This window comes from Sorex fumeus, unplaced genomic scaffold, assembly GCF_029834395.1.
Source record: "Sorex fumeus unplaced genomic scaffold, SorFum_2.1 ptg000024l, whole genome shotgun sequence".
Classification (NCBI taxonomy): Eukaryota; Metazoa; Chordata; class Mammalia; order Eulipotyphla; family Soricidae; genus Sorex; species Sorex fumeus.
Window position 1 is genome coordinate 22004917 of NW_026606081.1, and position 70896 is coordinate 22075812.

Here is a 70896-nt window from a genome sequence, read left to right on the forward strand (position 1 = left end):
TCTCTACAGACCCTGTGCATGCCCCACCCCGGGCCCCACTCACCTGCCTCCCAGGGCTGGGTCCATGTCCAGCTGCTGGGCGAGGAGCTTGGCCATGGCCGTGAAGCTGTGGCAGAGGCGGAAGATGTCGGGGCCGTGAGGGCCTAGGATGGCATGAAGGTGCTGCATCAGGTCAGGTGCCTGACCTCCAGCAGAAGGAAGTGATGGCATGTGTGCTCCGTGCTCAGCTGGGCCACCAGGAAGGGCAGGCAGCTCCGGGAGCTCTCACACTGGGACACTGTGAAGTCCAGGGCCCGAGGGACAGTCCAGGGGCCAGGCCTCTGCAGCTGCAGCTTGAATGCCGGGACCGCGGCTGGTTCCCCGAGCAGTTAGGTGTGGCCCCTACCACAGAGCCAGGTGTGGCCCCAGAGGGCCCCATGTCAGCCCCCCAGTAAGACATGAACAGCTCCGGGTGTCCTTGGGGGGCTGAGCCTGGTCCAGCTCCCGTCCGTGCCCCTGTCCGAGGGGCGACCCCTCAGTCTCCTGGACTCCCTGTGCCCAAGGCACAAAGTGTCCAGGCAGGGATGGAGCCGGGTTCCCGAGTTGACTCTGCATTCAGGGGTCACACCTGGTGGGCCCAGAACCTTCCGGATGCCAGGGACTAAATCCAGGTGGGCATGTGCAAGGCAAGTCTCTGCCCTCTGTACTACCCCTCTGGGCCATTCCACCATCCTTACTTAAGCCTGCAACAAGTAGCTGGGAACCAAGATGGCAAGGTGGGAGCAACCAAGCTGTCAGCCACCTGTGCAGGGACACTGCATGATCCTGCTTCATCTCTAACGCTGCTGCATGGCCACAAGCCCTGGAATGTTGGTGCCCACATTCGGGACATATGTGCACAGCAAATAGCCACCAGAGGCTGCCAACGCCTCTCAAAAGCTCTGACCCCGCTCCCTTCACATTTCACTGTATGTGTGTGTGTGTGTGTGTGTGTATGTATGTGTGGGGTCATGCCCAGCAGGGCTTCAAGTGCCTCATGTTTCACTCTGTGTGTGTGTGTGTGTGTGTGTTTCACTGTGTGTGTGTGTGTGTGTGTGTGTGTGACACCCAGCAGGGCTCCAGGCTTACTCCTGGCTCTGTGCCTGGAGCACATGAGAAGCCAAGGACCAACCTGGAGTCAGGTGTGGGCAGGGCAAACCCAGCCCTGGCCCAGCTTTCCGGCTGCCATCCTACTTCCTAAGGGAAGAAAGACTGCTGAAACCCTTTGGTTTGGGAGCCAAGAACAAAGAAGCAAGAACGTCATCCGAGCCTCCCACTGGAGACAACCTTCCATTGCTGTGATGATCCTGACTTCTCCCCAACGCTGGGATCGAACCCCGGGATGGGGCATGTGAGGCAGGCACTGACCACTGAGCCACGCCTGCCAGCCCCCTGAGCTAATCCTTTTTAACATTCCCAAGGCCCCTCCTAACCCATCCTGATTCTTCCTCTTACCCTCTGATTATGCCCTACGTTGACTGTGTCCTGCCTCTCAGCAGCGGGACACGGTTCCAGGCCCATCGATAAACCAAGATTGCTTTAGACTTGCACCAGATTCGCATATTCTGAACGATCACCCGATCCTCTGTCAATGGAGTGAGTTCTTTCTTCCTTGCTTTATTCTTTTCAACTCAGTGCCCCTGAATTCAGGAATGATTTCTGTGGGCACATGGGAGAGGGATGAATCACGCTTAGCAACCCCAGACTGTCTAGGAAAAACAATCGTACCAAATCAATCCTAGGAACAAATGTGAAAGAAAACATACACAGTTGGTGAAGACAGATGTATCCTTTGTTTGAATGGGCTCAAAATTTGTGACACGGCAGAAATGAAGGGTCTTTTGGACTCCACTCAACTTACACATCTGGCATGAGCCTACACTGCGCCCGGGTGGAACACAGATACATTTCCGCCCTATTTATCAGCAATTCCGGCTTTTGTGTGAGTGTGGCGTTTACCAGCTCACTGAACGCGTGCCAGCGCCCGAGAAGGATCCACAATCCAGATCATGGTGCCCGACAGTGGCGACTTTGATCAGATGCCACTGGGGCAACACGGTGTCGCCAGGCTAGAGCCTTGACTTCTGGACGTGGTTTTCTCTCCAGCAAATGTTTCCAATTTAAGATCATGTTTCTCAAGATGGCATTCAGTGTGACCCCATTTCTATCTGGAAATCCAAGGCTCTTTCTCCTCTGGCCGACGGTTTGCTTTCTGGCATCTTTGCTTCTCACTGACCCGCTCGCTCCTGACAGCCCCGGGGCTGCCTCTCCTCTGAGCTCTGAGCATAGCCGTGTTTGCAGGCTGATGAAAGACAAGGGCTTCTGCACTCCAGTTACTCTAAACACTGCAGGCCTGGGAACTCAGCCTCTTAGAGGTAAATCTTTTGTGCAGGCACAAGGGACCCAGAATGAATGATATGGAGCCAAAATTCCCGAATTCCACCCCCACCCTGCCCCCCACCCCCAGGCCGCCACTCTGTCCAGGGCTACCTCATGTAAATGGGCACCCATGATTAGCCTGAACAATGCTCCCCTATTGCTGTCGCTTCAATTAAGCAAACTTTCAGAAAGACCACGGGGGACTGGAGCACTGAAATATGTCTAGAGACCGCAAAGAGACAGTTCATCTTTAATCACATAATAGCTGTTTAGCAAATGTGGTCTAATCACAGAATGTCAGAAACAACCACAGACATGCTGGCTCAGCCCTGGAAACCATTCTGAAGAAAGTTGCTTATTACGGCTCCAAAAAGACATAGGAAAGAGGAAAGAAAGAAAGGAAAGAAGGAAGGAAGGATGGGAGAAAGAAAGCAAGAAAGAAAGAAGGGAAGGAAGGAAGGAAAGAAGAGAAAGAAAAGGAAAGAAAAGAAAGAAAAAGAAAGAAAGAGAAAGAAAAGAAAATTGGAGTCTTGTGAGGAGGAATGTTTTGTTCTCATTAGGAAAGAAACACTTTGGTAAGGTTGAATTCAATTGCTGATGCTCCAGCTCCAACAGAAATTTCCATAATCTATTCATTACATTACATAATTCACCCATCACATAATGAAATACTCTCTGCTTGTCTTTCTTTGTACCTCTGTATCTTTAAAAACAAAATCCAATTTTTTTTATGGTAGCTGAGATAGAACTCCCCAAATACAAGTAAACTGAAATATTTGCACAGGCAACTTTCATTGCTTTGCACGGGGACTGGAATGTGCGGCCAGTGGCGTGTAAAGTGGGCCTGAGCCTCGAGGTCTGCTTAGCATGGAGAGTTGGATTTTGTGTGCCTGATTTCTCAAGTGCCCTCCCTTATTCTAATTCCTGGATTTTGCTTTTGTTAATTACTTTGGGTCTCATAGCAACTAAGTTTTCCATGGGAATGGCCTTAACTGCTTGTTGGGAGTAAGCTGGGCATAAGTAAGTACACAAAAACACACAAAGTGCTCTTGGCGACAGGCTGGGGGGCTGGGGGTCCTGGTGCTCAGAGGGAAGGGGGAGACCCCAGTGGGTAGGGAAACACTCCGCCCTCTTGCCAGTGAAGTCACCAAAACTGGCAGAAACCAATCTTAGGGAAAATACATGGATACAGATACAGAAATAAGCACACAAGGCTCAATCTTTAACATGTTCCTAATCTCTTGTAGAAGGGCCCAATGGTTCCTGGGTAAAATACAACAATCTTCACTCACTTTCCTCTAAGAAACCTTTTTTGTCTCATTTTTAGTAGATTATTCATAACAAGCAATACAAAATAAACTTATTTCGGTTCTGTTTTGGGGGCAGGGTTCGGGGTTCGGGATGGAAACCTTAGAAATATGGTGGTGAGAAGATGTAATGGTGATGGGATTGGCGTTCAATATTAAATGTGATCAAGTATCGTGAACAACTTTATACAAATAAAAAAAAACTATGGCAGAAAAACAGGCGTCTGTCTCGGGAGTGAGGTCTGCTGAGGCCCTGAGAGCATTTGGGACTGTGGCTGTGTCCTGCGGGCCGTGAATTGTCACACGCTGGGCATCTCAGCCCCCAGCGAGTGCCTCACAGGAGAGACCGGGCTGTCCGGCCCTGGAGGACAGTGCTGGGCTCTCCTGGGCACAGGGGGCTCTGCTCAGCCCTGTCCTCCGGTATACACAGCACCCGCAGGTCTGCCTCAGACCTCCTCCCCACTCAAGGCCTCTCAGTGTCACCAGCACTTGCCTTGCATGTGGCTGACCCGGGTTCAATTCCTGGCTCTGCACACGGTCCCTGAGGCTGGTGGGAGTGAGCCCTGGGCAGCGCCAGGTCTAACCTCAGCATGAGGGTCTGGGGAGGGGCACACATTCAACTCAACAGAGGGGTTCAGTCTGGCCACTTCTCAGGGAAGACCACTGGGTTGTGGCCCACAATACCTTCCGGGGCCCCTGCCGCTGAGAATCAGGGTGGTCCCTTTAGAAGGGTCTCAGAGAGGGAGTGGGCTCTGGGAGGGTCCTAGGGTGAGGAAGGGGGTGGGTGCCTGGCCCCAAGTGTGGCCAGGCGGCCCACATTCTGGGCAGCGGGCAGCTGGGTTCCAGGGTCAGTGGGGTCTGGGTTATGCAGGGACAGCGGCCTGCCTGGCACGGGGCCCACGTGGCCGTGACGTCCACTTACTACCTCAGCCAACCTCGCTGACGGCTGGTCCCCATGCAGGAATGGCCGCTGCCCTGGGGGTCCCTTCTGAGGTGGCACCCATGAGCTCCTGCAGGGAACGGGACCCGCCCAGGGCTTGCAGGGCGACCTCATCCCATGGGCACCTGTTCTCAGCACCTCAGCCTAGTGCTGGCGAAGGGTGGCTGGCTCCCGGCTCCTAAGGGCGACTCAGGGAATGCCAGGACCCCACCCGACCTCTCAGGGTGACTCAGGGGTCGCCACGCAGAGCCTCTGTGGCAGGGGGTCCCCTGGGCCCCAGGGTCCCGTGGTGTGTATGCAGGAGCAGCTCATCCTGCACGAGGCTCCCCGCCCACGTGGCTGCCTGGTGACGACAGCCGCCAGAGTCCCTCGTGATGCTGACAGGGGCTCTGGTCAGCAGCCCAGGCCTCACGCTCTGTCCCCTCGTCTGGGCTTTGGGCTGCGCTCTTACTGCGCTGCCCTATAGGAGCCGTCCCCACTACCTCAGCGCCCCCCCCCCCCCCAGCCTCCTGGCCACTCCCAATGCCTCGCTGACCCCGGGTTCCATCCTGGGATGCCGGGCAGACAGCCCTGTGAGTTCCCACTGCAACTCCAGGGGCCTAAATCTCACCCATTGGACGGTCCGGGCCCATGGGTAAGGGCCACACTCACGGGTTGTTGGGCCGTCGGGTGAAGGGACTCGAGCTGCCCCCCCTCGGGGACAGAGGCGGGGGCTGGGTACAATGTCTCAGGGCAGAGTTTCCTTTCTACTGAACCAACGCTTCTCCCACTGGGGTCTGATATGGACCACTGTGGGCGTCACTGGAGAAACGCACGGGCTGGCTCACCTTAGCCACACCTGCCGTCTTGGGGTAGCTTGGGTTCTGACTCACTCCTGTAGAAGCCCCCGGCCCTGGGAGTCTGTGGGTTAGAGGCAACACCCTGGGGGTCTGTGGGTTAGAGGCAGCATCCTTGAGGGTCTGTACGTTAGAGGCAGTGCCTTGGGGGGGGTCTGTGGGTTAGAGGCAGAGCCCTGGGGGTCTATGGGGTAGAGGCAGCACTCTGGGAGTCTGGGGTTAGTGGCAGCACTCTAGGGGGTCTGTGGGTTAGAGAGAGAACCTGGCCTGGGGCGTCTGTGGGTTAGAGGCAGTGCCCTGGGGGTCTGTGGGTTAGAGGCAGTTTCCTAGGGGTCTGTAGGGTAGAGGCAGTGAGTGCCCTGGGGGTCTGTAGGGTAGAGGCAGTGCCCTGCAGGGGGTCTGTGGGTAGAAGCAGTGCTCTGGGGGGTCTGTGCGGCCCTGGCTGTAGGCAGGGGCCATCCCGGGCTCCCACTGCCCGGTCCTTCTCTGCCTCTGTCCCATGGTGTTTTCCTGCTGGATGGTCCAGAATCGCCACCTGGGCGAGGTGCGGGCCATGGCTCTTGGCGCGGGGTCCAGAGCGGATGCCCGGAGCAGCACCTGGGCCGTGCTGGCTCAGCGCCCCTGGCAGGAAGCAGCCGGGGACTGGATCTGAGCCTGCTGGCAGGGCCCACGGATGCCACCCTGCAGAGTCAGCCCCCAGCTGAGCAAGTGTGGCTTCCGTCTGGGTGGCAGGAAGGCACGTGACCTGCCCTGGGGGTCTGCCGGGGACAGGGTCCCTGGAGAGGGTGAGGGTGGGTGGAAGCTGAGAGAGCGAGGGTCAAGGAAGCACCCCGCACCCTCTCCCATCCCTCCCTCCACAGAAGGGGAGTTGGACCCACCTGATTCAGAGACCTCGGGGCGGGGGACCTGGGAGGGGGCTGGGCTGTCCCCTCCTTTATGAAACTGGGTGGGGTCACACCCAGAGGAGAAGGTCGTGTCACATGGTGACCTGCGGTGGGGGGCATCCGTCTGTTCGGGAGTCCCCATGAGAACCCACTCTCCACTTGGGGCCATCGCCTACAACCCCACTCCTCTGTCTGTCTGCAGAGGACCCCACGGGGTCTCGGTCTGCATCCATGCAGACGGCCATGGCAACACGATCGGATGTGCCTGGTGGGTTTGGTTGTATTTCCCATCGCTCTCCATTCCAGTGCTCCTGACATTCCCCACGGGACCCCCAGGGGTCTGTCCCTAAGGCTGCGTGAGCACAGGAAGCCAGGGGCCTGCAGCCGAGGCTGGCTCGGGGCCTGCAAAGCTTGTATGGTCAGCACCTTCACTGGGCAGCTGGCAGCTGTCCTGGGGCCTGCGACACTCCCTGGGCATAGCGATTCTTGGCAGCTGGTTGCGTCCGGAAAATGACTCCAAGGCCGGACACAGGGGCTTGACGAAGCAGAGACTCAAGTGGACTGTTGGGCAGCGAGTCCTCATGTGGCCCATCCTCCCAGGGAGCAGCCGGGGAGCCCAGCAGAACCCCCAGGTCTGAAAGTGGGGGCCACTGATGACCAGCCACTGAGAACGCACATCTGCGGGGCCATGTAACCCGGGCAGGCTTCGTGCCATCCCACCCGGTCACGGGCAGAGCCTGAGCCACAAAGCCCCTCTGAGAAGTGTCCTGGCTCCGCTGGTGGACAGCCCACATGGTCAGTCAGCACTTCCTGCTGTTACTCTAGACTCCCCTCAAGGAGAATGAGGTGCTGCGGCCCCATAGACGGGCTCACGCTCCCCCACTCTGAGGAACCACAAGTCTCACCTGCTGGGACCTCAGACTCCCTCTCACGTTCACTTTGCTCAGCTGAGTCCCATGCTGCCAGCAAGCCAGGGTCCCCGACAGGCCAGCCCAACTCAGACTGCCAGCAGAACCACCCGGGGCAAGACCAGAATTGCCCTGGCTATCATGGCAGAGGCCCTGGGAGCCTGTCCCAGTGTTCTCTCCCATCGGAACCCTCCTTCTTCAGGTGATGCTCCAGCCATGAAACTTCCAGAACCTTCCATGAGCCCTGGTACAATGTGCCCTTGGCATGAAACTTACAGAACCTCCTGTGAGCCCTGCTATAATGTGACCTTGACACATCCAGAACCTTCCATGAGCCCTGCTACAATGTGCCCCTGACACAGAACTTCAAGAACTTTTCATGAGTCCTGCTACAATGTGCCCTGGACACTTCCAGAACTTTCCATGAGCCATGCTACAATGCGCCCTTGAAACTTCCAGAATCTTCCATGAGCCCTGCTACAATGCGCCCTTGGCACTTCCAGAACTTTCCATGAGCCCTGCTACAATGTGCCCTTGTCCTTCAGCCAACCTGTTCATGCGAAGGAGCTGAAAGAAACGTGAAACTGCTCAAGTCCTGGGACCCATGTTCAGGTCCTACCTGTGCCAGGGGCCGCGTCAGTGGGGCTTAGGGAAATGAAGAGGAGCGAGAACTCAGGCAAACTGATCTCGTCCACGTGGCCCACCGCTTTGTAGACCCTGGCCATGGGCCCCAGGAGGCCGGGGCACAGGTCTGCCGCCCAGCTCAGTGCGGGGAGGGAGCTCCGCAGGGCCCCGGGGGTGAAGCTCGCAATCTCCAGAAGCGTGTTCTGGACGACGTTGGGGCGGGTGAGCCCAGCAGGTGCTCCACGAGCGGGGGGATGGGGGGGGAGTGGCGCACGGCTGAGCTGCCTGCATGGGCATATGGAGACCAGGTACCCACGTCATCATATTTGTTGAATTTTTTGAAAAGTTTTTTTGCCTGAGAACAGATGACTGGTTAAAGAAACTTTGGTACATCTACACAATGGAGTACTATGTAGCTGCTAGAAAAGATGAAGTCATGAAATTTACATACAAGTGGAAAGCACATACATGGAAAGTATCATGTTAAGTGAAATGAGTCAGAAAGAAAGGGATAGACATAGAAAGATTGCATTCATCTGGGGAACATAAAGTAACAAAATAGGAGACTAACACCCAAGAGTGGCCAAGATTAGTACCAGGAATTTTGCTCCATGGCTTGGAGGACAACCACACGTGCTAGGGGAAAGGGGAGCTCAGATAGAGAAGGGAGCACCAAATAAAGGGTGTTGGGAGGATCCTCCCAGGATGGGAGATGCATGCTGAAAGTAGACTATAGACCAAACATGATTGTCACCCATTGCCTCTTTTGCAAACCACAGCACCCAAAAGGAGAGAGAGAACAAAAGGGAACGCCCTGCCACAGAGGCAGGGTGGGACGGGGGAGATTGGGGTTGGGAGGGATTCTGGGATCAGTGGTGGTGGGCACTGGTGGAGGGATGGGTATTCAATCATTGTATAACTGAAACCCAAGCACAAAAATTTGTAAGTCTACAACTGTACCTCATGATGTCTCACTAATAAAGATTAAAAATAAAATAAAATAAATTTAAAAAAAGGGTTTTTTTGCCACGCCTGGCGGTACTCAGGCCTGACTCCTGGCTTTCACTCAGGGCTCACGCCTGGGGGTGTTCGGAGGACCATGGGCAGTGCGGGGATGGAAGGTGGCTTGACTGCCTGCCAGGCAAGTGCCCTACCCACTGTGCTTTCCCTTCGGCCCTGGGATTTAGAATCCAGAATAACGTTTCAGAAGCCCTGGCTCCTTTGCATTTTTTCTGCCAACCTCGGCTCTGCCATTGAAGAGGGCCTCTGGGCACGCCCCTGGCATTGCACCAGCTGGGAACAGCTTGGTGAGTGGGCACACACTGAGCTTGCACCCAGCCTGGGTCCCTTGAGCAGTGCCAGGTGGAGCTCTGGAGGCCCCGAGAACCACTGGGGTGTCTCGGGGGTCCTGGGCACTGTACCCTGGGACCCTGCATTGAACTGCAGGCCCCATGGGCTGACAATCACCAGCAGGGCCCTGGGGATTCCCGAGCACCCCACCAGCCAACCAACCAACAAGAGAGAGAGCACAGGCACAGAGCAGCTTAGTGACAGACACAGAGTGACAGGGACCCCGAGGAGACAGTCGAGTGACCAGCATGGCCTGCGTCCAGACTGAGCCCATGGCGTGCCCAGGAGAGAGGACAAGTCTCCTTCCTGGGAGCCGCGTGGACGGGTTGGATGAAGCGCCCTAGAGAGGGGCCAGGAGGACCCTGTGGGGCAGCCCAGACCCGCCCTGCCCGCCGCAGACGCCCGGCAGCTGCCCAGCCCTGGCTCGGCTCAGCTGACGAGGCTTCACACCTGCCCCCCCTGCCCCACCCCCTGCCCAGGCAGGCAGGAGAGAGACCACGTGGGGCTGGCCCACTGTGAGCCGCCGAAGCCCAGTGGAGAGTAACTGCGATTTCACAGTGACTAAACAAACAAGGCCTCCGCGGCCCGCGGCTGGGACCCTCGCAGCTGCTGTCCGTCACACAAAGGCCCACGGTTTGTTTAAACGGTCTGTTTAAACTCGGGCCATGGGGCCGGGCACAGGAGTGAGCAGTGTGCTGTTCAGAGAAAAGGGGTCAGGCGGGAGGGAGGGTGGGAGGGAGGGAGAGAGGGAAAGATGGGGAGAGATGAAGGGATGGAGAGAAAAGGAGCGTGGGAGAGAGGGGTGAGCCAGGGAGGGAGAGAGGGAGACAGACAGAGGGGGAGGGGGAGAGCTCAAACGGCGAACCACAGGGCAGGCAGGCGGGCAGCAGCTCCAAGCAGTTAGATGTGATGGTTCGGTTTGATTTCCCCACGGCTGAAGGCCAGGGAGAAAGAGACCCTCTGGATTCTCTGGGCCCCTGGGAGCATGCACGCCAGGAGGTGGTTTATCCCGCCCACATGGACAGAGCCTCCCATGTCCATCTGTCCTGGACAAGGTCTCCCCATGTCCGTCCGTCTACCCAGGACAAGGCCTCCCCACGTCCGTCCATCTGTCCTGGACAAGGCCTCCCACACCAACAATCTGAAGAACTGTCCGGGCTGTCCTCATCTGGGCCCCATTTGTTGGTGTTTTGTCGTCCACATTGCAGGGATGGTGGAGGATCAGGGAGCTGATCAGGACAACGGTAACTGATGCATGCCTGGGAATGTGCTCGCGCTGTACCATAGGAGAAGCCGCCCTTGCCGGCCTGTCTGGATGGTCAGGCCGTGGACATGGGGCGTCCATCTGTCTTTTGACTTCTACCTCTTCGCTCACCAGTCCTAGCCCCAGGGGCGGGGGCTGGAACAGCAGCACAGCAGGGACAGGTGAGAGGCCAGCCTTGCATGTGACTGACCTGGGTTCCAGCCCTGGCACCGTAAGGCCCCTGAGCACTGCTGGGTGTGGCCCCAAACAACAACAACAACAACAACTAGCAACAATGAAACACAAGCCTCATGGGGTGATGCCAAGCCCCGAGAGACTCTCTCAGTGCTTGTGGCCAGACCCTGATGCCAGAGCGTCCCAGGGCCTCGGGGGGACGTCTGCCGCCCACATGCCCTCTGAGTCCCGAGGCCCAACAGGCACAGACCCCATTCAAGGCCAGTCCCTGTTCGTGCCAGTCCCCCAGTCCCAGCCCATCTGTCATCGCTCTCTGTGTCAGGCCTCTCCACACACATGTGCACTCTCTCTAGAAAACCCTACGACTGTCTGATTCTAGAAAAAGTGGATTCGTGCGTTCACTTAAAGCAGGTGTGTGAAGGGAAAAACATTGCATGGCCACAGCTTGGAAGGATCAACACCGTGAAAGTGACCGTCCCAAACATCACATAGATCTGATGCAGTCAGATCAAAATCTAAATGGCATTCTTGAAGGACTCGGAACAAATACTACTAAAATTTTTATCAAATAAAAAAAATAGGCTGGAGCGATAGACAGCAGGTAGGGCGTTCGCCTTGCACATGGCTGACCCGAGTTCAATTCCTCTGCCCCTCTCGCAGAGCCCGGCAAGCTACCAAGAGTATCTCGCCCGCACGGCAAAGCCTGGCAAGCTCCCTGTGACGTATTCGATATGACAAACACAGTAACAATTGTCACAATGGAGACGTTACTGGGCCCGCTCAAGCAAAACTGATGAACAACGGGAGGACAGTGACAGTGACAGAAAAAAAAAATCCAAATAACCAAAGCAATTCTGAGTAAAAGAATGATGGGAGGCATTCAATATCCTCACCTTAAACTGTACCTAAAAGCTATAATGATCAAAACATTGTGGTTTTGGAATGAACAACAGACTTAGACAAATGGAATATAAGTAAGATTGCTCAGCAAACCCACAGACATAACAGACATGTATGTATGTTACACACGGGTATAAATATGCACATTTACGACAAAGGAGCCAGTAGCATAATGTGGAGCAAGGAAAGTATCTCCATCAAATAGTGCTGGGAAAGTTGTTCGGGAAGAAAGAAAGGAGGGAAGGAAGAAGGAAGGAAAGAAGGAAGGAAAGGAAGGAAGGGAGAGAGGGAGGAAAGGGAAGAGGAAGAGAGGGAGAGAAAGAGAGAAGGAAAGAAAGAGAAAAAGGGAAAAGAAATAGAGTGAGAGAAGGAAAGGAAGAGAAAAAGGGGAAAAATAGAGTGAGAGAAGTTGGTCCCTGCCTCACATATACACAAAAGAAAATCCTAAGTTGCTAAAGATCTGAATATTTGAATCGAATCCATCAAATACATGGATGAAATGTTTGTCAAACTCACCATGAGGCTGACCTCAGAGGTGTCTTCAATTATTCAATGCCATTCATTGGCAAAGAAACAAAAGCAAAAACAAATAAGTGGAGGGATATCAAACTAAAAAGTTTCTGCACTGTGAAAGAAACTCATGCTGAAATAAATAAAAAGACACCCCAGCGTATGGGAGAAAATATTTGCACACCATACATCAGATACAGGGCTAACATCCAAGATATGTCAGGCACGGACAAATCTGAGCAGCCCAAACTGAACAGCCCCATCAGAAAACGGGAAGAGGAGACGAACAGATGCTTCCTCAGAGGAGACTCAGGGAGGTCACCAGGCATGGGGGAGGTGCTCACCGTCAGACGGAGGGGGCAAGGCGGCAACACCACACCCCAGCGAGAAAGGCTCGGATCACACAGACAGAAGCGACCAGTGTTGGCGGGGATGAGGGAGAGGGACCCTCGCCCGCTGCTGGTGGGAGTGCCAACTGGCCCAGCCTCTCGGGGAGACAGAGATTTCCCTCCAAGGATGAAAGATAGACCTCCACGGGACCGAGCAAACAGGGCTTGGGTATCAATCTCTGAAAGCCCCTGGACAGCAGTGAGAAACGATACACACACACCTGTGTCCACCAGAGAAAGATAAAGGAGTGTGTGTGTGTGTGGGGGGGGGGGGGAGGTGAGCATCTGATACGGTGCTCCCAGCCCCACAGGAGTGATCCCTGAGCACAGGAGGGGAAGGAATAAGAGCAGAAGTAGGAGGAGGAGGGATAGGGGAGGATGGAGAAGAGGAGAAAGAGGAGAAGAAGGAAGAAGAGGAGGAGGAGGAAGAGGAAAAACAGAAGGAGGAGAATGAAGAGGAGAAGAAAGAAGAGGAGGAGGAGGAGGAGGAGAGGACGAGGGGAGGAGCAGGAAGAGGGGAGGAGTGCCTAGGGAAGTCCACTCTACTCTAAGGAGAGCTGCGATCCTGCCTCTGCTGCAGGTGGGCCTGGAAGGTGAGGTAAGTCAGGGAGCAGAAGAGGAGCCAGGAGTCCCTCGCGCATGGAGTGTCAAGAACAGAGGGAACAAAATGGCGAGTGCGAGCAGACGCCGGCCTCTGGCCTGGGACAGAGCGCCCGAGGTGGACGTGGAAGTGGATGAGGAGGTGGACAAGGTGGACGCGGAGGGGACTGGGCAGAGGGCGCATGGCTGCGACGCTCACCTCCCGCTGCCTCCTCTTGGCCGCAGGAGGTGGTCCTGGTCCAACTGGTGGTCCTGGTTCCAGCTGCGCCTGCAGCACCAAGGAGTCCCTCCAGGTGGCTGTGGACGGCCCGGGCCGCAGGTCTATACTGCAGGGAGTGCCCTCTGCAGCACGGTGTTCCCTGTGGGCACGGCCGGGCACGGCCAGGTGAGCAGGGACACAGCTCAGAGCGAGGTGCTGCCTCCTGCCCAGCTGTCCACAGCCCTTGGGGCCTCCACAGAAGTTGTCTGAGACGGGGGGTTGAGACCTGGGGCACAAACCCACCTGCCGGGGCCTGCGCTGGGGGTCAGGGTCAAGCACTTGCCTTGCGTGGTTTGATGCCCGGTGCCACGCGATCCTTCACTTAGGGGAGCATTGTCCTTGCGTCCTTACCCCTGTCCCCCACACAGCGCCTCCTGGGACTGGCCTCTGAGTGGCCAATGGGCCTGACTGCAGTGGACTCTGGCTGAGGGAGAGGTGGCGGTGCACTCGGCACTCTGTCGGGAGACCGCTCTGCTGGACACACTTGGGAAGGGGGATCTGACAGTGACCACAGCACAGCCTCGAGGGAGACACTTCTGCTCAGGAATGCCTGACGCGGAACCGTGACTGCTTGCTGCTTCACTGCCTTGGTGCAAACCAGGCGGGCCACGAGCGAGACCTTCAAGGAAACCAAGCCCCTCCCCGCAAGTGCAGAGGAATGCCCTCACTCCTGAGAGCCGGGCCGGGTGTAGACAATCTGCAGACGGAAACAGCGCCCGTCACCTCCTGTGCACACGCAGAGCGGCCGTGGCAACGCGTCACCCACGGCTGCCTGCTTTCAAGCGGCCAGAGCTGTGCTCCTTTGTTCCCTGCAGTGATGCTGCCAGTGCACGAAGGGTCACTGGGCGAGCAGGGCTCGGGAGCAAACATTCCCTCCGTGCTGCGGGACTGACCTGTATGCAGACGGGAACCATCTGCTCATCACTCTCTGTCATGTGCGGCCTCTTTCCTCAAAGGCTCCGAGGACTGGCGCGTTTCTGAGGCAGCGCCTTTGAGGAATTTCTTGAACAAGAGCCTTCTGGCCCCTATTTCCTCTTTCACTCTGGCCTTGTAAACAGCAGGAGACATGACACATTCGTCACCCTCTACAGCAGGGCACTGCAGGATGACAGGGCGGGCACAGAGGGAAGCCAGGTGGTGCGCCTTGACTGGCCGGGCCTTCGAGTCTGCACCCGGGGATAATGCAGAATGAGACGGCTTCCCCCATTCAGTCTTCCTGGCCAGGCACACTTGGGTCCTCCATCCATGCAGCACTAGGCACTGGGAATCTCCGGGGTTTTCTTTGGAATAACGTTGGAGACGTGGCTTGGTTCTGCTCACTGTTTTCTGCCAGCTTTTCTGAGGAGCTTCCCCTTTAAGAACCGGGAGTCTCATGTGGTGGGACTCTGTCCAGGGTATATTCAGTCACAGGTGGAACGGAGAGACCCTTCAGCAGAAGGACCAGCTGTAGCTGACCTGGGCAGAGGATAGATCAGGCTGAGGGGCACGGGTGCCTGCAGGGAGAGCCTCAGGTGAGTCAGTACCAGACCTCAATTCTGATCAAATGATTCAAATGATTAAAACAAACAACCCATCCAGGACCCAACTGGAGCAGGAAGCAGTGAAGGCCTGCAGGTCCCAAGCAAACACGTTCTTTGGAATGGCAGAGCCCTTCGGGTCAGCAGACAGGGCAGGCAACAGACCAATGCCAGCCCGGAGTGTCCACGACCAGTCCAGCGTGCCCATGGCCAGCCACTGTGCCCATGGCCAGCCCAGTGTGCGCACGGCCAGCTTTGTCAAGTCTTGTCATGAGCCAACATGCCTCTCCCTCGCATTCTGCTTCCTCCCTGGAGGCTGGCACGTTGGCAAGCTGGCACCTACCATCTTTATAAACGTTTTCTACTTTACATGCACGGGAATAGAATAATTGCGCCGGGCTATTCGTTATGTCTCTCTGGTGTTGAAGTCTCTCCTCCAAGACTCATCCTCAGCTCGAAGCTCTGCATGATCCCACCGGGTTTTTGAGGGTTTTTTTTTCTTTCTTTTTTGTTTTTGTCTCTTTGGAGTGGTGCTTGGGACTTAGTTATGTGCTTAGTTATGTGCTCAGGAATCAATCCTAATAGTGCTGTATCATGCTGGGGTTCAAACTCTAGTCATCCACGTGCAAGGCAAGTGCTCTAACCTCAATAATACCCCTCAGCCTTCCACTGTATAAATTGGTGAGGGTCTGCTCCTACCTCGATGATAGGGAGATATTTTAGTTGCCACATGCAAAAAAATTTTCTTATAAATTTTATTTAAAAACATCCTTGCTCCATCCCCTTTGTTGTTCTAAAGTCTGGGTTTGTGTAACCACTTGTGTCTGCAGGACAGCCGCTCTGATGCTGAGCCAGGATTGGGCATGGTGGCGGGGGGTGGGGGGCAGTGGTCCTCAGGGGCACAAAAGCACCGAGCTATAGCCCTGGCCTCCAATATTCATTTCAGAACCTCAGAGGAAGAGATCTTATTCCAGATTTCTGGGCCGAGGGGACTCTGGGCCACACCCAGCTGTGCTCGGGGATCACCCCTGGCAGGGCTCTGGGGGCTGACCACAGGCAGTGCCAGGGATGGCCTCATGCAAGGCAAGTGCCTGAACCTTTGAATGATCTCTGTGTTTATCCTACTAAACCTTGGATGACAGATAGTTTGATTGTTCTGTACTGAGTAATCCATTACAACAGAATAGTAGAATCATCAGTTACGAAGCTCTTTCCCTAACTGTGATATTTACCGACTTCTCCTTTCCCTTTATAGTTTTGTCAATCTTTGGAATGTCTGTCTGTCTGTGTGCAAACAAGTGTAAGAATGATGCTACTGTACAATTCTGTAGTATTTTCCCAGGAAAGTATGTTTTTCAACTAAATTTGCATTATTCTCTTTTTCCTTGAAAGTCTCTGATGGGATATTAACATATCAAGGTGAGTTGTTTTGAATTGTGTTTTCTTGCTAGAGTCTCTCTTTAAATTTTACTTCAAACATTTCCAGATTTTTATAGGTGACATATAGCTGGGGATTGAAAAAAAGATTCCTACCTGACAAATGAACTGAAAATTTACTTTACATATATAGAGTGATTTGGGACATATTTCATTGTATTATTTTGGGATTTTTATTTATCTGACATTATCTATGTTTTTTTTTACCCTCTGCTATCTTTAATAATTACAGAGATAGTTATTTTTTTGTGGGGGCACACCTCATTCCAGCCTTATGAAATATCTCTCGTATGATGAAATATTGTATCTTCCGGAGATGATTTCAAAAATTCCCTGTATTCCTGGATTTTCTTTTTTTTTTCTTTTTGGGTCACACCCAGTAATGCAAAGGGGTTACTCCTGACTCTGCACTCAGGAATTACTCCTGGCGGTGCTTGGGGGATCATATGGGATGCTGGGAATCGAACCCGGTCGGCCGTGTGCAAGGCAAACACCCTACCCGCTGGGCTGTCGCTCCAGCCCCTTTTATTTTTTATTTTTTAAAGTCACACTGACTATTCTCAGAGTTACTCTGCACTCAGGAATTACTCCTGGTGATGCTCAAGGGACCCCATGGGATGCCAGAGATCAAACCTGAGCCATGTGCAAGGCAAACACCCACTGCACTGTACTGTTGCCACAGCCCTGGTGCTCAGTCCTTTGTGGTCGGTGGTCATCCTTTGGAGCATGAATGTTCTGGTCTGGGTGGTGGCTTCGTGGCACGTCTGCACTGGGGGTCCCGGGTTCCAGCTCCAGCAGCGACCCAAAAGCTAGGAACGCCCTTGAACCAACAGCAGAATTCCCATCATCTTCCTCAACAGTGAAAGAACTTTAGAGTGATAAATGAAATTGTGGAATTGAAGAGTGTTTCAGGTGATTTTCCTCCAGTTCATCTATCTTCCCTCCTGTTTTGCCCAATCTCCCATTGAACCCATTCCTGAAGTTATTTATTTATATTTTTTGTGTTATTTTTAATTCCAACTACTTCTTTTAGAAGTTATATGTCCTTAGAAGTTATATGGTTCTTACAAAAAAAAAAGAGAGAAAGAAAAACTTAAGGTTCAGGGTGGTAGAACAGCGGGAAGGGTGTTTGCCTTGCACGTGCTGACTGGGGTTCAACCCCCAGCACCCCAAAAGGGCCCCTGAGCACCTCCACAAGAGACAGACGCTCCAGCACAGAGCCAAGAGTCAGTCCTGATCACTGTCAGGTGTGGCGCCCAAACCAAAAATAAATAAATAAGCCTAGTCCTTTTCTTTTGACAATATACTTTTCTTTGTGTTTCAATTTTCTTTTTGTAGCTCCTCTTGCTTCAACAGAGGTCGTAGGCACAGGGCCGGGCAGGCATGAGCTGTGGGGGTCCCACGGCTCCTGAGTGTCCTGGCGAGTGTCTTGGCACTGCTACCCCCATGAGTCATCTCCCCTACCCCCCTCTTAAAGCTCTTCCCTTCATTTCAAGCACACGAATTTTCTAGTTTCTAGCTGCTATGTTAAATAAACTCAGTTTGGGGGAGGGCGTCAGAGCCTTTTGGCCTCTGGATTCTTAGGGGATGGGGCGCTCCTTCCCCCAAGCTGAAACGCGTCACGGGGAATTTATCTTCACTGGAGCAGACAGGAAACACCAAGTGTTCAACTTGGGGAGGTCCAAAGTGACCACCTCAGGGCGACCTCCCAGGGATCAGTCACAGAGGGACCCTGGAAACGGCCCACTCTCTCAGCGCGGGGAGGGAGAGGTCAGCATCTCTGATGTCCAGCAGGGAGGGCTGGGAAGCCTTTGGGAAGGACTCCAGCTCCCCTCTCCCCTCTCCGGGGGGCTGTGGACTCACAGCGGGTGACTTGTCCTTGCGAGCCCCCCCTGAGCTCTTCAGGGGCCAAGGTATAGCAGCCCACCAACGCACCCCTCCTCGCCTGGCCCCTGTGGATTCATTTCCCTTTGTCCATTTCCCTTTGTTCATTTCCAAAACCGAGAGCCCGGCGTTTTGGCGCCGTTTTCGGTATTGTGCAGACCCTAATTTACCTTCAAAGTCAGACCGCGGACTCTCGGCCCAGTGGAAAACGGAATGATCCCGTTTGCACCCCGGGGGCGGGGGGCTATGGAAAGAAACATGCTTGACATCAGTTTCGCGCCCCCCCCCCGCCCCTCTCGTTTTCCAGTTTAACCAGTCCAGTCGCGTCGTTTGTCACCGTGGAAATGTGTTTATAAAAGTAGTCGACCCGTCAGCAGGCTTTGGCAGCGGGAAGCTCGGTGTGGACTTGGCTCCGAGATTCCCCCAATCCGTAGAAAGTCGGTTTATCTTGGAATCGGGCTTTCCCGCAGCTCCGGGGCCAGAGGGAGGGGGCGGCGGCGGGAAGATGCGCGGGGCGCGCCCCTCCCCCGCGCCCGCCAGCCGCGTTGCAGCAGCGAATCCCGGGGGGCCGCCAGCCTGGTCCCCCCTCGTTCCCCTCTGACCCGCGTCCAATTCATCTCGGGTTGCGCAACGCCGCGGCGCCTCCCCCAGCCGGGCCGCCCCGCATTTATGGGGGCGCCGGCGCGCGCCGCGCACTCGGCGTCATGCGTCTCCCGGGCGCGCTGCTGCTGTGCGCGCTGCCCCTGGCCGTGCTGGCCGGCCACGCCGGCGACTACGAGCTGCTCTACGTGGACCTGGACAACGAGATCGACCACGGGCTCCCGCCCAGCGCGCCCCGTGAGTCCCGCGCCTCCCCCCGGGTTCCGGGGCGCAAAGCGGCCGCTCGCCCAAGTCCTGCAAGAGAGAGAAGCTTTGGGAAGGGGGTGCGGGTCCCCCCCGGGGCGATTCCCACCCGGGGCGTAAAGGGTCGGGCTGTGGGCGTCGGGGCCAGACGAGCGCGGTGTCCCGGGGGGTCCCCGTCCCCGAGGCGCTCGCGGGGTGCACGCCGCAGAGGGGCCCTTGCGGGCCGTCCCGGGGGGGCCGGCGTGGGAGGCTGACCCCTGTGCTCTGCGCCCAGCCACGCCGTGCGACTGCGGCCGGGAGCCGTCGGCGTGGGACAAGCTGTTCGTGATGCTGGAGGACTCGCAGATGCGCCAGAGCATGCTGCTGCAGGCCACTGAGCACGTCACGCGAGCCGAGCTGCCGCGGCTGCGGGCCGAGCTGGCGCGCCTAGCTGGCCACCTGGGCCCCGCCGACACCGCGCTGCCCGGCGCGCTGGCCGAGCTGCTGCAGGCCAGCCGGGACACGGGCCGCAGGCTGGCGCGCCTGGAGGCGGCGGGCGCGCTGGGCGCGGTGCTCGACGAGCTGCGGGCCGCACGCACCGACCTCCGCGCGCTGCAGGTCTCCGCGGCCCTCCGCAGGCTGCCCGAAGGTGAGGGCCCCTCCATCCCCGCCGCTGTAGGCCTGGGGGTGGGGGTGTGTGTGTGCTGGGGGCGGGGGCGGGGGCGGGAGCCTCTGCGTCTCCAGGCACAACCGGACTCCGCCAGGAGGAAACCGGCCGCTGGGGACCCCGGGTCTGCGACCGGCGGCTCCCCTGCCTCTCCCTGGGGGCTGGAGGCTGGAAACTGACCCCTCTCGACGGGTCAGTGGGACTCCCGGGTGTGGGGGTGCAGCGGAGTGACCCAGGTGGTGAGTAAACCTTATGGGAGGGTCCCGGGGCACTGGCCTCACCACACCCCCAGAGCTGGGGGTCATGTGGAGCTAGATGCTACCAAAGAACCAAAGCCAGTCCTGCTGGCGGTGTGAGATACCACATTCCAAGACGGAGAATAGAGTGATTCCGAGCCTTGAGTGCAAGCTTTCAAGGATTGGTAAAACAATAACGGTTTGTGGGTTCTGCTCACTACTCAGTGTGCCAGGTAGGAAAACAGCTTTTGGGGTTCCTGTGAGCCCAAGAGAACGGTGCCCTTTTCTGTTTGCTTTTGGGGCCACACCTGGTGGTACTCAGGGCTTACCCCTGGGCCCTGGGTATGAGGAATACAACCCAGGTAAGTCAAGAGCAAGGCAAACACCCTACCCACTGTGCTACAGCTCTGGCCGGAAAATGGGAAACTTCTGGTGTGTGTGTGCGCGCGCGCGCGCACACACACACACACACACACACACAGGGCATGTTCAAGTCACAGAAATGAACCCCAGACTTTGCCCAGTTTCTGGAGCTCCTTTGGTGTCACAGGGCATATTTTCTTAAACCAGGACTTAGAGGTGGAGAATGCATGATACCCAGTCTAGCCTCAAGTCCTCACGTCCGTGATCTGAGGCAACCCGAACTCACGGCTCTTTCTGGGATGAGGTCTTGGTCCTTTCCAAGCCTTGGGAAACCCTGGGACACACAATCTCTGGGGCTGCCTTTCCTCGGCAGATGAGTGGGCCGAAATGTCCCGGTCACCCCACGATTTGTGGGCATATGCTGGCATTCCTCTCCGTGGGTCTCCTGCCAGCTTTGATCCTGCGGGATGCCAAATCCTTCTCCTGGCGGCCCTGAAAAATCTGGTTCTAATTTTGATCGGTCTCTGATAACACAATCAGAACCCCTGAGTTAAGGGCTGCTTCTTTTTTTTTTTTTAATTTTTTTTTTATTAGTGAAACACCATGAGGTACAGTTGTAGATTTACAATTTTTTTGTGCTTGGGTTTGATGATACAATGATCAGATACCCATCAAGGGCTGCTTCTTGAGAGAGTTTGTTACAGAGGCACAAGGCACCTCACTCACTGCTCACTCACACCCAGGACCCGGCCCAGGCAGCTCCCTGTGAAGCCCAGTATTGGCCACCCGAGGCTCGGAGGGGAGGCCAGAGAGGAGGCTAGAGTGGGGCCAGAGGGGAGGCGGGCTCTGGAATGTAGCCCAGGTTGCCCGGGGCGTGTGTGTGTGTGTGTGTGTGTGTGTGTGTGTGTGTGTGTGTGTGTGTGTGCTGAAACAGGAAGCCACCTAATGAGATAGTAGTGAGCACTGTCCTGAGAGTGCAGATTCTCCCATGCCCTGCACGGGGGTCTGGCCCATGGGCTTTGATTTCATTAACACAGGGGGGAAGGCATCTTTCCATTTCACTCAGGGAAAGAAAACCAAGTACCTTTTTAAAGGATTTACCCCCACCCCTGCCAGTCTCCAAGAATTCAAATTATTCTGTAGAAAAGCTAATGGCAGAGCGTGTCAGGTGCCGTTCAGTGCCCGAGTCTTGCCACTGTTTTTAAATACTGGATCTTCCAAACCCCGTTATTTGTTGCACCTTTCCCCCAGAGATGTCTAGAAAGTCTCACCTGCTTTAGTTCCCAAAGACCCCCTGTCCAGGAGCTGGACACAGGCCATAGGCTCTCTGGCCGCCAGTTTGCTTTGTTCTAAGGTCAGTTATGCGGTGCAGGGGCTGCTCCCAGCTCAGGCTTTCTGGATCACTCTCCTCAGTGCTCAGGGGTGAAACCCGGGTCTCTTCCATGCAGAGAGTGTGCTCAGCCCACCCAGCTAGCTCTCTGGCCAGACTGATGTTTGAAAGTCTCCTTCTAAGTGCTCTTTCTCAGAAATATTCTCCAGCACACGTGGGAAGGCTCAATCTTCCTTAAAGTGTTGCTGCTCCTGTTCCCATGATTTCTAAGTATGGGGTGGAAAAAAGCCTTGAAAGCTGAACCATGGGAGCAGAAAGGAAGAACCTTCCATTTAGAGGGAAAGCTCGAGACTACGGAATTCTTGTCCGCTCCCCAGTGCTGAAGTAATGCCCAGCCAAACCCAGCCCCTCCGGCCATACCTGGCCAAACCCAACCTCTCTGGCCACTCCCAGAGTGCCAGCATGCACTGGCTCTGGATGGCGGCCTGCAGCCAACTGGGGTGGGACCACTTCCTCGCTTCTCTCCACCACCAAATGCCCGAGCACGCTGAGAGTTAGTTTTCTCACTCTAAAATGGGCACAATAGTCACTAGGATGATACGAGCACGAAGATGACAGAGTAGAGCAGTATCTAGCACAGGGTGGGTGGTGGGATTCCATGCCACGGTCTTTCAAAGGGCCTTTGCCCACGTGCCACGCCGGCACGTAAGTCAGCAACCCCTTAGCAGAGCGGGTGGACAGACGCTGACCGGGTAGAGCTGGTAGCAGCCGCGCTGGGCTTTACCTGCTGACGGCCAGAGGCTGAGTGCGGGCCTGGGTCAGCTCTGCTAGACATCACTGGCGCTTTACTCTTCCAGGGGGTGGGGTGGAGGGGTGGATATTTTTGTCACCAAGTGCTTGGAAGTTGCAGTGCCACCTAAGAGAATTCACAGTGACTCGGCATTACAAAAAGAAACCAACAACAAGGCCCTGGAAAGAAAGGGGAGCCCAAAGGGGAGTCCTGATGACCTCATGGCCCCCCTTCCCTGCTCTGTGCCTTGCAGGATATGCATGTAAAACAGGACATGCATTCACATACATGCACACTCACGCACGTGCACATACAGTGCCAACATGTACTCACACATAAACAGGCTCACGACCGTCCCGAGGATGCTCGCAGGTGAGTCTGACCCTCCCTCCCGCCCTCTGTTTCTCACCGGCAGGCTGTGAGACAGCCATCCTCTTCCCCATGCGCTCCAGGAAGCTCTTCGGCAGCGTGCACCCGGCTGTCCCCCTGAAGCTCGAGGCCTTCAGTGCCTGCCTGTGGGTCAAGGCCACCGACGTGCTCAACAGAACCGTGCTCTTCTCTTACAGCACCCAGAGGAGCCCCCGCGAGCTGCAGCTCTACTTGGGGGCCGGGGCCCTGGAACTGCTGGTGGGTGGGGAGCAGGGCCGGCTTCGGGTCGAGATCCACGTGGCCCCCGGCGCCTGGAGCCACGTGTGTGGCAGCTGGAGCTCGGCTCGGGGGCTGGGGGCCTTGTGGGTGAACGGAGCGTTGGTGGGCAGCGCGGAGGACCTGGCCCTGGGTCACGTGGTTCCCGCGGGCGGGCTGCTGCAGCTGGGTCAGGAGAGGAGCGGCGGCTCTGACTGGGGGCTCGCCTTCGCAGGCTGGCTCACGGGCTTCAACATCTGGGACCGGGTCCTCAGCCCGGAGGAGATCCATGCGGCTGGGGGCACTGAGGCCTGCCACATTCGGGGAAACGTGGTGGGCTGGGGCGTCACGGAGATCCAGCTGCACGGAGGGGCCCAGTACGTGGCCTGAGTGCAGGGGCCTGGCTGGGAGTGGCCAGGGAGCCTCGCTTGTCTTGGCTGGCTTGGGGCCAGCGGCCAGCAGAAGGGTTTGGGGTCTGGATCCACAGGCATGGTGCTTGCTGGTGAATGTCTGTGGGTGGTCCGGCGAGGGACTTGCTGGTGGACAGAGGACAACTGTCTTACTTTGTTAGTTTTCATTTTGGCTGGAGATGCTTTTACAGGGGAAGAATGACAGAATGACATCAGCTGTCTGTGTTCCTGGTATGTGCCGTAGATACATATATGTACATGTGAATATGGACAATAACGTATTTATACATGACCCTGTGACGTCACGAAGACGAGTGTAGTTTATTTGTTGTGATCCAGTGCCACTTTCTTGGGGGCGGGGAGAAGATAGTTAAATAAGTTATATTGTAAAATGGTTTTGTATTAATTTTATGGAGAATATTTTTATAAAGCTCTACTGTAAATAAAATATTTTATAAAATGCGTTCATCAGGTTAAAAACATACAAGATGGTTTGCAAGAGGTCTGCGCTTTCTCTCCTTTCAGAAAAGTGAGTGAATTACTTTCTGACATAGCCCCCTAGTTGCACACAGCTGCCCTCACACACCAGCTACTCATCTGTTGCGGTCTGAGTGTAAATTGGGCCACAGGAGCTGGGCTGGCTCCGGCTGCCTCCTGGTTTCAGTTTGCTCCACCACGAGTCCAAGAACTCAAGGAAATGCTGACCTCTGGTCTCTTCCAAGGTCATGGCCCTGTGGGCAAGTGCAAGCCTCTGTCCTGGGCCTCGAGCCACGGAGCCCCAGAGCCATGTGACGTCCATCCTTAGGTGACTGAATGGGGAGCTTCTGACTGTCCTCTCTGGCTCCTCCTGCAGATGCTAGACCCCCGGAGGTGCATTTAGGCGAGCACAGGGCAGAGCCCTGGACTCAGGGCTCCACGCTGAGGTTCGCAGATGGGGACAGCGAGCAGGCGGTGGCGGGAGCCGGCCACTTCCCTCTCCTGGTCTCGGCATCCTTCAGCAACATGGCAGCTTCCCGGGAAGCAACGACTGCTGCCCAAGGTCCTGTTCCCTGGCCTCCTGCACCCAAGAGCCCCGGGACCACACTGTGTGATGACACATCAGCAGGACTGTGAGTCTCGGGGCTGACCCGTGCCAGGGCTGCCAGTCCCTTTAGCCGTTGTGGTGAATCACAGAAAGGGGGCTGGATCCGGAGTGAGTGTCATGAGGCTGGCAGTGGGGTCCTATTTGCGCTTTAACGGCATCACCAATGTCACAGAGACCCGAGGGAGTGTGGGCCACTGGCTTGTGCAGCTCCAGGTGGCAGAGGTAAGTCCCGGAGCGTGTTCTGTGCCTTGAGTTGGTGTAAGAAATGTGTAGACTGGAGAGAGTCTGAACAGAAGCGGTGCACCTGCTAAGGGCGCCCCCCTGCAGAGTCAAAGGTGCCATGTCAGCGGCCACCTATGTTATCAGAGCGTGGTGCTTAAGGCGCCTAAGGTAATCCCAGAGGGAGACTCAGTCATGTGGGAAAAGACATGTTACAGAAGCAGATGGAGTCATGTGCATTCTAGAGATGAGAGAAAATGCTGTCTGTGTGCAAGTGTGAGCGCGTGTATGCGTGAGTGTTTTCTGTATGTGCAAGGGCGAGTGTGTATGTCTGTGTGTGAGTGTATGTGGTGTGCATGTGTGTGATTGTGTTTATGTGTGTGCATATTTGTGCATACATGTGCATGTGTATGAGTATGCATGTGTGATTGTTTACAAGTGTGTACGATAGTATGTGCGTGCATGTTTCTGTGATTATGTGTGTAAGTGCATGCCTGTGCATGCGTGTGTGTGCGTGTGAGCAATCCCAGCTTGCTGGGATGCTAATAGCATTAACACCTGAAGCTCCTGGCTCAGGAAACTCCCTCCAGTTTGCGCATATTTGCAGAGACAGTGTCTGGGGCCCTAGAGGCTGTGGAGTGGCTGCCTGCTGCCCTGGGGAGCCTGGACGGATGGTCACCCCTCCCCCCCCCCACACTCATCTTCGTAGCAAGGTGCTGATGCAGATGACGAAGACATTGTCACGGACTTTTATCTCATCCCTTGTTAAATTTTACTTTGCAAGGTCCTTTCCTGAGAACTGGGCTAAGGTCAAATGTCTGCAGAACTATCGATCAGCCACGGGAGACAGACTGCAGAGTCCAGCCCTCCCTTGTGTCCTCGACAGGTGGCTATGGCTTGTCTCCTGGCAGCTGCCCCTCAGGTTCTGCTGGATCGGTCTGGAGCGGGGAGGAGGCCTGGCCTCGCTCGAACCCTCACCCCACCCCACAGCACTGCGGACAGGGTTGCTGGCTCGTCTCTGTGTCTGCGCTTGGTCAACAAGTGGCAGGTGCTGGCATAGCTGTGGAGGGAGGTGTCAGGGCGTCTTGGACCCCAGAGTGCCTCCTACTTATAAAACAGATTGTCTGAAATAAGAAACATCTTAAATGCTGTTTCTCCATGTTGTTCCCAGTGGAATACGTTTTAAAGCTTTTTTTTTTTTGTCAAAAGAAGCCCCCGAATAGGAATCTGAGCGACCCCACAGAAGGTTGTGTCCATCCATCCACTTCCCCTGGGAAGGAGCCTCTGGCCCGTACTGCTCTCCCCGCTCTGCTGCCAGGGCAGAGGCTGGAGCACTGGGGCCTGGCCTGGAGGAGGAAGGCTTTGGGGTGCTCTGTGCAACCTCAGGGCACATGGCTGTTTCTGCTTCACAGTTGGGCCGTTTTGTTACATCACCGCACAGACCGCTTTCTGATGTGTGTTAATATTCAGCTCAGATGTTGTCAACAAGGTCTCCTGTTTTCTCAAGTATCTGATTAGTACATCCATTCCCAAGAACCCGTGCCAGGGTGAACTTCAAGCCTTCCCTGTCAGCATCCTCTGTCATGAATTGTTAATGCGAGGCTGTGACTAGAGGTGTTGCCTTTGATATTTGGAGACATGCTTGGCACAGGATGGGCGCTCCAGAGTGTGACAACAAGGAGCTTGATGTTAACATTCCCAGGAGCCTGTTTTGACGGGCCAGGGGAGGGAGTGCGCTGCGGCCCACTGTGGCCTTCCCTTACTCCATCTCTCGGCAACAGCTCACCAGGCTGTGGTCGGAATTTGAGCTCACACTGAGGAGAAATGAGGTGGGTTTAGCATCACTAACCGACAGCGTTTGTTAGCTTCGGTGAGTCAGAAAGGGGTCCAGGCCAGGCAGAGGCGTCACCTCTTTCTCTAAATCTCTTAACTTGGTTCCACACTGTGCGAGGTGGTCGGCTGGCCTGTACCTGGGATAGTGGGACAGGCAAGGGACAGCTCAGGCATCCTGGTTGTCACGTCTGTCTAGAGGATGAGGAGGGGACAGTCCTACCCTCGGCTCACCGGGCAAGGCCGTGCACCACAGCCCAGAGTTCCAAAGCAAAACTGGGAAAGGGTTTCCTGCAAACCCATCAGGTAGCCCCCGAAAGCGAGGGGGGAAATAAAACAACTTATTTTGGAGCCTCCGAAAAATATGGGAGCACTGCCGGGTGGGAAAGCTATGGTGAGTCCTGCTGCACCGAGCAAGGCTGAGACTCAGAGCCCAGGCCTGGCAGCGCTTATAATGCTCCTAGGGACACAGATGGCACAGAGCAGGTGTGGGGATGGTGCAGGACCTGGGGAACAGTCACCTCAGGTCACAGGAGATGAAATGACCTCTGGCAGGCTAATTCCCGCTCATGACAGCCGCCTCTCAAGGAGACAGCAGAGAAGGCATTTGGCAGTCTGTTTGTCTGTCTGTCTGTCTGTCCTCCTGTTGTTCATCGATTTGCTCGAGCAGGCCCAGTAACGCCTCTATTGTGAGACTTGTTGTTACTGTGCTTGGCATATCAAATATGTCATGAGGAGCTTGCCAAGCTTTGCCATGTGGGCAAGATACTCTCGGTAGCTTGCGGGGCTCTCTGAGAGGGATGGAGGAATCAAACGTGGGTCGGTCCGGCCGGCCATGTGCAAGGCAAACCCCCTACCGCTGTGCTATCACTCCAGCCCATTTGGCAGTATCCTACAAAATTGAAGGGTTTCCTGAAAACTGGCAGATGCTTTTAGCAAGTGAAGGCTGTTCCCTCTGCTGCTCGCCTGTTGATCTTTTTCCTTTGTGAATCCTGAAGAGTCTGCATGGCACAAACGAAGAGTCTGGCTTTTGTCCTTTACATCCTGCCTGTGCCCATGTGATCCGCCACGTGTTGGCAGCTGCAGGCAGGGAATGTGCACTGGTAGATCCTCCACAGGGCAGGGCCAGCCGGGATGGGCAGCCTCCGCCCCCGCTGCCTGCTGCCCACTGCCCACTGCCTGCCACTCACTGCTTGGGCTTCTGTGGCTTCGATGTTCTGGGGTGGAACTTTTCCCACAGCCTTGAATCCTGCCGGAGGGTTGTCTGGGCTATCTGTTCTACTTGGTTACTTGCGAATTTGAGATGTCAGATATTATCTTTCATAGCAATTTCTCTTGGGGTTGCATTAAATAATTTTTCTTTGACTCTATAGACTAATTGACTAATTGGAGAAAATTGGCAACACTCTCTCCTTCTTGAACATGGTATACTGTTTCACATATTTATATTCTATTTTGTTACTTTAATAAAGGGCTATTATTTTATTCTTGGAAACTGCACACATATTTTCTCTAATCATTTTGTATTTCACTGCATGAACTATTTTCATATTACATTTCCAATTTATAACTGGTTTCTGTAAATTGATTCTACTTTAACCAACTTTACTAAAACTTCTCTATATCTGAGAATTGACTAGAAAGTATTTGTATTTTTTTTTTTTTGCTTTTTGGGTCACACCCGGCGATGCTCAGGAGTTACTCCTGGCTCATGCTCTCAGGAATTACTTCTGGCAGTGTTCGGGGGACCATATGGGATGCTGGGAATCAAACCCGGGTGGGCCATGTTGGCTGCGTGCAAGGCAAACGCCCTACCCGCTGTGCTATCGCTCCAGCCCTGAAAGTATTTGTATTTTCTACTACTGATGATAGTCTTAAAAAGAATGATTATTTGTTCATCTTTATAATTATTTTATAATGTATTTTTTATATACTTAAGCTGAGAGCTAGAGCAAGGGAAACGGAGACAGAGGAGTCTTCACTGGGTTCTCTGCTGTGAAGGGAATATTTGTGTTTTCAAATACTTATGCTTCACATATTTTAAATGGATTCATTTGAGGATGTTCTCTGAAATTCCAACTTGACAAACGTTTTGTTTCATGGGTGAACACTGAATTTCTGAGTTGTTTTTATGTACCGCATAGATTTTCCCTTCAGACTTTTACTATGGAGAATTGCAACTGGGGCTTTAAAGTATCCAGAAATTTCTGAGAGAGAAATCCAAAAGTCATTATGAATTTGATGAAATGAGGTTGACGATAGTCCCTCCATGATAAGCTACTGGGAGAGTGATGTGAGTCAAAATCAGACAGAAACGGTAACTGATATTTTAAGCCACATTAGAATCATTGTGTTAGTTTTTGCTTGTGATTTGTGCATTTCTGCTCATCATTAAGATAGGCAAGTTTTTCCTTTCTGATATTATCCTTGTCTGGTGTTGATATGGTGAGATTGGCCTTCAAGAATTAGCTAGACAAGGTCAAAGAAGGAAATCACATACAAAGGAGCACCCCTTAGATTCACAGCAGTTCTATCAGAGGAAACCGTCTAAGCCCGAAGGCAGTGGCGAGATATAGTGAAAGAACTCACTGAAATGAATGCTTCAACAAGAATACTCTGTCCGGCTAAACTCTCACTCAAAATCGAAGTAATGGTACACTATTTTCTAGATAAGCAGCAGCTCAGGAACTTCATAGACTCAAAACCAAACCTAAAACAAGGGCTAAAGGGGCTACTATAAGACAAGAAAAACCCTACAATCACAACACACCCTTACAAAAAGATGACACAAAACCCCATAACAGTAATCTCTCTCAATGTCAACGGTCTAAATTCACCATTTAAGAGACACAGAGTGGCAAAATGGTTACAGAGACAGAACCCAGCATTCTGCTGCCTATAAGAAACTCATTTCAACAGTCAGAGCAAACACAGACTCAAAGTGAAAGGATGGAAAACAATCCTACAAAGCAAACAGCTCCATCAAAAAAGCTGGGGTGGCCATACTAGTATCCGACAACATTAATTTCACATTGAAAAAGATTAGAAGGGACAGCGAAGGCTATTTTGTCTTCATCGAGGGATACGTACAACAGGAAGAAATCACACTCTTAAATGTATATGCACCTAATGAGGGAACAGCTAAATACTTAAAACAACTGCTAACAGATTTTAAGGAGGACATTGCTAGCAACACAATAGTAGTTGGAGACTTCAACATCGCCTTATCACTTCTGGATAGATCACTGTCACTGTCACTGTCCTCCTGTTGTTCGTCGATTTGCTCGAGCGGGCCCAGTAACGTCTCCATTGGAGACTTTGTTGTTAACTGTGTTTGGCATATCGAATACATCATGGGTAGCTTGCCAGGCTCTGCCGTGCAGGCGAGATACTCTCGGTAGCTTGCCGGGCTCTCCGAGAGGGGTGGAGGAATCGAACTCAGGTTGGCCATGTTGGCTGCGTGCAAGGCAAACGCCCTACCGCTGTGCTATCGCTCCAGCCCTCTGGATAGATCAACAAGAACAAAACTCAGCAAGGAATCATTGGCTTTGAAAGAAGAAATAGAAGAGAAAGGGCTTATAGACCTATACAGGGCTTACACCCCAAAAAGAAAGAATACACATTCTTCTCCAGTGCACACAGAACATTTTCCAAAATAGACCATGTGCTAGGCCACATTACAAATCTCAACAGAATCAGGAAGATAGAAATAGTATCAACCATCTTTTCAGACCACGATGCACTGAGGATAGAAGTGAATCACAGACAGACACGAAAAACTGGTTAAAGAAACTTTGGTACATTTACACAATGGAGTATTACGTAGCTGTTAGAAAAGATGAAGTCATGAAATTTACATACAAGTGGTACTACATGGAAAGTATCATGTTAAGTGAAATGAGTCAGAAAGAGAGGGTTAGACATAGAAAGATTGCATTCATCTGGGGAACATTAAGTAACAAAATAGGAGACTAACACCAAGAGTGGCCGAGATTAGTACCAGGAATTTTGCTCCATGGCTTGGAGGCCAGCCACACATGCTAGGGGAAAAGGGAGCTCAGATAGAGAAGGGAGCACCAAATAAAGGGTGTTGGGAGGATCCTCCCAAGATGGGAAAGACATGCTGAAAGTAGACTATAGACCGAACATGATTGCCACTCAATGCCTCTTTTGCAAACCACAGCACCCAAAAGGAGAGAGAGAACAAAAGGGAATGCCCTGCCACAGAGCCTGGGTGGGATGGGGGAGATTGGGGTTGGGAGGGATACTGGGATCCGTGGTGGTGGGAAATGGGCACTGGTGGAGGGATGGGTATTTGATCATTGTATAATTGAAATCTAAGCACAAAAATTTGTAAGTCTACAACTGTACCTCATGGTCTCTCACTAATAAAAATTAAAAAATTAAAAAAAAAGAATTAGCTAGAATATGTACTGCTTTTAAAAAATAAAAAAAATCGATAGGATTATATTTATTTATTGCAAATTCTATAAAAGTAAATGGGGACAATTTTGTTTCATATGTCTATATAAGTTGATTTAAAAATCCCAATACAGTTCTTATTTCGAAAGCATATTCTTATTTGGGATAGGGATAACTTCCTTCCTTCCTTCCTTCCTTCCTTCCTTCCTTCCTTCCTTCCTTCCCCCTTCTCTCTGTTTCTATCTCTTCCTCTTTCCCTTTTATTTTTTAAAATTTATTTCTCTATTTACTTGCTTTTTGGGTCACACCCGACGATGCACAGGAGTTACTCCTGGCTCTGTGCTCAGGAATTACCCCTGGCGGTGCTCAGGGGACCCTATGGGATGCTAGGAATCGAACCTGGGTCGGCTGTGTGCAAGGCAAACGCCCTACCTGCTGTGCTATTGCTCCAGCCCCACACTTTCCCTTTTATTTCTTTCCTTTTTCTTTTGCTTTTTGGGTCACATCTGGTGGTACTCAAGAGTCATTCCTGGCAGTGCTCAGGGAACAACGTGGACCCGGGATTGAACCAGGGTCAGCTACCTGCTGGAAAGTGCTCTACCCACTGTGCTACCCTGCCCCTCGGCCCCTTTTCTTTAGCTCACTCTACTCAGCTTCCCATGCTTTCTCTAGGGAAGGGATTTTTCTATGGTTTCCCTCCCACAGGGAGGATTCAGGGAACATGAGACTGGCAGCTGGCATGTGAACAATTCAAATAGAAGAATCTGTATTTATATCCCGAGAAATAGCTGTGAAAGAGAAGCAGCCCCCAATAGCCAGGACTGTTGAACCATTGTCCTCGGGGACAGCCCCAGCAATGAAGGCCCTCGGGGCTCACTTAGAGCATCCCGGAGCCATCTGGCCTAGAACTGGGGCAGAGCGGGAGAGGCCTGGGAAATCAGAGAGGTGAAATAAGGTCTGGAGGTTGCCCTGCAGTGCACACCCAGCAGTGCTCAGGGTCACTCTTGGCGGTGCTGGGGCTCCGACCCAGTCAAGCTGTATGGCGCTCTGGAGTCCCACCAGTGACCTGGAGAGGAGACTACCCTGGGCATAAAACTCGCAGAGGACAAGAATCTGGAGACAAGTCCATTCCAGAGAGTGCGTGTGGGCTCCCAGTGCCCTGTGCCACGGCTGGTGGTGGCCCGCATGCCCCCCAGGGACCCTTTGCAGTCGCAGGACTGGGTTCCGTGCCAGCAGGGATGAGCTGGTCCAGAGATGGGCATGGAGCGCTTGTCAGGGCAAGCACCGACATGACACAGGGCCCTGCCTCCCTCTCCTGGATGCAAGGAGCACTGGGGAGCAAGCAGCGGCCATGGCCCCCTGCGTGGGGGGGTGGAATGAGAAACATCCGCAGGGGCTGAGCTCAGAAGCGCACGTCCTTCTCTCCCTTCTCGGGGAGGGGGTCTAGGGAGAGTTGTCAATGCTCCTCCCTCATGCATTCCTCCTCCTCCTCCTCTCCCCTTTCTTATCAGTTTTCCTCTTTCTCTTCTATTATCACGGTCATCAACATCATTATTCTCGTCATCTTCATCACCCATTACCATCCTCCTCTCACCCCCCACATCAGCACCATCTCTCTCATCACCATTCTCAACATCATTGGCAAGTTGAGCATCCTTATCACATCCCCTGCATCAGCATCATCTCGTCACTATTGTCAACATTGTCGGCAAGCCTCTTCTATGGTTATACCTGGGGTTTCTGCTACTTAACATCCCTCAATTCTCATGGTGATTAGACAGCATAGAGGATATAGTGCTTAATCCAGTATCCCAGAAATAGAGTGGAGTCATCATAGTCGACGATCAAGAATCAGGGACACTGTCTCGTTTGCCAAGGCGTCAAAAATCAGACGGGCTGGTCATGGAATGAGATTCAGAGACGACCGCTGGACTAGAGCTGTTACCGACTGGATTCCGCGGATGTCAAAAGAGCGCGTGGCCGCCCACCTACCAGATGGTCAGACTTCTTCATCAAGATCATGAACGATCGGTTTGAGGCTCTTCATGTTCCTAGAGCGAACAGACGCCATTGGGCTACTCTAGCACGCGACAGGGACAAATGGAGACATTACTGGCGCCCGCAAATTGACGATTAACTGGAAGTCAAGTGATCAAGTGATCATCATAGTTATTCTCACTAACGAATTACTGTTACTGTCGACTAGGTATGATTTGGTGAAGCTCTGAGCATTGGTGGGTAACCGAGTTAAGTCCAGGTTAATGTCCCAATATCTGATTCCACAAAACTGACATCAAACTAAATAACAGTGATACTGAGATTATCTGGAAGAGAAACACAGGAGCGGAGGTGAGAATGTTGGAGTTAAGGGAAGGGCTCATAGGGAGAAAGCTTGAGGCAGAGAACAAGGAAGCCAAATGCTGGTTCCTGGGCACTGGGGGCTTCCGGGGGAGCCCAGCCCATTGCCCGCTGCAGACCCAGCGCTGTCCCTTCTGGGATGATGGGCTCAGGTCAGTAACCATCCAGCTGAGCTGCCCTGTGGGCACCAAGACTCGCAGCCTCAGAGATGCAGCTGTCGCCACTTCAGCAGAACCCAGCCCGTGACTCTCCCGGTGCAGATCAAATCAACCCAATCATTTGTTTCAATGCTTGTACAGAATTCAGGAAGTGTGTTTTGCATTTCAAAAGATTTCTTTGCTATTGAAAGTACATTTCAAATCCCGCGCACACAGCAAAGACAGGAGCCGAGGCCTGGACCGCTGCTAATAGCCAGTTTGATTTTACCCCGTGAATCGTGACTTGCAAGTGTGTCTGCGGTTTCTGAAATGGGCGGTGAGTACAAGTGTTTGTGACCCCTGAAAAATCGATTCCGAATATGCAGCCAGGGCGTGGGAGAGACGGCGCCACAGTGTCACTAGGTTTCAGGGAATGATTTCTAATGGGAAACTAGTTGAAGCCAGACATGGCGCAGCGCTCAGGGCACTCGCCTTGCCTGTAGCTGCCCTCACTGCAACCCTGACTCCATCCCCAGCCCCTTGCATGGTCTTCCGAGCACTGCCAGGAGTGAGACCTGAGCACAGAGCCAGGAGTCAGCCTTGAGCAGCACTGGGTGAGGCCCCAAACCAGCCCCAAGTGAATCTCTAGGAGCAACGAGCAACCAGGACGCGGCCAGTGGACGGGAGCAGGCTGGCCCAGGACAGTGGTGGGGCTGACCGCCTGAGGGCAGACAGAGCCCAAAGGGCATCTGACTGGTGCTGGGTGCAGGACCCTTCGTGGCAGTGTCCCTACAGTGGCCAGAGTGGGGGCAGGGCCCTGGGAAGCGGAGGGCCCTCTTAGGAGAGAGTTTGAGATGAAACAGAGCCTGTTTCCTGCCAACTTAGGAGCCCAGGTTGGCCCTGAGCAGCCAAATGGTGTGGCCGGTTCCCCACTGTCCTCCACGTGACCTTTGCAGAGACCAACTGTGGCTTCCTGGGGACCCAGGATTGGCCCTGCAGCGGGTGGCGGGCCCGCGGCCTCTGTGGGCGCAGTGGGGTTTGCGGGTCAGGCAGGGAGTGGGTGCGGGGGTGGGCCGAGCCCTGGGGTGGCTTGAGAAGGATGGTGGGGAGCGGTTCAGGGGGTTCATCTTGGGAGGGCGGGTGGGCAACACAGCCTACAAGGCCCCCAGACCTGCTGTGTGTGTCCAGTGGCACCAGCTGGCCCCACGCCACTCAACAAGCCTGCCACGGACGGAGGGGGTGAAGGGGGCCGTCCAGGGACCAGCCCACCAGGAGCCCCCTGAGACCTGCTCCCTGCCCACGCAGCAGCCCACCTTGCATGATGCTTCCCACGATGACCTCCGTGTGCTCCTCCAGCAGCTTGGCCTGGCTCATGGTTGCCAGTGACAGGGAGTTGGACATGGTCCTCACCAGCTCCCCACTGCCCCACTGCAGAAACCGCACGGCCACCGGGACGGCCAAGGCCATGACCTGGCGATGGCCATAGTGCTGAGGAGGGAAGGAGCAGAGGCCGACTCAGCACTCACTTGGTTACTCAGCGACACACATGTGTACACATGCACACACACCACATGCACAAATATGCATGCACGCACACCCACCACGTACACTCACACCACCACACACGCATACACACTCACGCACACCACACACCACACATGCACACACCACACACGCACTCACACACCCACCACACACATACCCACTACATACATGCAGTACACACTCCACACACATGCACACACACTCACATGCATGCACGTACACCATACACACACATGCACACACATGCACACGCACTCACACACCCACCACACACACTCATACCCACTACATACATGCAGTACACACTCCACACACATGCACACACTCACACACGCAAGCACACACATACCACACGCACACATGCATGTACACACAGACACATGCCCACACATGTCGGCTAGTTTAAGGCACTGATCTTGCACCGGGCTGATCCCTACTCTATTCTGAGCAGCACATAGGTTCCCCCAGGTGCCACCAGGCGAGGTGCCTGAGCACAGAGCCAGGAGTGTGGTCCCCAAACAAAAACAAAAATGAAAATGTTGGCCACAGTCTGCTTGTAGACACAGCTGTGAAAACACAGGCCCAGCCCTGCTTTCACTGCCCTGGGGGGCTTTGGGTAGCTCCGGTTTAAAGGGGAGAACTAAAGGCATGCAGAAAAGTGGGCCCTCCTGGGCAATGTGCAGGGTGCAAGAAAGGAAGCACCCAACCCAGAGGGGCTTCCTGGAGGTGTGTCTCAGCTAAGATGCAGGGGACACCCAGGAGATGACTGAGTGCTGCTAGGATGGGAGGGGAGAGGGAAGTGTGTGTGGGCACAGAGGTGTGAGAACTGTCTCTTGGGGACCGTGGTGGTCCCAGTGGCTAGAGTGTGGTGTGTGTGGTGGTGCAGGTGCTGCAGGCCGTACTCGGGCTGTGCAGGACCCGCGGGGGAGGCGACTCACTCTGCGTGCCAGCCCCAGAATGCCAGGCAGCTGCTCTCTCTCTCCCCAGAACTAAGGTTCGGGGGCAATGCAACCAACAGCCCAGACAGGAACAAGCCAGAGCACGAAGGGGGGCTCGCCTTTAGCCTGCAAACTCTCTAGCGAGGGCGAAGGAAACCGCCGTGGGCGTGCAGGGCCCGAGCAAACCCATCATCTCAGAGCCGAGATGGCCACGGGAGTTTGATCTGGGAGAAGATGGAATTTTGATTTTGGTGTCTGCCACATCAAAGATCCATTCCAGGCTAACTACAGATCTAAATATAAGACACAGAGCAGGGTTTACGAGAAACCCAGGAGCAATCTTCCTCCCTCCCTCCTTCCCTCCCTCCCTCCCTCCCTCCCTCCCTTCTCTTCTTCCCTCCTTTCCTTCCCGCCTTCCTTCCCTCTTTTTGTAACTTTTCTTGTAATTTAGGTGATGTGTGCATAACAGTGGGCTGGAGCAAAAGCACAGTGGTAGGGCATTTGCCTTGCACGCAGCTGGCCCGGCCGAGCAGGGTTCGATTCCTTGGCCCCTCTCGGAGAGCCTGGCAAGCTACCGAGAGTATCTCGCCCGCACGGCAGAGCCTGGCAAGCTACCCGTGACGTATTTGATATGCCAAACACAGTAACAACAAGTCTCATGATGGAGACGTTAGTGGGCCCGCTCGAGCAAATTGATGAACAACGGGAGGACAGTGACAGTGACAGTAACAGTGTACAACAGTTAGCATTTATGATATTGATGCATAGTCCCGGCACCTCCCTGCCATCTAAACGGCCAAGAGCCTCCGCCTCTGTCCTTAAGTCACTTCTAATCCCCCTGATCAAGCCCCACTCCATTCCCTGCTTGGAAATCTCATATTTTGCAACCCAAGGCCAATGGTTGGTCACCATTTGATACTGTCCACTCCTTGTTCTGTCTCTCTACACCACAGATGAATGAGGTCATCCAGTACTTGTCCTTCTCCCACTGCCTCATTTTTCTAACCGGATGCCCTCTGGTTCCATCCATGCTGTAGTCGACCGCCTGATTTCCTCCTTATTTACAGCTGCATAATGCCCACAGTGCATGTGCAGCCCAATCCTCTCATAGTTTGCCCGTCGCTGGCCATCTGGGTTGCTTCCATACCCTGGCTGTTATACCAAGTGTTGCTGTGAGCAGGGGGGTATGCTTGTCTTTGCAATGAATGTGTGTGTGTGTGTGTGTGTGTGTGTGTGTGTGTGTGTGTTTCTAGAGCGGGCCCAGTAATGTCTCCACTTTGAGACTTGCTGTTACTGTGTTTGGCATATTGAATACGTCACAGGTAGCTTGCCAGGCTTTGCTGTGCAGGCGACAACCCAAGTTTGATTCCTCCGCCCCTCTCCCGGCAAGCTACTGAGAGTATCTCACCCTCATGGCAAAGCCTGGCAAGCTACCCGTGATGTATTCGATATGCCAAACACAGTAACAACAAGTCTCACGATGGAGACGTTACTGGGCCCGCTTGAGCAAATGGATGAACAACGAGAGGACAGTGCCATTTTTTTTTCTTTTTGGGTCACACCTGGCGATGCACAGGGGTTACTACTCCTGGCTCTGCACTCAGGAGTTACTCCTGGCGGTGCTCAGGGGGCCATATGGGATGCTGGGAATCGAACCCGGGTCAGCCACGTGCAAGGCAAACACCCTACTCGCTGTGCTATTTCTCCAGCCCTGTTTTTATGTTCTTAGGATAGAGGCAGGAGTGGGATCACTGGGTATTCAGGAATTGTGCGAGAAAGCTCCAGCCTTTCCCAAGAGCCGACCCAGATGACGTGTGGCTAAGAGCAAATCCCGACGGCCACAGAACAGGCAGACGCACCTAACACTCCTCAACAGTGTGAAATACATGGGGGAAATGTAAAAACATTTTAGATAAAATTAAGAACTTCTAACCACCAGAGTTCTGTGAAGAAAGAGGCCATGAGGACGGGAGGTCGTATAGAAGGCAGGTGCATGCCTGGCATGTGCCAGGCCTGGCTTTGATCTCCGGCACCCCAGAGGGTCCCCTGAGTCCCACCAGGGGTAAACCCAGAGCACAGAGCCAGAAATCAGCCCTGAGCACAAGTGGGTGTGACCCCAAAACTGAAAGAAAAGAAAGTGACAATAAAATTCAAAGATTGAGAGATGACAGCTGTACTTGTCACTAGCAAAGATACACGTTAGTGTGGGCACATCCTAAAAATCCTCTGAATATATAAAGCAAAGAACAGGGGAGCTCAGGCAGCCGGGAGAAACCCACGGGGTGGGGGAGAACCTCACGGAAAAAGCCATCGCATCCCACCTGCCCCACCCTCCGCACTGGCCCAGACTGCATCTCCAGTCCTTCACTCTGCTCAGCCGGCCAGGCCGCTTCCCTGTAAGTGGTCGGTGTCGAGGGAGGAGGGTGGGCTGGGGACCCTGGCAGGGTTGCTCATCCGCTTGGGTCTGAGCCCCCCGAGGGCAGTGGTGGGGGGACCATGTCTGAGTATCTGGGCACTGGCTCTGCCCACAAGTGGGCAATGCCACGCCCACCCCAGGGGCTGCTGCTCCCATTCCAGTCGCTCAGTGCAGCCGGCCTCCTGCTGTGTGCTTAAAGGAGGGAGACTCCAGGGAGGGGGGAGGAGGTGCAGTTGGAGGGGGAAGGGGCTCACCAAGCCTACTCCCTGGGGGACCATTGAGGGGGGGGGGGCGGTGGGGCAGCTAAGTCTGGGACCCCCTGGATCTCCAGAGCTGGTGAGCTCGGAGTGATGGCAACCCCGCCACGTTCCTGTTCTGGCATCCAGGTCAGAACAGAAAAAAGACAGAAACCGGGTCCCCTGCCCCCTCCTGTGTGCACCCTGGGTGCCGCTGAACTCCGATCCAGGGCATCCATCCTATCAGAGGCACTGACCACAGCAGTGGCGGGAGGGGGCCGGGTCCCCTGGTTCTCCCCCAGTGACGGCAGGAGAGGTCCAGCTCCAACGCCGTCCCTCTTGGGGCTGGTGACCCGGCAGGTGTACGCTTGCATCTCCTCCAGGTACAGTGCATGAAGCCCCGCCCATCCCCGGCTCCAACCAATTAGAGCCGCTCCTGCGGGGGCAGGAGCCCAGGAGTCCTCCCGGCCCTTGGAGGCCCCCGAGAAAGTCTCTCCTTGGCGAGGATGGGCTAGAGCAGCTCTGTGAAGGGGCCAGTGAGGAAGGACCAGGCCCACAGGGCTCCCAGGGCGGCTCCCTATGGCATGCAACAATTAACTTTTTTTTTTTTATAAATTCAGTATTCCTGAATTTTATTTATTTATTTATTGCTTTTTGGGTCATACCTGGCAATGCACAGGGGTTACTCCTGGTTCTGCACTCAGGAATCACCCCTGGCGGTGCTCAGGGGACCATAGGGATGCTGGGAATCGAACCTGGGTTGGCCGCATGCAAGGCAAACGCCCTACCTGCTGTGCTATTGCTCCAGCCCAACAACTCTTAAGAAGCCTCATGTCATTCCGAGGAGAGTCACACTCCCCTTCCAGCTGCATCCCGGGCACTCTCACAGGGCAGGAGAGCAAAGGGACCCTCCTGTCCCCCGTGGCCCAGGGGACGCGCAGGGCTGTGAAGGGAATCTCAGGCTGAGGCATCAGTGGGTTTCCTTGAGCTCAACCCAAGGGGCCAAGGAAGCCTCTTTTACGTGGACGATGGGCCACCGAGCACAGCAGTTGAGGGGGCGCCATGCCTCGCTGGTGCCACTGTGGAGGTCCCTGCGGCTGCAAACGGCTGCTTAGGGGCGGGCCCAGGGGGCGAGGGCTGCTCCTGGCACTGCTGCCTCTGGTGACAGAAGCCAGACAAGAGGGCCTTGTTCTGGAGAGTTCTATTTCCTAGCTAGATGGGGAAGCATCTGAGCTGCTGGTGGCGTTCCCCTGAAAAGTGTCTGAAAGTGGAAGAGTGGAGTTAAGGAGGAGATGGTGGCCGCTAACAAGCTCTTGCGCTCCGTGACCACATAATTCATGCAAGAGCCAGGAAAGAGACAGAGACATAACATGCGTGTCAAGGAATATGAGGACCACTGAAGTCATTATTTCGTGGCTATTCATCCCGCACCGTGATTAGATCATCTAGGATTTTCCAGTTTGTTTTCAACAAGTCATGGGGGTGGGTCTCAGGACTGTGAGCAGAGAGCTGGGGGGGGGGGTTCCCAGACTTTTCCCACCAGGCCACTGTGGGGCTGGGGAAGAGGCATCAGGCCCAGTCTGGGGAGAAGAGGGACTGGGAAATCCAGAGAGCAGACATGTGTCGGGGCTGCAGATCCTCCCATCATCCATCAGTACAGCCAAGCATCTGCCCATCCAGGTGTCCACCCACCCATCTGTCCATCATCCGCCCATCCATCCATTTATTCATCTCATCTACCATCCGTACACATATCCACTCCCCATCCATCTGTCCGTCTGTCCTCTCCCCCTCCCTCCCTCCCTGTATTCACTCATTTAGCAGAGAATATTCTGAAGACCTGCTAATGCTCTTCACTACTCTGGCCCTGTCAGTGGGTGAAACAGGACGAGGAGCAATGCTGGACACTGGCGGGCACCCCTCTCCCCGGGTCCCTGCCTGGCCGATGCTCAGGCTGCCCCTCTTTTTTTTTTACAGTTGTAGACTTAAAAATTTTTGTGCTTGGGTTTCAATTATCACTTAATCACTTAACTTCCCGTTAGTCGTCGATTTGCTCGAGCAGGCGCCAGTAACGTCTCCATTTGTCCTTGTCGCGTGCTAGTGTAGCCCAATGGCATCTGTTCACTCCGGGAACATGAAGGGCCTCAAACCGATCGTTCATGATCTGGACGAAGAAGTCTGACCATCTGGTAGGTGGGTGGCCATGCGGTCTTTTGACATCCCGTGGAATCCAGTCGGTAACAGCTCTAGTCCAGTGGTCGTCTTTAAATCTCATTACGTGACCAGCCCATCTGATTTTCGACACCTTGGCAAACGAGACAGCGTCCCTGATTCTTGATCGTCGATGGATGTCAGAACTCCGGATTCTTTCTCTCATTTGAGTGAAATGTGATATTCCAAGCATAGCTCTTTCTATTCTTCTTTGGGAGACCTGAATAGTGTTCTCATCTTGTTTGTGTAGGGCCCAGGTCTCTGAGGCATATGTTAATGCAGGAAGAACAGTGGAATCAAAGAGATGTGCCCGGAGCCGAAGGTTCTTCATCCTCTTAGCTATTTCTTCGACGTTCTTGAAGGCGTTCCAAGCCGCTCTCTACCTCCTGCGCAGCTCGGGTGCCAGGTCATTTGTCATGTTGACCTCTCGACCTAGGTACACATAGCTGTTGCATTCGGAGATGGTCATTCCATTGAGAGCGAATGGGGCATCAGGAACGAGGCTGTTTATCATAAACATTGTCTTCATAAGATTCAGCTGTAGTCCTACCTTTCCACACTCACGGTCAAAGTCGGCCAGCATTTGTGCCGCTTGACTGATGTTTGGTGTTATTAAAGCAATGTCATCAGCAAAGCGGAGGTGGTGTAGTTGCCGACCATCTATCTTCACTCCCATTCCTTCCCATTCCAGTCGTCGCATGATGTTCTCGAGGGTGGCACTGAAGAGTTTCGGTGAAATGGTATCACCCTGCCGCACCCCTCTCTTGACATCAACGATCACTTCTTTGTAGAATGGTGAGATCCTGGTAGTGAATCCGCAATACAGCTCACGGAGAATCCTGATGTGTTGGGCTTGAATGCCCTGATTGGCTAGGGCTTCAATGACCGTTTCCATCTCAACAGAATCAAAGGCCTTCTTTAAATCAATGGACGTTAAACAGAGCGGCATCTTGAACTCCTGAGAAACCTCAATGAGCTTGGTTATCGTGTGGATATGGTCGATGGTGCTGAATCCTTTGCGGAACCCGGCTTGCTCGCATGGTTGTCCTTCATCTAGTGTTCTGCCAATCCTATTTAGGATGACTTGAGTGAACAACTTGTAGATGACAGACAATAGGCAGATCGGGCGATAGTTGCCAATGTCATGGATGTCTCCCTTCTTGAACAGTAGTACGGTCCTGCTGGTTTTCCATTGGGACAGAATCTTGCATTCAGACAGGTAGCGAGTGAAGAGCCGAGCCAGTGTATTGATGAGTACTGACGGCAGGTTCTTCAGGTGTTCAGGTCTGACCTTGTCTGAGCCGGGTGCTGTTTGTTTCTTTACCGACGAAATGGCGTGTCGGATTTCGGAAGGGAGAATGTTGGGAACGACATATCCATCCTGTGGAATTTGGTATGTCGGCAAGTGGACATGGCTATCGAAGAGATTTGAGTAGAAGTCATGGATAATCTTCTCCATTGCCGTTCTGGAGGATGTGATGGATCCATCAGGACGTCGGAGGGCAGTCATCTTGGTCTTGTAGTTGGCGAAGGACATGCGGGCGTTACGAATACTTTTCCCGGCTTCTGCCGCATCTACCAGTACTTCTGCTCTTCTCTCTTTGAGGTCTTCCTTGATCGCATCTCTGCACTGCTTTGCGAGCTCGGATGTTAGCTTGCGGTTGCCTGAGGCATGCGCCAAACCACGCTGGCAAATTAGCTCAAGAGTTTTCGAAGATAGGCGATTTTTTGTGGCTATCTCTCTCTTGGCGTTCCTCGCACATTCATGGAGGTGCTGAACCAGTCGATCGTATTCCTCATCAATGTTGTCAACAATGGCATCTTCCCATGTTGCCGCAATAGTACCAAAGAGTTCCCAGTTGGTGGTCATTCTGGGAGTTCTCTTTTTGAACTTTGCAGCCCTTTCTCCCCGCTCTGTGAAGTAGAATTTTGCACGAAGGTGATGGTGGTCCGATCCTGTTCGAAATTTTGGGACAACAGCGACATCAGTCAGGCAAAACCGTCGATTGAATATAATGTGGTCTATTTCGTTGTGGAATCGTCCACCGGGAGACTCCCATGTCCATCGTTTAGATTCTGCCTTCTGGAACTGTGAGTTACCATGAATGGTCTTGGTCGACATGATGAACTCAGACAGTCTCTCACCCTGTTCGTTCCATTCTAGGCCATGGGTCCTGATGTGAAGTTCTTCAGCTGATCTTCTCGGTCCTATCTTGGGATTAAAATCACCCACAATGATCTTGTAGAAGGTGTGGTCTTCTTTATAGAACTTCTCTAGCTTCATTTAGAACTTCTCGATTTCTCTTTCATCATAATGAGATGTTGGTGCGTAGACAACGAAGATGGAAACTGCAGGCAGTGAGCCACATCTATTCAAATGTAAACGTCCGATTCGGGTTGTTAGGCATTCGAATGAATCAATGCTCTTGGCCAAGTTTGTGTTGACAAGGACACCAACGCCTCCAACACCTCTTTTATCACATGTTCCGAGGAACAATTCTTCTCCAGTGTCAAAAACGGCATGGTGAGATTCGTGCCTTCTTGTCTCGGTCAGACCAATGATGTCGTACTTGATCATTCGCGCTTGTACCATCAGGTCCTCGATGGATGCATCTGATGCTAGCGTATGTGCATTGAAAGTACAGACGATCATTTTTGTCTTCCTTCGTTGTGGCAGCCTAGGTCGGCCTTGAGATTTTGTCAGCCTCTCCTTTCTTCTCCTTCTCAGTGCTGCCATGTCGGTGAAGCCTTCAGGGTCAGGTGAATGAGACCAGTTGTAGTTACTGGTTTTGGCATATCGAATACACAACGGATAGCTTGCCAGGCTCTTCCGTGCGGGCGGAATACTCTTGGTAGCTTGCCAGTCTTTCCGAGAGAGATAGAGGCTTTTGGGGCGACCTCTAATCCCCCTTGTAGGTGTTACCATATTTGAACCCTATCAAATACGGTACGACAATTCCGGAAGATGGGTATTTAGTGTCTTATGATGTGTCGCGCGGCCGCTTTGCGGCTGCGCGGGTCCGGAAAGCGTCCTGGAGTGTGGCGACGGCTGGGTAGTGGAAGTAGTGTCGAGAGTGGAAGTCTGCCAGTGGGGTATTTATCTGGGTAGGGTGGGTCTCCTGTGCGCAATTCGATATCTGGGTGGTTGATGGAAGCAGACAGGGCAGGGTAGGGTGGGGCTCCTGATTAGAATCCCTTTGTCACCTGTGGTGGTGGGAGCAAGCAGAGAAGCTCTGTCCCTGGGTACGCCGAGCCTGGAGTCCAAGGTTTCAATTATACAATGATCAAATACCCATCCCTCCACCAGTGCCCATTTCCCACCACCACAGATCCCAGTATCCCTCCCATCCCCCATCCCCCCCATCCTACCCTGCCTCTGTGGCGGGGCATTCCCTTTTGTTCTCTCTCTCTCTCTTATTGGGTGTTGTGGTTTGCAAAAGAGGCATTGAGTGGCAATCATGTTTGGTCCACAGTCTACTTTCAGCATGCTTCTCCCATCCTTGGAGGATCCTCCCAACACCCTTTATTTGGTGTTCCCTTCTCTATCTGAGCTCCCTTTCCCCCTAGCATGTGTGGCTGGCCTCCAAGTCATGGAGCAAAATTCCTGGTACTAATCTCGGCCACTCTTGGGTGTTAGTCTTCTATTTTGTTACTTTATGTTCCCCAGATGAATACAATCTTTCTATATCTACCCCTTTCTTTCTGAGTCATTTCACTTAACATGATACTTTCCATGTAGTACCACTTGTATGTAAATTTCATGACTTCGTCTTTTCTAACAGCTACATAGTACTCCATTGTGTAAATGTACCAAAGTTTCTTTAACTAGTCATCTGTTCTAGAGGCTGCCCCTCTTGTGTCCTTGTTCCTGTCCACTCCCGGGATCCTCACTCACTCGGGACACAGCGACTCTCATTCCTTGCATTTCCCACATGAGGGCGTTTGGGGCCAGGCGACATCTGTGCCCTGATTATGCTCCCCGCAGAGTTGGGCAGTGACCGACAGAGCCAGTCCTGCTGGGGGTGGGGAATGAGGACCCTCCCCGCCCCGAAAACGGAATCGTGGGGTCAAGAAGTGGCTGTGGGTCCTGTGAGGGAGACAGCAAGACATGTTGGCACTGCCCGGGGCCTGGGAGTCTCTCCGCGCCTGCTCCTGCCTGGGAGCCCACGACCCTGCCTGCTCCACTGGCCTGCAGGACCCCATCCTCACCTGGCTGCACTCACTCCCGGGACATGCTGCTGCCCTGGCAACCAGGCCTGTCTTGAACTCTGTTCCAGGCATCGGCGCTGGACCACCAGACCCGCTGTGGTCAATCCCACTGCAGGGGTGGCTGAGTGTAGTGGCCGGGTGCAGTGGCTGAGTGCAGTGGCCAGGTGCAGTGGCCACGGGAATCCCACTGCAGGGCCTGGTTCCTGGGACACTCAGCAGGAACGCCGAGAACAGCAAGGCATGCCATTCCGTGAGTGACAGGGACACAGGGTGGGTGGTGCTGACAGGGACACAGGGTGGGTGGTGCTGACCCGCCCCCCCCCCCTTGCTCCACCCTTTCACCTGCGACACAGATCAGCAAGGGTCAGTCCCTCCAGACCAGGGGAATGTCTGGTTGGGGTCAAGGACAGGACAGCCACACCTGCAGCCAAGTCCCTGTGGAAGCCCCCAGGCTCCCTCAGCCCCATGTAGCAGGGACTGAAGAGGGACTGGAAAAGGGTGAGCAATGGAGCAGAGTCCCAGAGCGGGTGAGCGGCTGGGATTCAGACCCCCGAGAAGGGGGCTGTGCCTTCTGTTCCCTGAGCCTCCTCCTCCTCCTACCCGGGAGCACAGACTGATGGCACTAGGAGGCAGGGGCCACCCAAAGCTAAGACTAGAGTGCCACCTACTGGACAAGCAGAAAGGCCTTTAGTCCTCCACGGCTGAATTAGCATCAAGAGGAATCTCTCTCTCTCTCTCTCTGTGTCTCTGTCTCTGTCTCTGTCTCTGTCTCTGTCTCTCTCTCTCTCTCTCTCTCTCTGACACACACACATACACACACACCATCCCCCCACTACCACAGAAGGTGTCGTTTGTGTCAAAGGCACTTTGACACATATGCACTATTTCAAGCAGTTGGAGACTTCTAGATAACATGGCATCAGAAAGAAGGACATTTCTCCAGAAACTAAGCAGTTTGTGATGTGGTAGATGGAAAATGAAAAATTCCTATCACTTAGAACCTCAAGGGATGACAGAAAACTCAGAAAAACAAGCCAATACACTCAGGAGTAAAATGAAGGGTCGCCTTATTAAATATATTGAAACTGTGAAAAGGAAGTTGGTGTAATTCTAGAGTGAAGAACTCAGTAAGTGTGATGAAGAGTTCAAGAGAAAGCAACGGGAACAGACAGGTCACAGGGAAGAATGATGAGTGAGCTTGAAGACACTAGTGAGAAATGATTCAGGTGGAAGAAGAGAGTGAAAGAGAAAAAGAGAAAGAAGGAGAGAAGGAGAGAAGGAAAGGAGTAACATCTGAGGAATCTCCAGACAGGGAAGGAATCGAGTACTCAAGTCCATGAAGCGATCCGAACACTGAGATCAAAGATATTGATACCAGCAGTACAATAGCAGCACCATCTAAATCAGTAATACAAAAAGAGTATCAAAAAAAAAACCCCAAACAAACAAACAAACAAAAAGAGTATCACTGGTAGCAAGGGGGCGTGGGGGACCCCAAAACCTCATGTTAGGCTGTGTCGGACCCCACATGCCAGAAGTGGGCAGCAGGGCAGGTTCAATACACTCACTATATATATATGCAGATTCAATACATTTAATCTGTGATAAACTTGCCGAGGATGCCCTATCTGGGAAGCCCCGTCAGACACGCGTGCCAAGGCAGACTGTTTGAAGCCATGCCCTGCCACTGGCTCATCCTTCAAAGAGTGTCACCAGAACAAGCCTGCCATGAAAGCCGAACTGCCCCGAATCAGGTGAGAGAGAGAAGCAGGAAAGCTTGAGCCCATTTCAGAACAGGGTGTGGGGCATGGAACCGCAGCAGAAAGCCGCGAGGTAAACCAGTAAGAATGGCATATTTCCCGAACCAGCATTTCCCAAAGTTGAGCACCAGAAACCACAGGCAAGTCCCCGGACAGTGGGGGAATGGCCGTGGGAGACTTGCCTCTGGGAAACTACGAACTCAGGGCCCAAGAGAGGGTACAGCAGGGGCAGGGGGCACTTCCCTGTATGTACCCGAGCTGGGCTTGACCCCGGCCACCACATAAGGTCCCTGAGCACTGGAAGGAGTAATCCCAAAGCATGCCAGGAGTGAGCACACGACCCCCCAACCAGACCAAAGTGACTGAAACCTTCTTTTTGCCAAAGCTGCGTGAGCCTGGAGGGGGTCCTTCAAGTAAGATAAGTCAGTAAAGGATGGACATGTCACACCTTAGCATCTGTGGTCAGTATGGGTGTGTAGACACCTCATGTTTTCTCCCTCTTCTTCCTTTCCTTCTTTCCTCACACCTGGCCATGCTCAGGGCTGACTCCTGGCTCTGTGCTCAGGACTCACTCCTGATTCTGTGCTCAGGGATCACTCCTGGCGGGTCTCAGGGTCACTCCTAGCTCTATGCTCAGGGATGACTCCTGGTTCTGTGCTTGGGGCTGACTCCTGGCTCTGTGCTCAGGGCTCACTCCTGGTGGGTCTCAGGATTATTCCCGGCTATGTGCTTAGAGCTCACTCCTGCCTCCTGGCAGGTCTCAGGGGACTCTCTGTGGTTTGGGGTCAGAATGTAGGTTCCCCTTAGTTCTGTTTCCATGGCACTGGGACTCCCTGCTGGTCCATGGGGACCTCCTGCTGGCTAATGGAGTGTGGGTGCCTGAGTGGGCCTGAGCGGGCGTGGGAGGTGCAGCGGGAGGAGAGCGAAGCCTGTTGGCGAGGCCGGAGTGTGTGAGTGGCCCTTTGCAGCAAGACCCTCTGCTTCTGCTTCACGCACCAACACTAAGTCCTGGGAGCCTCCCCTGCCACATTCCAGCCCCTCGCCATGCCTTTGTCGGTGTCCCTGGGGCCGTGACTTCAGGCAGTAAGAGGCCGGGGCTGCGGCCCCACCTCACGGAAGCCTTATTTTCCTGAAATGCTCATTTTCGCCCACCCGCAGGCCCGGGGATCCCAGTGTGTGTCATCTGCCCGACTTCCCAGCCGGAGCATCCCATCGCTCTAAGAAGGTAGAGGCTTGTCCTCCCCGTACTCTGCCTGGCGTGCCACAGGGCTCAGAAACTTCTGGACTTTTTGCCAGACCTGGTGAGACAGGTCTTTTCACACTTATCTCGGGTGGGGGGGAGGGGGACACTGGCTGGGGGCTCAGCAGAGACTCTGTGGTCTCACCTGCAGGATGCAGCTCATGACGCCAGAAGTGATGTTGACATGGGGTGTGTCCTGGTCCCTCCCCGCTCGGCTGGGCAGAGCTCATGCTCCAGGCAGGAGGCCCAGAACCCTAGCAGCGTCTGCACATGTGTCTCAATGCCGCAGAGGGCTGCGGGGACCCTCGTCACGCAGATCTCCACCATGGCCTGCTCGCTGGCGTTGGTCTGGTAGTCCTGCGGTGAGAGAAGCTTCGTGGGGACGGACACTCTGTACAGCTGGGCCCATCGGTGCTGCCCTGGCAGAGGGGCAGCCCAGAGCCCAGGATGAGGGTTCGAGTCAGGCGCTTGCTTGAGGTGGCCCTCTGCATGGCTGAGCCCACCCTCTTGGTTCTGTCTGCACTGTTCCCTGCCCTTCACACACGGACCCATTGCTCTCCCCCATGGCCGCTCTCCTCACAGCACCGTGTCCACCCTCTCCTCAGGCACCGAACCACAATTTTTTCCCCAGATGACCACTTCCGGCTGAATCATCAGTGCTGAGAGAGAACACGGCCACCCCAAACATCTAGGGGACAGCAGGGACAGTGCCCCGGAGAAAACGCTTGCCTGGGGGGATCCCTGAGCACCAGCAGGGGATACTTCTGAGCACAGGAACACCTGGCAGCTGGAGGAGGGGAGTGTGGGGGCACGAGGGGGTTCTGCCGCGGGACCCTCCGCTTTGCTCTGCTCAGATTGATGGATGTGATGATCGTGCAGGGTTCGAGAGCATCTGAGACAAAGGGCAGGGGCATTTAAGATGGCTGAGGCACACTGCCAAACTGTTTTCTAGGAAATTCTTACTGACACACGCAACCCTCCCATCCCCCACCCCCCACTCTCAGCTGGGCGAAAATGGTGCTCTGCCCATTGGACTTAGTTTACATAATAAATGCAAATTAACTAAGATTAAAGTGGTGTTTACACACTTGGGGAAGTCCGAAGAACAGAGTGAAAGGAAGAGGAAATCGGAAGCTGGAGCCCAGAGGAAAGGGGTGAAGCACAGGCATCAGACTGAGACGGGCAGCTCGGGCAGCAGTGTCGGAATCTCTGTCCTCAGCAGTGTGTGTGAGATGAGAGCCTGCAGGCATAAGTCAGTCTGCACAAGATTACGGGGGGAGGACAGCCCCGAGTTAGAGGGGGCATCCAGAAACATCTCTTGGTACCCCCTAAGGAAACAAATGCACAGAGGCCAGGGGAACCGCAGGATGTGCCAGCAGGTTCGCCCGCGCGCTGTCCAGTGACCATTCAGGCCTCCCGTGGGAGCACAGAGACTCTGCAGAGGCAGCAGTTTCTGGAGCCGGACTTGGGGCTTGAGCCTGGACCCTACTGTCTACGAGCCATGCAGTAACCAAACTCTGCCTCCGTTTCCTCGCTCCAAAGTAGGAAGAACATTAGTCCACGTGGCTCAGGGTTAACTTCGAAAGGGAAAGAGACATCAGCAGTGCAGAGTGGCTCCCTGGACACAGCAGGCCTCGGGTCATTTGTATCGAGGGGAAGGAGGAAAGGGGATTTAAATCACACCTGGTGGTGCTTGAGGAACCCCTGGCTATGTGCTCAGGACTGACTCCTGGCTCTGTGCTCGGGGTCACTCCTGGCTCTGTGCTCAGGGTTGACTCCTGGCTCTGTGCTCAGGGTCACTCCTGGCTCTGTGCTCAGGGCTCACCCCCGGCTCTGTGCTCAGGGTCACTGCTGGGTCTGTGCTCAGGGCTGACTCCTGGCTCTATGCTCAGGGCTGACTCCTGGCTCTGTGCTCAGGGTCACTCCTGGCTCTGTGCTCAGGGCTGACTCCTGGCTCTGTGCTCAGGGCTGACTCCTGGCTCTGGGCTCAGGGTCACTCCTGGCTCTGTGCTCAGGGCTGACTCCTGGCTCTGTGCTCAGGGATCACTCCTGGCTCTGTGCTCAGGGATCATTCCTGGTGGGAATCAGGAGACCCTATGTAGTGCTGGGGACTGAACTCGGGTTAGCTGAATGCAAGGCACACGCCTCAGCCCTTACACTGTCTCTTGTCCCATAGAAGTCTTAGCTATGGTGACTTCGCTAGATCAGCTTCACCTCAGGGCAAATCACAGGCACCCCCAAACAGTCAACTCTGGGCACCCTCTCACTCAACCGCAACAAGAACACAGACACTGGGAGGAAACAGAAACCTGAATTTCTCAACCACTACTGAATCGAGGGTGAGTCAAGAAAGAATGCTAAGTTCAAGATGTAAATACTCATCAGAAACTTGTGATAAAGCAAAGTGGTACTTAGCAAGGAAATACCGGTCTTCAAGACTCATATTAGGAAGTAAGAAAGTTTTTTTTTTAAAAAGCTTATCAAATAATAGAAGGGATTAGAAATAGAAGAGCCAACAACAGCCAGAGAAAGAAGAGGAAAATCAGAAAACAAAATAACGAATGAGAATAAAAAGATATCATTTGGATAGTAAACATAAAACCAAACTTTACTTCTGGTGATGTGGATGGAACCTGGTTCTCACACTTTGTAAGACAAGTGCTCTACCCCTAAGCTACATCCCCTGGCCCTAAAACTATTTTTTTGTTTTTGCTTTTCGGGTCACACCTGGTGATGTACAGGGGTTACTCCTGGCTCTGCACTCAGGAATTACTCCTGGCGGTGCTGGGGGGGACCATATGGGATGCTGGGAATCGAACCCAGGTTGGCTGCGTGTAAGGCAAACGCCCTATCCACTGTGCTATCACTCCAGTCCCCTAAAACTATTTTTTAAGACAAGGAAAATATAGATGAAGTATCAGTGCAAAAAAGAAGAGCATTTAAGTACATAAGCAGTAGAAAATAATAGATGAAAAACATAATTTTATACCAATGAATTTAAAAACTCAATACCAATGAATGTACATTTTCTCAGAAAGTGTATTTTACCAAAAGTGACTGAATCAAATTCCCCCAATTTTCTTCAGTCTTTTTTGCACTGAAAGCTCATGGTTCCAAGAGAGGTTCAGAGCCCCCGAAGGAACCAGAGACTAGATCCCCGTCATCACAGGAAGCTCTATCCTTCTGGAAATGTCTAGATGCTTCCCGACTCACTTCCTGAGACCAGGTGGTTTCCAACTACCTGAGCCAGGCCGGCCTGGGGGGAAGGAGAGTGAGCACTCCCAGACCCCCACCCCTGAGAACATCTCAGAGAAGCCCCTGGGGGGAGGACCACAGCATCTCCCATGCCGAACACCCCTGGGAAGTCCCTTCTGGGAGCACATGAGTGCCGTGTGTCACCTGGTCCTAGGACAACCTTTACGCCCTCCAAACCTGTCAGCTTCAGTTCACCACCTGACAGAAGCAGAGCGAAGACTCTCCAGTGTCAAAGGACAGGAGAGGCAGCCGGGGGTGGGGTGGGGGGGTGAGGGGGAAGTGCAGAGAAACGTGATCAGGGAGCCTGGAGGAAGAATCGGCTTCCCACGCAGGCCTCACCTCCATGGGGGCGGGGAAGGGCACACAGACGAACCATCACCCCCGTGATGTACTGCGGGCCCACACCCAACCGTGCTCAGGACTGACTCCTGAGCACTGTGCTCAGGGGTCATTCCTGGCAGAACTCAGAACTAATGAGAGTTGAGTGGGCTCACTGGATTAAAGATTCTTAAACAAATGCCAGTTCTGTTATTTAACCTGAAAAAATAGTTGGGAAATGCAGCTTTTAAAAGGGGCACCAGGGCTGAGAGAGGACAGATAAGGCGCCAGCCCTGCCTTAGCCGTCTCCAGCATCACCAGGAGGATCCCAGGGAGCTGGAAGGAAAGAAAGCCCTGGGCACCACTGGGGGTCACCAAACAGCCCCCATCCCCAAAAAAAGAAAAAGTGCCATTTATAATTTGAATGAGAAATCGGGCCAGGGAGAGAGCCTGGTGGTTAAGCATGTCTTAACATGTGCTTAGCATGTGTGGCCCTGCCCTTGGTCCTTGGAGTGCGTGGTTGGCTCTTAGCACTGCCAGGTATGGGCCTCTACAAATACACAAATATTTAGAAATACAAACAGCTATCTTCAAGATTCTTAAGTTCCTTAGGAAAAGAAATCACAAAACCTTACTGAAATGTATTTCAGAAGACAGTGCCATAAAGATGGTCATTTTATTTATTTATTCTTTTGTGGGGGTTCCAAGCTCTCGGGGCAAACCTAGTGTGCTATGGGGGGCTTGTGGCGTCAGGGTCAGAGCAGATTCCCCACGATACTCCGTGCACTGTGAGCGTGCAGAGAGCAGAGCAGGGACTGCCATGGAGCGGGAGGGACTCAGAGCAGCGAGAGGGATGGGAACAGTTGGGACAGAAGGACCAGCTCGCCCTCAGCCAATGCGCTCTCAGGGGCTCGGTGGCCTCACAGGAAAGCGACTATGCAAAGGGGAGAGTCTCCCGGGCTTTCCTGGGCTGGCGAAGGTGCCCGTGGAGTCTGGGCTCCATGGACTTTAGGGCCCGGCTGCCGTGAAAGGCCGTGCTCAGGACAAAGCGTTGGAATGCCGGTAACAGTGCGACAGAGCTGCCTGACGGACATGGCATCCAGGCGGGGACACAGGTGAGAGGGCCGTGTGACTCTGGGGCTCCTGCACCCACACCTGCTCCGGCACCACCTTGTCCTGCACCCATACCCGCCTCCTGCATTCAACATAACCCTGCACCCAACCTCAGCCTGCGCACACATCTGTTTCTATACCTTCACCTGCTCCTACACCCACGTCTGCTCCTGTACCTCACACCACAAAAGTGGGCTATTGAGAGGGTCTCCGCCTGTCTGTCCTGGGGTGCTGTGGGATTGATGTCGGTGGGCCCCACGGGTGACTTATGTGAAGCGGGGAGGAGAAAGACGGTCACTTTCTCCCCACCCGCCTCTGCCACCCGGGACCCAGGGTTACTGGGTTCTTGTCTTGCCTCGCAAAAAGGAATTTCAGGAGTAGACAAGCAGTGAAGTAAATAGATTTTATTTGGAGGATTTTTAGGTGCGGAGGGGGAGAGAGAAAGAGAGAGAGAGAGAGAGAGAGAGAGAGAGAGAGAGAGAGAGAGACAGACAGACAGACAGACAGACAGACATTAGACACGAAAGCATGAAAGTACACATCTCAAGAGGGGAGATGCGGGCGACACATGTGCTCGGGCACCACATGTGCTCGGCCACGTGGGCGCAAGCAGCACATGGGCTCAGGCAGCATATGCACGCCCTTCCTTTGTTCCAGGTGGCCTTTATAGGGTTTCTCCAACCTGCCCCCACGTGGGGCTTCTTCCCAAGTAAAAGTTCGTTGCTAAGGAGGTTACTAGGGAGGTCCAAAAAGAGGAATTTCATGGGGAGGCCTATATCCTCAGGGTCTTCTGCGGATGGCCTTATCAGGCCTTTGTTTTCTGTATCCACAAGGTGGGTCATTCCTAGAATTCTTCTTCCATGAAACTTTGTTTCATTGCAAAGGGCCTTTCCCTATCTACCTGCCTACATGATGTCAGTATATTCAACCCTGTTCCATTGGTCTACAGGTCTGTCTTTGTTCCAGTACCATGCTGTTTTAATTATTACTGCTCTGTAGTAGAGTTTGAAGTTAGGGAGGTTGATTCCTCCCATTTTCTTTTTCCCAAGAATTGCTTTAGCTATTCGTGGGGGCTTATTGTCCCATATAAATTTCAGGAGTGTTTTCTCCATTTCTTTGAAGAATGTCATGGGTATCCTTATAGGGATTGCATTGAATTTGTACAGTGCTTTGGGAAGTATTGCCATTTTGACAGTGTTAATTCTCCTGATCCATGAACAGGGGATATTTTTCCATTTCCTCATGTCCTCTTTTATTTCCTGAAGTAGCGTTTTGTAGTTTTCTTTGTACAGGTCCTTTACTTTCTTAGTTAAGCTGATTCCTAGGTACTTGATTTTCTGGGGCACAATTGTGAATGGGATTGTTTTCTTCATGTCACTTTCTTCTTTTTCACTATTTGCGTATAGGAAAGCCATGGACTTTTGGGTATTGATTTTATAGCCTGCAACTTTACTATACAAGTCTATTGTTTCTAGGAGTTTCTTGGTAGAGGTTTAAAGGTTCTCTAAGTATAGTATCATATCATCTGCAAATAGTGAGAGCTTGATTTCTTCCTTTCCTACCTGGATGCCCTTAATATCTTTTTCTTGCCTAATTGCTATTGCAAGTACTTCCAGTACTATATTGAACAGTAGTGGAGAGAGTGGGAATCCTTGTCTCATCCCTGATCTTAGAGGGAAGGATCTCAGTTTTTCCCCATTGAGGATGATGCTTGCTGTAGGCTTGTGGTAGATGGCTTTAACTATATTGAGGAAAGTCCCCTCTATCCCCATTTTGGCGAGGGTTTTCATCATAAACGGGTGCTGGATCTTGTCAAATGCTTTCTCTGCATCTATTGATATGATCATATGATTTTATCTTTTCTTTTGTTGATATGATGGATTATGTTGTTGATTTCTGAATGTTAAACCATCCTTGCAAGCCCGGGATGAATCCCACTTGGTCATGGTGTATGATCTTTTTGTTGAGTTGTTGAATTCTATTTGCTACTATTTTGTTGAGAATCTTCACATCCTGTAGTTTTCTTTTCTTGTGATGCCTTTGTTTCCTTTTGGTATTAGAGAGATATGGGCTTCATAGAAACTGTTTGGGAGAGCTTCTGTTTTTTCAGTTTCCTGGGATCTGTGTTTCCTCGGCTGTCGCCATGAGCGGTGTTTGCCACTGAACCAGCAAGGGAGCTCATGATTCAGCTCATTCCTTCTCATGAGCTGCACCATGAGGCTTTCTCCCCGCTGATACGCAAAGTTTTGATTTTGCTTTTGGGGTCACGCCGGTGGTGCCCGGGGATTACTCCTGGTTCAGTGCTCAGGACTCAGTTCTGGTGGTGCTTAGGGTGGGGATTGAAGCTGGGTCAGCCTCATGCATGGCCAGTGCCCCACATGCTGGTTATCTCATAGGCCCTCAACCTGCATAAAGTCCTGGGGTAGTCAGGAGCTTCTGGAGCGCACAGAGGCGAGAGAGCACAGGCAGACAGCAAGGAAGCTGGCCAGGGCCATGGAACGAGCCCGGGAGAGAGAAGCCAGCAGGGACCCTGGTGTGAGCCCCCCCCACCTCCCACACACCCCAGAGGAGACAGGCACTGGGCGGGGCTGACAGACTGAGGGGAAATGTGCCTGGCTCTGACTGACCCCAGAAGCTGTGCACAGGCTGACCCAAGTCTACAACCCTCACAGATCCTGAGTGACAGCACTCTCTCGCACCTGTGTGGTGGGCTTCTGGCAGACAGGGGCCCCTGCCTTGTAAACTCTACTACAAAGCAGTAATGATTAAAACAGCATGGTACTGGAACAAAGGTAGAGCTGTAGACCAATGGAATAGGGTTTAATATACTGACATCTCCCACCAAACATATGATCATCTAATATTTGATAAGGGGGCAAGAAAAGTGAAGTGGAGCAAGGAAAGCCTCTTTAACAAATTGTGCTGGCAAAACTGGATGGCTACATGCAAAAAAAGTGGGCTCAGATCTCTGCCTAATGCCATGTACAAAAGTAAGATCAAAGTGGATTAAAGACCTCAACATCAGACCGGAACCCATAAGGTACATTGAAGAAAAAGTTGGCAAAACCTTCCATGACATTGAAGCTAATGGTGTCTTCAAAGATGTCATGCCACTGGCCAAGCAAGTGAAAATAGAGATAGACAAATGGGACTATCTTAAACTAAGAAGCTTCTGCACCTCCAAAGAAATAGTGACCAAAATACAAAGACAGTCTACAGAATGGGAAAGGATATTCAGAGTTAATTTTCTGAGGTAGGGAATTCGTTTTAGTTTTCATTTAAGATGGAAAAGCTTTTGAACCTGTTTTTGAAATCATGTGCGAGCTGCCCACCCATCTGGGCTGTGGTCATGCTCTCTGCTTGGGGACGTTCGGGTCTTCAGACTCAAGTCCGTTCATGTGTGCTGGATCAAGCGTGTTGTGAACCACCTCCATGTTTTAATGCCTCTAGACATGTCTTTCCATCCCTTTCCCTCTCTCTTGGGAAAGTCATTCCAATCCTTCACCTTTCCCTGGCCAGGTACCACTCAGGCTCTGTTAATCCTATTTCAGTGGTTTGTGCTCTTGTTCCTTACCATGTCTGGGTCGTGATGAAGCAGCGGGAGAGTGTTCGGGAAGGACTGGCATCTTTCCAAGAATGACTTATTTAATTCCTTAACAGGGTAAAATTTCTAGCTGTTCACGCCTGATTTCATGGTCTTCAATAAATAATTACTTTTGTTTTCTTCAAGAAGTTCCTTGGGCCACAGCCCTTCCGGGTTCCCCCGGACTTTCTGCAGAGCCCTTTTTTCCAGGAGTGACTGTGTCCCAGAAGTGCGCGGCTGCGGACATCTTATTATCTCATTCTTACTTTGGACAAATTGGCAGGCTACCGAATGTAACCTGCTCACATGGCAGAGTCTGGCAAACTCCCTGTGGGGTACCCAATATGCCAAATACCCAAAGTACCCAATATGCCAAATACCAGTAACAATGATGGGTCTCATTCTCCTAACTCTGAAAGGGCCTTGAACATGGCACTTTTTAAAAAAATCTCAAGGCTAGGACGAAGGAGACATTACTGGGGCCTGCTCGAGGTAATCGACGAAAAACAGGATGGTCGTGATTGTGATCGTGACTGTGCTCTGATGCCTGTGCTTCCATGGGAAGCCACGGCAAATGTCACTTCTCAGCCCCAGAGAAATTTCTTCCTTCTGCTCAGCCCAGCACCAAGGGCAGGCACCTTGAGTTCAGGTCAGGAGTTGTGACCTTAAACCCTGAACTCTGACCTAGCGACCCTTCTGTCTTTTCAGGGCCTTGAAACGTTTCCCCAAACATCCTAACAACCATCTCATCCAAACCCTACTGTCCCAATCCAGAGATGGGTACACACACCCCAACAATCTGTCAAAAGTAGTGATCTAAAACTGCTGAGTTTCAGCTCTAAACTGCATTGCTTTTGCACCCGACCAGCATATTGGACTGGCTCATGCTGAGATGCCATCGGACCATGCATGGGTTTGGGGGACGATTCCTATGATTGTGGCTTCAGTGAGTCACGGAATCCGCAATACGGAGATTGTGAGCAAAGCGATAACTTGCCTTTAAACATGATGCCGGGACTGCCCTGCTCCCCGAAGCTCACCTGCCCTCTCAGCAGTGGGACTTTGCAGCTTCCTCCTCCCAAGGGAGCCCAGAGATTTCCATCTCCATTTTCAAGGGTCAACCTTTTCCACTAAGTGACTTTTGGAAAACAACTAGTCCAACTGATCTGAAACATATGCTCAGAAGGTAAGACTGAGAAATCAAATATATTTTTGACCCCAATCCTGTTGTCTTTATCTTTACTACCTCATAAAGAATGGCTTGTGCATGGGCGCACCCCCTGCTTAATGGGCTTCATTATTAAAACGGCACTTAATCGTGCGGCAGACAAAACCAGAGCCAGGCCATGGGTGAACGGAACCTCTGAGGTTATTTTCAGATGTTTTAAGTTTGGCAAAAGTCAAAGCATATTTTGCTGAGCACATTTTATTCCTCTGTGTATTATAAGGAAAATCGAACCCATGTGTTTGTATTTCATTAATATTTTGCCAAGCTGAATGGTTCTTTTGCAAGATATATTTAATGTTAAGTTATTTTTATGAGGCTTTTCCCTTGGATTATGAATTCATATGTCACCTAATGTAAGTACAACTTTGATCCAAATATCTTGTAGTTATGAAGTCAGAAATCCACACAACTTGGGCGATTTCCCACCAGTGCCAAATACAATATTTCATTTTTACCACTAACATCATGATTTTCCTGCATATTTGTCCATCAGCACTTTATGGAGAAAATTGCTGAATTCCCCCTCCCTCCCTTCAGCATCCTGCTCTTTTGATAAATGTTGAAACAAGGCGAGATCCCAATTCAAAATGGTCCAATAGATTACCATCACGGCATGAATCTATGTGTCTGGTTTCTACATGGGCTGCATCACAGCTGTGGCGACTTAAAGGCCCGGTGTAAGTGGACCCCACAAATACCCACTCAGCAGAGTGGAGAATGAGGGGGGCAGCTTCCATCCCAGTGTGTGTGTGTGGGGGGGGAAATACAGGATATGGCGGCAATCCCCCTCCAGAACACCCACCCTGGCATCTTCCCAGAGAAGCACTCAGGCCAAGCTAGGGGCAGGAAGAAATCCCCCAGCACAGGGACTGAAGACCTTCACTGTCCCAAAGCTAAAGTAGCCAGCCAGGAGCAGCCACAAGACAGGGACACCGTGGGACATGTGTGTGACAGGAAACCTGGGCTGAGACAACTGAGTGTGTCCTGTCAGTGCTCCCAGTGGGACAGACGGAGGGCTGTGGTGGGGTCTCCACGAGGGCATCCCTACTCCAGTTTTAAAGCTGTGTTTTAATCATGAGTGTCATTAAATGATCACTTTATATCTTAAAATAGGTGATTAATATGACACATACTTGACCTTTGAACAGTTATTCTAAGAAGGTGCCTAGAAGCACATGGCCGACCTGCTAGACACTTTCCCTTGGTTCCACTTCTCCTGAGACAAAGGGAGAAGGCCCAACTCTCAGCATCCAGGTCTGTGCCCATGGTTCCATCCCGCTTGCACCCCCACACCCCCCTGGTTCTCTTTTCTGCCTATGGGGCCAGGCCATTCTACAGCTGTGGGTCCACGAGGGCCTTGGCAGCACCCACCACCACTAAGGAGCATTGGTGCTAGGAGCACTCTAGTTGACAAAACATGGTCAACAGAAGCGACTGGGGTGCATGGTGGGCAGTAGCAGTGGTGTGGGAGCTCAGAGTGGCCGGGGGACCCCCACGCCAGTGCTGCAGGAGAACCTAGGGTCTATCAGGTGAGACCTCCCTGCCTCTACTTTTTTGGGGGGGGGTTACAAAGTATGTTCTCTTCCTCAAAATTACACCACAAATACTGAAAATACTTACGTGCAGCTTCTCCCCACCTTCTAGTTCATATAAATAAATAGTTCATATAAATCTCTCTCACCATCTTGGGGAAGACGAACCAACTTCCCTGATGGAAAGAAGGAAATACCATCCACATCGCCACCCAAATACTCATCCAGCATGTTCCACCTCTGAGGGTGGCTTACTGAAAGGACAGGCGTGGTTGGTCCCTTATGTCCTTCCTTGGGATTCACTCATGGGGCAGAGGCAGAATGCATTTTAGTTAGCCAGATTCCAGGTGTCTCTGTGCTTTGTGGAGAGCCTCAGCTTTGTTCTGAGTTTTGCTACTATGGACGTTCCTCCCTGGACATGTGTCCTTGAGCCGGTGAGTGTTTTCGGGTCAGCACTGAGCAGTGGACTGGTGTGGGGCTGCGGAGTGCAGCATGGGGCCGTGGCCGGCCTGCTCACAGGTGTGGCTGCAGTGGATGGATGTTCTCTGTGCAGCATCCTCACCCAAATGGGTGAGCATGAATTTGTCTCTTGCTGTGACTTCAAACTGTGACTCATGATCACCGACTGTGAGGCCATCCACCTTTCTGGTCACTCACACGTTTCATCCAGTTATTATCTTTTGCCTCATTCACTATTTGGTTGCGTATCATTTCCAAAATGATTTATAAGAGTTATTCATGCTGATTTTGATTTTATCTTTTGGTTTCTGGAAAACACCCAGCACCTGGTGCTGCACTCAGGGATCACTGGTCAGGCTTGGGGGCCACATGTGGGATCAGCCCTGGGTTGGCCCTTGCAAGGCAAATATCCTTCCTGCTATACTATCTCTCTGGCACCATATTGTTTTTATTTAAAATTTTAAATTTTGGGGGGGAGGACACACATGGTGTGCTCAGGACCTATTTAATGCTAGTTTTGACAGGAGCTCTTTTCCAGATAGGTAAAAGGCCCCTATCTTTTCCAGATAGGGGTAAAAAACCTGTGCTGTGTTCTACCTTCGTTTGGAGTTTGAAATGTTAACATTTCACTCTCATTGTGACATTTGAAAATGGCTGTGGATATCTAGAGTCTGGAATCATCCGAATGATAAATCTTTTCCCCCTGTGTTTTGTGGGTTTTGCCTCTTGATGAGAACCCCTTGACTCAAGTGAAAACCTTTTACAATCTCTGAACTTGGGAAGTTTTGTCCTGCACCTTGAAATCCACTATTTGCAGGGAGCTGGTGGAGGCTGGGGGTGAACTATATTTCCTTGTGGCACTAATCTCCTGCCCTGCACCACAGTTGAATACCTCCCCACCCCAGTGCACCCAATTTCTGCATCCAGTCATTCTTTGATGGTTCCCGGGGGATGTTTCTAAGTCTTGGTGATTGGAAACACTGACCAGAAATGAACACGGGGCTGCAGACAGTGACTGCATGTCCTTTGGATGGTGCTCTAGAAGCGGGACTACTGGCTAACATGGTTTCTCATCTTCATTCTGTGCAGTCGGGACTTGTGCTTTCGTGAGGCTGTGCTCACAGCATCCCTGCCATTGTCCACGTGTGTACTTCCCTCTTTCCTCCTGGACTATAAGCACTCGAAGTGGTGCAGGTGGTGTCTCATTTTGGTTCTGATTTGCATTTCCCTAATAATTAGTAATGATGTATGCCTGTCCATGGACACTAGCCACTGGTATGTCTTCTCTGGAACATGTATAATCATAACCGGTGCCCCTTATTAGCGGAGCAGTGTGGAACATCCCCCCTACTGAACTACAGGAGTTTATAGACATCTTGGATATCAGTCCTTTCTCAGATAAATGATTTGCAAATATTCCTCTAGTTCCAAAGGTCAGATTTTCACATTTCACATTGGCTTGTGCAGGATTTTAGCTTGAGCAGTTCTGATTTGTTGAATTTTGCTTTCAATGCCTTTGCTTTTGGTGGCAACTCCAAAAAGATCCTGCTAAGAGTGACATATTGATACTTAGCCATTTTCGTGTCCAACGAAATAGCTTTCATTCTTATAGCCATGTCTTCCGTCTACTTTGAGTTTAACTAATCATTAAAATAGAGGTGCAGCTTGTTTCTTTGTGACCATTAATTTTTCCATTTATTGAAGACGCTGCTCTTTCTCCACTGTATCTTCCTGACATTGTTATGAATTAGTTTACCATGTAAATGGGTTTCTTTGGGGCTCTCTTACTTTCCACTGTTCCGTTTCTCTTCTGAAGCTGACACTGGGTAATTTTCATTACTATAGTGCTTCAGTATCATTTTAAACAGGAAGGGCAGTCCTCCAAGGTTTGTTCTTTTTCCCAAGATTGCTACTTGCGGTCTTCTGTAGGTCCACGCAAATTTTAGAATTGCTAATTTCTGTGAAAAGGTGCTGCTGGGACTGCCAGAAGCCTCAGAGGCTGTGCCCAAATCCCACAGCTGCCACCACATAAGTGGCCAGGCTTTACAGCGTTGCAACTAACCCTGGAAGAGACTGAGCCAATGATGATGCTCACAGGTACATGGGTTTTAGAGCTGAAAACTCTGCGCCTCCTTGGAAGGGCGTTGGCCAAGAACCATCCCTGTTTCACAGGTCCTGGAACTCCCAGAGCATGTGGTCGTGCATGAGGCTGTGAGATTCCTTCAACAGCCCAGTAGAAGCACACCAAATCAGATGGGAAAGTAACACAGCAGCCCACGAAGCTCAGTAAGTGGAAACCACAGGAGGCTCAATGACTGAAGGACAGCCTGGTGGATCCTCAATGACGGCAACATTGTGAGACACAACAATTCTCACTTTTTAAATTCTACTTACAATTTTATTGTCACAGCAATATGAATTATTTTGTGTCTGCCAAGAGGGCAGGCTTGAAGGGATGGGTGGGAACTGGGGACAGTGGTAGAGGGAAGATCACACTGGTGGGTGGGATTGGTGTTGGAACACTGAATTCCCAAAACAACTATCTTATGAACAACTTTGTAAACCATGATGTGTAAATGAAACAAAAAATACAGTTGGACTTCTGATAGGAATCACAATGAATCTATTGCTTTAGGCAATTTAATCAATCTTTTGACAAAATTAACATAATCCTTTATGTTGTCAATATCGATGACACTAATCCACTAGATGATTAATTCCCTAATGGGCAATATTAATATTATCAAAATATTCATCGTATCAATTCATAAACACAAAGTGTCTTTACATTTATTTGTATCTTCTTCAATTACTTATGAATTTTTGTTTTTATTGCCTGCCACCTGTCTACTCCATTATTTCCCTTCACCTATAGAGACTAAGTTTTTCAAATGAACAGATTCTTATTGATCTAAGAGATTTACAGAAGCCCTAGGCCCTGAGACAGACCTGGCCTCGCCCCTTGACTACTGGTCTGAGTATATTGTGTATCACTGAGAAGAACAAAGAACTATCTGCTGACCCTTACAGCTGTCTTCTGCTGGTCTGTGGCTGGAAAGTATCTCTCAGTCCATCTGATGGTGATGACACGCTAAGTGACCCATTTGGGGGCTGTTCTCTGATGCCCCTGGACCATCCATGTCCTCCACTCCCCTTTCTGTATTGGACGGTTCTGCCCTCTCACGTCTGCTACCTATGTCAGTGAGATGGTTTCATGGGCTGGCGTGGATGAGGTTTTCTTGCCCAAGGAACCCTCCAGACCCCAGCCATCTGAAACCCCCATCATGGTCTGACATTATATTCATTACTATGACATTGTCACTGTCCTCCCATTGTTTAATTTTCTCGAGCAGGTCCAGGAACGTCTCCATAGTGAGACTTGTTGTTACTATATTTGGCACATCGAATATGTCACAGGGAGCTTGCCAGGCTTTGCTGTGCGGCTGTGATACTCTCGGTAGTTTGCTGGGTTCTCCAAGAGGGGTGGAGGAATCAAACCCGGGCCGGCCATGTGAAAGGCAAACACCCTACCTGCTGTGTTATCATTCCAGCCCCGTTACTATGTAGGTAATATTTATTTTTTCTGGTTTTTGGGTCACACACAAGTGCTCAAGGCTTACCCCTGACTCTGAGCTCAGAGATCACTCCTGGCAGTGCTCCAGGGACCATATGGGACGGAGGGCTAATGCTCTACCCACTGCCTTATCCCTCCTGCCCCACACGTTGTCTTTTCTATTTACTTCGCTCTGACTCACTCCTGACCCATTTTTCTTACATGGAGAAGTAACGCCCAGCTCTACCAGGGCTTTTGGGGTGCTGTCCCCATCTCCATGACTCCCAGGGAAATGTAGGTTAATGACTTTCAGCATTGCTTGTCCAGGGGGCACCTCTGACCCAAAGTACCCTGGGGCTCTCTAGGTGCTAGACTCAGGGAAGTGTCAGAGAGAATTTAGGAAGACAAAAACCGAACCAAAACTGAACTCACAACTCCCTGCTTCTCTCCCTCTTCCCATAACCCTCAAACCCACTTTGCTGTCCAGTCAGGCTCCAAGGCTTCCTTTGGGGCTGTGTCCACTTCTGATTGGGCACTGCTGTCCTTCCGCTGCCCAACCTCTTAGTGATAGGGAATCATTCATGCCCTGGGGAGCCTGGGCTCGGCCAATCCAGCCACGGCACGGATAAAGTCACAGAGTGGAATATGGCTGGACCCGTGTCAGCCTCCCTCCTGGGATAACCCGCTAGGGTCTGGGGCCTGCCTCCTCTCAACAGCAGGACATCTCCAACCAAGTTGAAGGTCAGGGGTTTGTCTTTTCCTTCCAGGTGGTTTTGATGTTTCCAGAAGGCAGGCTTCTGTGAAGCTACAGCCACACTTGGGACAGGGAGGGTGCTTCCTGCCCACTGACTGCAGCCACTCCCCTGCCCATTAGCCTTCCAGGCATGGAGGCCAGGGCTGCTGTTTGCAACACGGACAGCTCAGCATGTCATGGCCCTCTGGCCAGGCAGTATAATTTGATACTCTTGTTCTGTGACGTCTCACTCGAAGAACGGATCAAGATACGAGACTTGTTAGTGAATTTTTCATGCACTTGGGGGACCTGGTGCTATACTTTTCTGATGTACTCTCAGAAGGTGCAGATCAAGTCACATATTCTAGTGATTCACTGCGACACAGACCTTGCTGTGTGTGGGTTGCATGGGGTCCTGCCACTTGTGATGCCTGGGATATGGGGAGGGACTAGCTGGGGGCAGATGGAGCTGTGCTGGGGGGATCCCCAGAATGCTGAGCTGGGGGGCGGGAAGCAGTGCACTGTGCTGATTGAGCCATGGGTCCCTGGTGCTCTCGGCTGGCCATGCCCTCCAACAGCAGCACAGAACTCCCTTACTCTGGGTCATCAGCCTTGGGCGGCATCAAACCAGAAGCACAAAGAAGCACTTCTCCCACTCAGGCCACCCGAAAGGCGTTTTGTCGCTTGGCTAAGGTTTGGGGACCCTGTGCCCCCACCCTTGTCACACACACTCAACCTCACACACTTATACACATACACTCACACTCAAAAACTCACATGCAAATGCACTTTCACACATTCACACTCAAACACAATCACATATACTTTACACACACAGTCTCATTTGAGATGAGCAGAGAAGTCAGGGTGTGACAAGGTCATCTCAGTTCCTATGATGCCCACATGCTGTGTCCTGCGAGGCTGAGGGTTGCCCAGTACACTTGGGAAATGGACCATCCCACTCTCAGGAGCAAAGGGGCACTGTGGGCTTCCCACCACGTGCAGCAGAGAGCTGGTGGCCACCATCTGTTGGGGTACGGGAACCCAGGGTAGGGGACCCTCGGTGTGCTGGCTCCCTCACAAATAAACCTGGGCTGACAGACCTTGTTTTTCAAATTTATTTCTTAAAAAGAGGCTCCAAGAAGCCAGAGTAACATTCAATTTCTAAACTCTGTAGAAGGAACAGCTTCTGCCATCCACATGGCCCAATTTTGTTTTTCTTGAAGCTGTGAGAATTCAGACATGTGTATATGGCTCACTCCTCCGCTTGCCTGGCCGGGGCCACCTGATTTAGGCCACTATCAGGACTCTGGGATAAATGCAGGAAGCAAATATCTTTTCGAGTGTTTTCATGTTCTTGGGTAGATGCTGAGATGTGGGGTCACTGGTCCTTTTGGGGGCTCTACTCCTCTACTTTGTGAAAGACTCTCCATGCCATCTCCACAGCGGTGGAACCAGAGGATGTTCTCACAAGCACTGAGTGAAGGTCCTGCCCCCGCTGGCTGTTTCCAGTGTTTCTGACACAATCCATTCTCGCTGGTGTGAGGTGATCGCTCTTGGTCATTCTGATGAGCATTTTCCCAATAGTGATACTGAGCATTTTTTCATACACTCACTGGCCATCTGTATTTCTTCTTAGAAAATGTGTCTGCCCAGTTCTCCTATCCATTTTAAGGATGGAGCCGTCTGCTTTCTCACTGCTGAGTTTTAGGAATTCCTTGGACAGGCAGCCGGCCCTTGGCCAGATGTGTGAATTCGGTGCCAATTCTTCCTCCCCTTAGGGAGCTGTTATCTACATGCTAGTTTTTTTTTCTGTACAAAACTTTTTGAGTTTGATGTGCTCCCATTGGCTGACTTTTTCTTTTCTGACCTTGAAGGGGTCCAGGGTCAGAACGCTGCCTAAAGTCTGTCTCTAAGGTCCTTGTTCCTTAGTTTCCTCTGGGCTCCTTCCTTCAGCTATTACCCGCAACTTCCACCAGGGGGTGTGCTAGGGCCACAGAGCTTGGAGGAGCTCTTTGCTCTGGAGTCTACCTGGGCTCTAAGAAAGTCCTTCCTGGAGCCCCTCATGCAGGGGAGCCACGGTCCCAAAGGAAAGCTTTTGTCCTGGACCTGGGGCTAGAATTCACTCACCGGCTGTATGAAATACACTGAGTATTCTGTGTATTTCACTGACGATTCTGACCTGCAGTTCCCCTTTAAGAACACGAGTTGTTTTCATTTCGGCAACCATATCAGGCTCTCTAAATCCCCTCTCAGAAAAGCTTCCAGTGATTTTGGTCCTGTGGGCGCTGTGAATGTCGCCAAGGCAGGTAGAACCCTTCTCCAACACAGGTGCGAGGGTCCTTCTGATGTCGGTGGGCCCCACGGGTGACTTATGTGAAGTGGGGAGGAGAAAGACGGTCACTTTCTCCCCACCCGCCTCTGCCACCCGGGACCCAGGGTTACTGGGTTCTTGTCCTGCCTCGCAGAAAGGAATTTCCCTCACTTCTGCACCGGCCACACAGCCGAACTGTCCTGCCATTTCCTTGTGCTTTGCGCCCCACTTCATTCTCTCCTGGGCCATCCGGGACCCTTTTTCCGGACCCCAACTCTCATCCGTGTCCCCCGCCACCAGCACTTCCTAAGTGACCACTGTCACTTCACAGGGTTCCCTGGATTCCCCTTTCTGGTGTGTCTGTTGTTGGGCCACACCCGGCAGTGCTCAGGGCTTCCTCCTGGCGGGGTCAGGGAACCTCACGGGGTGCGGGGATTGGGGGGGTCGACCCAGGACCAAGCACTCTGCCCCTCCCTGCACCCCCAGAAATGTGAGACCCCCTGGTGGTCTCCCTCCCACCAGGAAGCAGAGGCGCGTGCAGCCCCAGGGGCTCCTCGGGGACAGGCCGGAGCTGGGTCTGCGTCCACCCGACTCCAGGCGCTGTCCCGCAGAGGAGGGAACGGCCTGGGGCCGGGACCCACCTCCTGTCCCGCGGGCGGGAGAGGGCAGCGCTGGCCCGGAGCCGTGGGCATCAGGCACCGAGGAGACGCCCCAGCGCCGAGGGCTGACGGGGACGTGCAGACGACGGGCCCTGACGAGTCCTGGAGCCTCGGTCAGGGAACGCGCCGGAAGTTCCCACAGGCTGCAGCCCCTCCCCCAAGTTGGCTGCCCTGGAAGTTAGCCGGCCCGGAAGTCGGCCCTCCCCCAAAGCTGCCACGCCCCGGAAGCTGCCACGCCCCAGAAGTTGATACGCCCTGGAAGAAGCCACGGCCTGGAAGTTCCTCAGCACCAGACGCTGAGCCCCACCCCCCGGAAGTCGCAGCGTGTGAGCGCCTGGGTCCACTCGTGTCTGGACCAGGGGTGGCCATGTGCTCCGAGCGCCGTTTCCATCCGTTTCCATCCGTTTCCATCCATTTCCACCTCCTGTCTCGGCCCTGAAGAGAAATCCGATGGTCATACCCCTGTGCCAGGAACCTGGGCTGTGCGTTCTAGAATGTTCTACACTGCGTGCGTGGGTAGGAACCAGAGGGTGAGACTTGGCCGAGCTGCCCACCCCACCCTCCCCCCTCCCCCCGTGGGCACGTGGGCCGCGAGGCCTCTGCGCCCCAGTCCTGCCCCCTCGACCTTCCCGGCTGGCCTACCCACGGCCGCTGGCCACTGTCTGCTGTCCCGCAGGGCTGATGGACTCTGACAGCTCCTCCTGGGCACGCATCCAAGCCCAGCCGCGCTGGACAGGCCCTTCCATTAACCCCAGGCCTGGCCTCTGGCTTTCAGAGGCGGGGAGCGAGGTGGCTGCAATTAGCATAAAACACTCTTACTCAGCGCTCGCCCTCCCGCAAGTAGCAGCTCCAAGGAGCATTTGAGGATGGAGTTTTTCCAGGGGCACATTAAAGGCGACCTGCCCCCAGCGCCTGTCCCTGCCTGGGCCCCCAGGTCCTCCTCCCCCTCAAATGGCCCTCCCGCCTCCCGGGCTATCCTGTGGCACTTGACCCGGTCTCTGCAGAGGAGTGAGGACCCGGTCTAACTGCCCAATGCTGAGACTCTCGGGAGTGCAGGGGGCTGAGACCTCCTGTCAGACGCAGCCAATCAGAGGCTCTTCTGTGCCGACAGCCTCCTGGGCTCGCCTGGCAGTGCTCAGAGGCATCTGGGTCTGCACCTGTAGTGGGGAGCCACCGGGTTCAGACGTGGGTTATCCTGGTGCGCAGAGCAACTGCCTCTGAACAGGCTCCTGGCCTGCTCGCCATCACCTGGGTCTCAGGTACTGGAAGTCTGAGGTGCCCACCCTACCTGTGAAGAGGGTGGAGGGTCAGAAGCGGCCTTTGTGCCAGTGACTCTGGTTTCCAGATGCTTCTGGGGCCTTCCCCTACCTCGGTGGGCCCAGGGTAGGGTGTAGTGAAGAGAAGACCGCAACGGGACAGAGATGGTGTCAGCTCTGTGCGCTCAGGAAAGCCCTGATGATCCCTTCCCTCCGCCTCTGGGCCTCCTAAGTATTGTTGGGAGCCCCGACCCCAATTCAAACACAGAAATGCCCTTCCCATACCCTGCAGAGCAGAGGTCGGCTGTCCTGCGGTGCTTCCCCCAATCACCTCTGGGAAATCTCACCTAAATGGGCACTTCAGCAGTGGCCCTCCCACTGCAGGTCAGAACTGCAGTGCTCCTTGTGGGGGTCATGCTCAGAGGCTGGTGAGGGGTGCCTGAGCGGGGGTTATACAGCCAGGGGGAGACCCCCATGTGCCCCTAACTATACGCGAACCTCCCTGGACTCTTGCCTTGGAGGTCATTGTTGGATTGAGTTTTCTGTGGGTCCCAAAGCACGTGACATCCTACACACGTGATTCCCTCCCATTCCCCCAATGACAGTGGAGTCTTGGGTGCCCTTAGCCACACTCAGGAGTCATGGGGCAGGCTCTGATAGTCTGTGCTTCCTCGAAAGATGCACTGATTTGTGTTGGTTATGGCACAGATGCTGTGCGAGCTCCAATCCCACAGATGCGGCAGATGCCATAGGAGCTCCTGGTTTGGCATTTGGGCTACACCTGAAAGTGCTCAGGCATCACTCCTGGTAAGGCCGGTGCTGAGGTTTAAACCAGGGCTGGCTGCATGCAAGGTAAGTGCCTCACAGCCTGGCACTATCTCTCTGGCCCATGATATGGTCTCTGGAAGTGAGTTTTTGCCCAAGCTACCTTGTGACACTAAGAATACTGGATTGGGAGGGAAATAAAACTTGTGGTCAGCGCCCAGTCTTCAGTGACCCAGGGTTCACACCCATAAACCACCTCCTTCTGGCTTCAAATAATCTTGTCATCGGCTACCATCCAGATCACACAGCTCTTTCTCCCAGAAGGAAGCATAACATGAAGCCTACTGTATCCATGCCACCGGACTCCATGCCAGGCTGTTTCATTCGGGGCACCCCAGAGGGAGAGCCCTCCCTGCCCCAAGGGACCCAGTCCTGGCAGCCGAAAACCTTCAGAACCCAACAGCCACCAGCTCAAAGCTACTCCTCACACGCTTGGGCCGAGCCTCACATATGAGTGAACATATTCTTGGACCACACAGCTACATTTGTGGCCTTGCTACACATCATAAGACACTCCCTACCCATTCTCCATAAGTACCACACCACATATGATGGAGTTCAGATAGTAGGCAACAAATCAGAGAGGGGAAATATATATATGCATATATACATATTTTCATATATATATATATATACGAAAGCTCACATCACTCAACCTTTAACAACATGTTCGTGGTATCCTAGCACTGTAGCACTGTCCTCTCGTTGTTCATCCTAAAGAATCCTAAAGATTGTCTAAATCCTAAAGAATGTCTTAATGGCCCCTGCCAAAATAGAACAATCTTCACACTCTTTCCTTTATGAATACTTTTTGTAAGCATTTTCAGCAGTTCTTCATAACAGACAATACAAAATATATTATTTCGGTTGAGCTTTGGGACAGGGATCGGGGCTTGAGATGGAAACATCCCAAATTTGTTGGTGGGAAGGTATAATGGTGGTGGGATCAGTGTTTGAATATTAAATGTAATCAAATATTATGAAGTAAGTAAGTAAAGTAAAGGCCCTCCCGTTGATCGTCGATTTGCTCGAGCGGGCCCAGTAACGTCTCCATTGGAGACTTTGTTGTTACTGTGTCTGGCATATCGAATACTCTCGGTAGCTTGCCGGGCTCTCCGAGAGGGGCGGAGGAATCGAACTCGGGTCGGCCATGTTGGCCGCTTGTAAGGCGAACGCCCTACCCGCTGTGCTATCGTACCTTATAAAATAAAAAAAATTAAAAAACCAAACAAACTTGTGGTCAGGGCTGGGTTCAGAAGACTATGAGGGCTTGCCAAGTTGGAGGAGGAGAGAAGTGAAGCAGACCGTGGGCCCAAGGATCACTGAAGGGGATATTTTATTGGCATCTATTGACTTAACGGGAGGTCCTGGGGAGGGTCTTGAGCAGGCCCCGAGGGTGGATTCCAGGAAGGGAACTGAATTCAGGGCTGCCTCACGGGCCTTCTGGGATCTGCATGTCCCTGTGCCCAGCCTGTTTCAGGAGCAACCCCGTGGAGCACCCACCGAGCCCTGGTCAGGGTCCTGCCCGCACCCATCACCCGGGCTTGCTTTATTGAACGGGCTTTCCTGGGCTGAGTCTGGTTCCGGCTGTGCCCTGTGCATTGTGTGGGCCAAGGTGCTTTCCTTCCCAGGACTGGCCTAGGCAGCGCCCACCATGCCCGTCAGACCAATAGCCAGGCCCTCGCATGAGGAGTCTGGGTTTGAGCTAAAAGGTCTCCATGCTGGGAGCAGGTGTCCTGGCCACATCAGGGCTCTGTGGTGGGAGCTGGCTGTTGACTGTGGGCGTCGGCTTGGAGCAGAGGGTATTGTCTACCTCTGCCTTGTCCACTGCTGCCTTGTTTGCTTTTAAACACTTGCAGGCAATGCTTTTATGGTGCACAGAACCAGGTGCCTGGGTGTGAAATCCAGATGGAAATTGGTCAGTAAACCAGCATGGGCGATAGTTAGGAAAAGTGTTCATCTTGGGACCAGAGAAGCTGGACAAAGGGTTAAGGGATGGAGTTATGACTTGCATGTGGCTGATCCTGACTCCATCCCTGAA

General features: G+C 52.8%; 2 protein-coding genes across 2 annotated transcripts; one reads left to right on the forward strand and one right to left on the reverse strand.

Annotated features, from left to right (window-relative positions):
- Positions 1-18832: 18832 nt before the first annotated feature.
- Positions 18833-23402, forward strand: PTX3 (pentraxin 3). The gene is made up of 3 exons (XM_056114293.1): positions 18833-19017; positions 19298-19651; positions 22804-23402. Exons 1-3 carry the CDS (start codon positions 18885-18887, stop codon positions 23400-23402), a joined length of 1086 nt encoding a protein of 361 aa, XP_055970268.1. The 5' UTR covers positions 18833-18884.
- Positions 23403-32857: 9455 nt separating this feature from the next.
- VEPH1 (ventricular zone expressed PH domain containing 1) lies at positions 32858-51627 on the reverse strand. The gene is given in 5 exon segments (XM_056114317.1): positions 32858-32925; positions 34774-34960; positions 48173-48238; positions 48241-48384; positions 51622-51627. Coding segments are annotated over 5 exon segments (471 nt in total).
- Positions 51628-70896: the final 19269 nt, after the last annotated feature.

Excerpts from the sequence above, each read along its gene's own strand:
- PTX3 (XM_056114293.1), top strand. The coding sequence starts at position 18,885 with ATGCGTCTCCCGGGCGCGCTGCTGCTGTGCGCGCTGCCCCTGGCCGTG. Across the intron at positions 19,018-19,297 it reads GCTCCCGCCCAGCGCGCCCC|CCACGCCGTGCGACTGCGGC; the intron begins GTGAGTCCCGCG and ends CTCTGCGCCCAG. Across the intron at positions 19,652-22,803 it reads CCTCCGCAGGCTGCCCGAAG|GCTGTGAGACAGCCATCCTC; the intron begins GTGAGGGCCCCT and ends TCTCACCGGCAG.